Source organism: Borostomias antarcticus, assembly GCF_949987555.1.
Source record: "Borostomias antarcticus genome assembly, chromosome: 6".
NCBI lineage: Eukaryota > Metazoa > Chordata > Actinopteri > Stomiiformes > Stomiidae > Borostomias > Borostomias antarcticus.
In genome coordinates, this window is record NC_140239.1 from 20,484,754 (window position 1) to 20,556,175 (window position 71,422).

Consider the following 71,422-nt stretch of genomic DNA (forward strand, 5'->3'; position numbering starts at 1 on the left):
TAGCCTACATACAGTACCAGTGCAGCATGGCATAGAACTAGCACAGCACAAGGGAATACATTACCAGTACGGCTAAGTACCAGTACGGCTAAGTACCAGTACGGCTAAGTACCAGTACGGCTAAGTACCAGTACGGCTAAGTACCAGTACGGCTAAGTACCAGTACGGCTCAGTACCAGTACGGCTCAGTACCAGTACAGCTCAGTACCAGTACAGCTCAGTACAGTTGGCTACATACCCCTGAGAAGCCAGCAGGTGATTTCAGTACTCTGCCTCTGTATGTATACTAAAGACCTCCAGTGATCTCCCGAGACCAAAACCTGCACTGAGGAAGATGCTGATCCCACCTGACAAGTCAAATATGAGCTGATTCGACCTTAACGCCAGATAGATAAAGGCCAAGGGCGCTGTGTGTCTTCTTATCTTATTGTGCTCTTCAGTTTACAGTGTAGGCTATGATATGCCTCATATTTTAGAGTACTCTTCAGACTTAATTAACCGGAGAGATAGGATGCTGCGCATCTACAATCTAAATCTCTCCCGTTCCACTGCCAAAAGCTTTTACCGACCATCACGGTCACATTGTGGTATACATTGGCTGGTTGCCATGATAGTGTGGCAGTGCACACAGCGCCATCTAGAGGTGTGTGGTAGATGCGCAAGCCGAGGAACTCGTGCGTGCCTGTATTGCCCTCTGAGCTAGGAATAATGGGATTGATTTTTGGCTTTTGAAACAAACTACCACTTTCTCGCAAACAGAAACAATTAGATGCTATTACTAACAAAACACCATATGTACAGATATGTTTGGATGTTATATATTAGAATATTTGCACTGGATTCTGAGGTCAATTTGTTTTATTTCCACTGAAATATTGGGAAGAATCAAGCACCCGTGTGGACTCAGAACAGATGGGTGCTGCTCCACTGTGCTTTGAAGGAGACAGAGAGGAGACAGCCAGACTGCTTCAGTGGAGCTCTGCAGTCAAGGGTATTGACAGGTGTGAGGTGTGTGTGTGTGTGTGTGTGTGTGTGTGTGTGTGTGTGTGTGTGTGTGTGTGTGTGTGTGTGTGTGTGTGTGTGTGTGTATGTGTGTGAGGTGTGTGTGTGTGTGGTTTGTCTATGTGTGTGTTGCGTCTGGGGAAGAAAGGTGGGTTCCTAGCTGAGCTCAACTGTGAGATTGGATCCAAGAATTCCAATGAAGCAATGAGCAGCAGCAGCCCACTGCCAGGACCTAGACAGACAGAGAGACAGAGAGACAGGCAGGCAGGCAGACAGACAGACAGACAGACAGACAGACAGACAGACAGACAGACAGACAGACAGGCAGTCAGTCAGACAGGTAGGCAGACAGACAGGCAGGCAGACAGACCTACTGCAACCAACAGGCAGACAGACCTACAGCAGCTCACAGGCAGACACCGACCGACAGATCTACTGCCCAAAGGCAGACAGACAAATCGACTAACAGACACAGACGGACAGACAGACCAGCCAACAGAAAGACAGACCTATAGCAGTCCACAGGCAGACAGACAGACCTACTACAACTGACAGGCAGACAGACAGCCAGACAGACTGCCTCTGCTCAACTGTGCACAGGCTGCTGGAATTGGAATTGAAGGCACAGGACTGATCTGCAACAACCTCCTCAGTCAGGGCAGTCGTCTCTGAATACGCAGCCTGCCCGGGGGCTGAAGGTAGCGCGGAGCGAGCCTGTCTGATTGAATAGGTTTGTAATGCAAGCCAAATAGGTCTATTCAGCTGGGAGCCGGCTGTGGAGGCTTACGACTGCATCATAACAGCACACACCGCAGTACACCCCATCAGCCAAAGAGACGCTAGAGACACACTGGGTTACAGTAGGTTACTTTATTAGACATCAGAGACACACTGGGTTATAGGCGACTGTATTAGACCTGGGTTACAGCAGGAAACTGTATTCACATTTTGCAAAATGTCTCTTTCGAGGATGTTTGATGTAATGAACCGTGTTATAGTGGAGTTGAGTTCTCAGTTAATTTCTGAGGTCTGGGTGTGTGCATGTGTACACGTGTGCTAGTGTTCATGTTTGTGTGCGTATGTATGCGTGTGCGTGTGTGTGTTCATTGTCAGTTACTAGCTGTCATGTCGAGAGCTGTGAACACAACAGCTGTAATGACCTGATTCCACCTCCTCTCTGATTTAATCAAGAAAACATTCAATAATTCATCCTGAATTGATTTGAATACGACTGTCCTTTTTGAATATCTTTGAATAGAAATTGTGCACCTCACCGTGGGACTGTAAGCTCACAACATATGTTTGTTTCTCATACATGTGCAAATGAATATTACTTTGATGTTTTTGACAACACAAATGCAGATAAACTGTTCGAAAATCCAGTGGTATTCACACTCCAGAATTGAAAAGGGCTTCTCTAATGGAGAGTCAGTGAATAACTTGCTTGCATGCTTCTCCTGGGACCTCCCAGAGTGTTGCATCCTGAATGGGCCGTTCTTGGTGGTCTTACTGAAACTCACACACCCCCAGACACTTCTGGACAATCTCAACACACTGTAGATTCCAACCGCAGAGCACAACATGGAAGACACAAAATATGAAACACACAACACAAATTTAAGAGAACAGAATTGGAGAATTAGACCTTGTTGTCATGGCAGCCTGTCAAGCCCCCTGTCCTGTCTAGATGTCCCTGTCCTGGTCCGGTTCAGAGAGGGGCTGGGTAGACCCGCCCTCGGAGTCAGAACATTTAAAAGATATAACTGAATGTAGCATAAGCCTGGATTTAACCACGGAATAGCCCACTTTTCTTTTTTTAACAGGTTTTGTCAGGGCTGCAGTAAAGCTGTCACATTAGAGAGGCTCTGTCTGCAGTTCAGGATCCCAAACACAGTGGGTCTCATTCATGAAACGTTAGTAAATCTCTGTGTAGATTTGCACATAAAAAGCCATGCTACTAAAATCCCACACCGGATTCATCAACGCTGCGGGAAACTCAGATTTGATCGTAGGCAAGTGTGTAATCGTAAATCGACTGCACGCTCCCGCTACCCGGCAATTTGCATAAATCCCCGCCCATGAATAGACAATGATCACCATATAAGGACGCACTTTGGCACTTATCAGCCTGCAGAGTGCTGACATGGCATGTGGTTATTTACTTACAACACTGGGCAGAACACTGATAAACTGTAGAAAACTAACCAGGCCAGATCCAGCCTGGCTTATGTGCGTGGCTGGCTTGTTTCTGTTCAGGACTGGTAGGACGGAAGCCAGTCATGCCACTGAAATAGCTGTGAATTGAAATGACATGAAATAATGTCTGATAAATTAAGATAGGTCTTGTCGCCTGGACACATGAGTTCCAATTCTTCCAATGCTAATCCAGCACAATAAGAGCGGGATAGCCAGTTAGCTAATGAGCTCACAACAACTAGCAGCAGCTTCCATAACATTAATGGTTGCGGTCAGTGGCTAAAGCAGTTACACCGATGATTCCTGTAACGTTAGCCATTTTGCTGCAATTGGTTCAACTTCTGTTTCTGGACAAAGGTAAGGGATAAACCCAGATGACACAATGCTAGCGGACCTCCGGCCGAATGGTGGATTATTAGCGTCAGGGACAGCGGTTTGTTAGTAATCCGAAATGCTCCCGCTATTGCTCCACCACCATTCCAACAGTAGTTTATTTATTAATTAACTTACTCTGAACATTTTTTGGGTAACCCTTCCTTTCATAGTCCCCCAATTACTAAACATTTACCTGGTAAATACATGCAAAGTATAGCCTAATATATAATGGGTAATTACTGAGACACCTATACTGTAGGTATAGTTTCAAAACAGGAGTATTTCAAATGTTCAATTACTGCACATTAATTTAATAACTGACATAGCACCACCAGGTAACCACATTTTTACATAGCTTCTATAACATTCACTGCCAAAAAAAATCTTGAACCCCTGACCTTCCGCATGGGAGTCAGATGCTTTATCCACTACATTACCGGGGACCACTGCCTCTTGTGGTGGCAACATAGAAATGCAGGTCAACAACGGAACAGAGGGAAAGAGGGAAGGAGGGAGGGAGGGAGCGACAACCCGATAAATGCTATGGTGCGCTGGCTTACAGCCACGCACAAAAATGGGTAGGCCACTTCCAAAAACAAAATGTGGCGTTTCTCTTTCATTTGGATATTTAAGTGTAGTCTTTCAAGAGATGACACGTGCCTCTTGATGAAATTACCTTATGCATTCATATTCCAAATGATGACTCACTTTGCAAAAAACAGGATTTAGGATAAAATAAATAATAAAACAAGGATAAAAACATGGACTACAGTTTTGCAAATAACATCAAATGTTCAAAGTAGGCCTACCTTACCAGTTCCTGTCTAATTAAACACCTTAGAATCGTTCTATAATTTGCTGGCATGTCCGAATAGCCGCTGCATTGGAAGCTCCTGAGCCGGTTCTGGAGGCAGTGCAGGTTCAGGTGCATCAGGGACTGAGCCGGTTCTGGAGGCAGGGCAGGTCCAGGTGCATCGGGGACTGAGCCGGTTCTGGAGGCAGGGCAGGTCCAGGTGCATCGGGGACCTCGGGGAGTGGAAGTCCCCATTCCATGGTGATGTTGTGCAGGACACAGCAGGCCAAAATTATTTTGCACACCTTCTCGAGTGCATAGAGATTACTTAACAAGCAGAAAATACGTGTCAAGTTGATTTTAACAACCTATTCACATTTTTAATGAAGTAATATGAAGCTTAAACCTGCTAATTATCAATTAATTTCTAATCATCAGGGCGGATGTCACCCAAGCTGTAGGGAGGTGTTCTTGCTTGTGTCCCCAGAGGAGAACCGTTGTTCCCCAACATGTTCCCCAAGGTGCTAAGGAGTGCTAAAATGGGGAAACACTCCCTAACTCGTCATGACAAAAGGTTCTTTCTACGTTGAAGGTTTTTTGAGCGACAGATTCAACAGCGCGTACACAGCAGGCGTTGAGGCTTTTGAAGTGCAGTTGCAACTTGAGCGTGAGACTGAGAGGAGGGAGGCCGCCCAGCCAACATGTTAGTCGAGGCTTTTGACCGACGCAGCGGATGGACCGCTGGGAGCTCACGGCCCGCGGCAGAAACCCTTCACTTTGAAATGAACCAGACTGAGGGGCAGGGAAATGAGACTCTCAGTCCTGTGGAGATTCTCTGTTTAATTTATCTTTTTTATTTTTTCTTCTATATATCCATAGAAAATATACATCTATAGTGCTTATTGGCAATTTCTTCTTTTTTTTTCTTTTTTACAAACACTGCATACAGTATTTCAAGAATGAAAGACAATCATTCAATACAGTAGATAAAAAAAAAATACAAATATTACTTTAGTGGCAAATGATACAAAAACAAAGATTTGTCAAGTATGTTGCAGGAATACACAAGCATAGAAGAGCATATTGGGATTAACTGTTAATGCATATATAAAGTTTAAAAGGCACCACAGCTTTAAAAAAATGTCAGCATAAATAGAATCACAGTGAATTAAAAAAAAAAAAAAATACAAGCATTGGCATGATGTACAACCTGTAAAAAGGTAAACAAGGGACTTCAAACAGCGTTCTTCGTGTGAGCCAGAGGTGAGTGGTAGCAATTTTAAAAATCTATCATTGTCATGGTCTGAAGCTGAAGACGCAGTTGAACAATTTTGTCTTTTCTTTATTTCTTTTTATTGTGCTCCAGGTTGTAAGCACATTCTTCATTTGCCCTTAAGCACATTCTCTGAATTCTCTCTTCAGTAATGCTTTGTTCATCACAGTGCAGATTCTTGAAAGCACCCGCAGACAGTTCCAACATTCTCAAGGTCACCCTTTTGATCTCTACCGTACAGCACGTACTTCCGTAGCGTCTCCTGACTACTGCCTGAAGTAGTCGTGGAGGACTGTTCTTTACAGTAGCCTGCCTACACAGTCACTGGTTGGCTGCGCTGTCCAAGGCAGACTGGTGAACGCCGGTCCCTGGCTGTGTTGTGAGTGTTAAGCCGGGTTCACGTACACGGGTGAGGCGGTTTTAAGCGGATCTAGAACAAAATGTGATTGTTTTGTGAGTTAGTTTGAAGTTTTCATTCAAGTTTTCAAGATTCAACCTTTCAAATTCTATGGAAAGACTCGGCGAGACGAGCGTTCTAAAACTAGCGTCTCGTTGTCGGCTGTTGTGTGTAAACTTGGCTTCAGAGGTGAGAGCTTGGCCGTGAGCTTTACAGTGTGTTGTTGTGTTATTGGCCGTGAGCTTTACAGTGTGTTGTTGAGTTATTGGCCGTGAGCTTTACAGTGTGTTGTTGAGTTATTGGCCGTGAGCTTTACAGCGTGTTTACGAGTTATTGGCCGTGAGCACCATTTGCCGAGATGTTAGAAGTCGGCGTTTTGGCCTTGAGCGCCATGTTTTAAGATATTTGTAGCGAGCGTTTGGCCTTTAGCACAGAGTGTCTGTCGGAGCGTACGTGTCCGTGAGCGCGCTGCGGTGCGTTCTACGTGCTGAGGTTGTCGGAGTGTGACGCGTGGCCGTTGACAGGAGCGCCGGGTCCTGGAGGGAGGATGGAGGAGGAGTCCAGGTCTGCGGAGAGGAGGTGCTTCTGAGGAGCTGAGGACGACCAAAGAGCAGCACAGAGAGGAGGTCAACTCAGCAACAATGGAACCAGGACTGCTGGAACAGCTTAGAGTTGGGACATTTGAGGCAATTTTTTTTTTTTACATTTTTTAAAGGCCTTCAACATTTTCGGTCGATAGTGAGCTTCCAGTGTGCGGGTTTTAATGTTCTATTTCAGGTTCTGCTCTTACACCCTGCCTAGTGATTTAGAGGTGCAATTTAGATTTAGAGGTCTTTTCCATAGTCAGGGCCAACACTGACCAGTGATTTTAGGACTATTTGGATCAATACCTTTGGGGAATGGGAACTACGATACCCAGCTACATTAAGAGGTGGAGATTGGCACCATAGAACATGTGAAAGAACAGAGTACAGTTGGCCTACAAAACTAACACCAGGTGACTACTGCTCTGTACTCTACTCACATGAGGTGTCAGAGAGCAGGGAGCTGGTCAAGAAGGTGTCGGGGCATCTTATGGACGAGGACAGGGCAGCCAATCGAATGCTGCGGGAGGTGGCGTCCAACTTCTCATCCTGGAAGAGGAGGAGGACAAGGAGTCAGATACCCACAAACAACCTCCGCCATAGCATCTACCGACAGAAAGAGAGGCGCTCCACACATCTGAGGCATTCTGTTAAAGGAACTTTACTTTTGATGTTAAGGAAACATCGACGATCATGGGTTCTGTTCAGCACAGCAGTGGTTCTGTGGTGAAACAGATTGCCGACTGCAATCGTAGACTTTCTAAAGAACGTCGCTTTCCTTAAATAAACCCCTGGGTGGGCGTGTGCCATTAGGCTAATGAAACCGCCGCTCAGCGCTCCACATGGGAGTCGTTTGGCACACCCCACTGGGGAATCTGGCAGACAGACACCGGTTAACAACGGACTGCTGAGGGATGTTGAGCTGCTGCTGACAATCTGCCGTCAGCAGCGTCACCGCGTTTATGCTGGCCTACACCAGAGAGGATGATTACTGGAAGTAACACTGATTGCTACTGCTTGCTTGCTTCCTCCCTCTCATTCCCCCCTCCACCCCCCGTTCAACTAGGACAGCCTCTCTCTCTCTCTCCCTCTCCCTTTCTCTCTCTCTTCACTCCATCGTGTGTTCCGGGCTCAACGTTATTCATGTATTCGTGCGTGTTGGCGTATTGGCCGTCCCCGCCCCCAGAAGTGTGGAGCAGACAGCGGGCCAGCTGTGTGGGTGAGCTGGACGCCTTGTCTACATACAGAGCAGTGGAGGGGCAGACGTAGCGGCGTGCTCACAGAGGCTTGGAGACAGAAATAAAAACATGTGGGCTGGTTGCTAAATGGTCTCCTAAGCACCCGGAGAACGCTTTCTCTGTGTTCTACAGTATATCGAGTGCACAGCCACTTGGGTTTCAGAATAAGGAGGTGTTGTTGCTGGGGGAGGGGTTATACCCTGTACTCCTGCATCTCGCGTTTGGATTGGTCCAGCTGGTGCTGCAGGTTTCCAACGATCTCCTGGTACTTGGCGTAGTGCTGGTCCACTATCTGCTTCTGGACATGAGAGTCCTGCACGCGTGCACACACACGTACATACACACACACACACACACACACACACACACACACACGTACGTACAGTACACACACACACGTACGTACACACACACTCACGTACGTACGCACACACACACACACAATGGAGACATTACTGACAGAGCCCCGACGCAAAAATGGTGTGCATTACCCAATTACTCAAGGTGCAGTTATGATGGATTCACATACAAACATCTGTGATGGTTTTAAGCCATTTTAGAACTAAATTTGATTGAAAATTGACTGAAATTTGGAACTGTGAATGTTCTAAAGCTGACATTTTCAAGATTCAACGTGTAAAACTTTTGATTTGAAGATCTTTGAAAGATTGAAGACGCGATTAATAGGGATGGGCACGAGTACTCGAGTAACCGTGGCGAGTAATTGTTTCACTATGAAAAAAAAAAGCTTTGTTATTCATGCACCTGCTGCGCACTGTGTTTTTGGCTACCTGCGTGAGGCTACTCACATCAGTCGCAACATGTCTGCTGCTCGTAAAAGTACAGTCTGGAAATACTTTGAGAAAGAAGGGGAAAACAGTGTGCAGTGCAAAATCTGCAATGTGAAACTTGCTTATCATAAGCAAACCAGCTCAATGCTCAACCACATGCGGTTAAAGCACAACGAAACAATGAATGAGATGACTGGACAACAACCCTGAATCATATAATTTGCTAGCCCGACTAGCTCACGACGATGCGACGCCAAACGAACGAAACAGGTACAGGAAACTCAGTCTGCTGGCGAAGCAATACTTGAGCATACCGGCCACTTCTGTACCTGCCGAAAGAATCTTCTCAACAGCGGGACTGATTCTAAATCGCCTCCGTACTCGGCTGTCGCCTGTGGATATGCTTATTTTCTTGAACAATAATAAGTAGGCTAGGCCTAGCCTAAAATAATCTGCTACAGCCCTACTCATTCACGACTCATGTATTTAAGTTTAATTTATTATTTATTTTTTATAAACACTGATTTATCCATTTGAATGTGTTTATGGTTTGAGATGGAGGCTATGTGATGCGTCATATGCAACCTGAATGTAGGCTGTCACAACTCATCCGTGTGATTTTTTTTAAGGGAAACTGCAGGCCGAAGGCCGTAATTTAAGTTTATTTTATTATTCATTTTTACAAAAATCGAACTTTTTCTTTTTATGATTGAGGCTGTTGGTTGAGTTAGGCCTAGGCCTACGTGTTAAAGGGCAATGCTCGTTTTTGACAACCTGGACCTTATTTACGACATATTATAAGAAGTTTGACTCACCGAGATCACTTTTGTGTAGTTCGGAGGCCGGTAGAAGAAATTTAAAATCCAGCGCGAGCCAGTATATCCATGTAATGACGGTGATCGGGGCACCGAGAATGCAGTTTCTCAAAATCCATTTTCGGCCGCTAAACGGTTGTTTTCATCAATCAGATTGAATGAATCGACAGTTGAGATTCCTCAACGCGAGGCATTGTTGTGGTTTTCAAATACAGGGTCTTTAGCCTCTGTAATATGATCTTTACACGCCTTTCCCCACTTGCTCCAGCACGCATGCGCACAGGCCAGCGCGCAGACTGGCTATTCTCCGGCTCACATTCTCTGCGCTACGATCGGATTGTTGCTGACGAATGATGACGACAATATTCTCGGCACCAACAACGATCGTAGCGCAGAGAAGACCCCGTATTTGAAAACCACAACAATGACTCGCGTTGAGGAATCTCAACTGTCGATTCATTCAATCTGATTGATGAAAACAACCGTTAAGCGGCCGAAAATAGATTTTGAGAAACTGCATTCTCGGTGCCCCGATCACCGTCATTACATGGATATACTGGCTCGCGCTGGATTTTAAATTTCTTCTACCGGCCTCCGAACTACACCAAAGTGATCTCGGTGAGTCAAACGTCTTATAATATGTCGTAAATAAGGTCCAGGTTGTCAAAAACGAGCATTGCCCTTTAAAGAACACAGTAGTCAATGTCCGCTGTGACGTTTGTTCTTTAATAAATGCAATTGGATTGAATGGCTTAAATTGTTGGTTGTTTATTCATTATGCAAATTCGCTATAACGAAATACGTCGGGATAATTTCTAAACAGTCGGGCACGTTTACTTAATCGGGCACATAGCCTACTGTAGGCCTACATCGATGGCCACGGACCTCCCGGATTTATTTTTACAGTAGGCTACAGAACAGCGAGTACTCGAGTACTCGTTCATTATGAATATAGAGTACTTGAGTATTACAATAACTGAAAATGCCCATCCCTAGCGATTAACGTTGTGAACCTGGTGTCTGGTCACGGCTGTCACACTGTATGTGAAGTCTTACAGATTCAGAACTGAGGACACTGCGGAGTGGGAGTTCGAACGCCTGTCAGAGAGGCAGGTCTGGGCCTCACTGGTTCCTACCTCCAGGTCTTTGAAGTTCTCCATCAGACAGAGCTTCTCTGGGACAGACTCAAGGTGATCTAGGGCCACTCTGGTGCTCTGGAACAAGAAACGCAGCTCAGATAGATAGATAGATAGATAGATAGACAAATAGACAGATAGACACAGACTATTTGTGTGTGTGTAAAAGCATTAGCAGGATAACTGTGTCTCAGTACAGCTCGATTAACCAGCCTGTATAGTTAAGACGCTTCAATCCACAAATGTCACCGATGCAGCCCCATTCAGAGGGGGGTCTATAATTCCACTTTAAAGGCTTTCTAATTATCAAACAGACACGCGATAGGACTAGAGGCTAGGACTAGAGCTATAATTGGCCATTAGAGTCACACTACCATTCATTCAGCCTGTGTGTGTGTGTGCGTGTTTGGGGTGGGTTGTACTGTGATAAAATTAAAAAATTTCCCTTTACTAATATTGTACGACATTCTCATAGTGTTACAGCAGCATTTGTGGGCAGATACAGCAATAGTACGGTTATAGAATTACGTGCATCACTAAAACGAATTTCCAACGGATTTCCCTGCCGAGTACCGCAAAGGTGAAATGCTGCAGCATGGGACATTTCTAACTTCCCACATCTGTAACTACGATGTAATTAAATAACGTGACAATTATGTTATATTACAGTCCTAATCCTTACTTTATTGGAAAGGTACATTTCTAACGTCGCTAGTGAGTTGTCAGAACATTTGTAAATTACTTATGTTTTCAAATAAAAATTGGAACTCAAACAGTTACAGAATTGTAATATTGAGGAGCAATCCTTTAATGTCTGTTTTGTGTGTCATTTCTAATTAGATAGATAATTATATGTAGGCACATTCTTTCTCTGTATTAAGATTTACAGTCTAGGCCTAATAAAAATAATGATTAAAATATGCCTACGAATAAAGTCCTACATTTTGAAACCTAAATGTAAGTAATGAACGTAAAACAAAGAATGCAAGGCATTATTTAGGCTACTTTCTTAAGTGACACAGGTTAGAATTTAAGAACTAGGCAAATTACATGTTATACACTCGTACCGTAGGTGGTGGTATGCACATTAAAGTTGTTTGCAATCCGCCACTCAACCCAGAGAAGAAGAACAAGAAGAACAAGAAGAAGACAGCGAGGGTAAGCTCCTTCCGGTTTATTTGAACCAGAACCGTTGAGAAAGACCAACCCGCCTCTGTATTTGTCCCATTAACACTACTCTACCGGGGTGACGATTCTCACCGACCAGATGACCTCTTTGTATCTTCAATCTGTTCAATGATGATTTGTCAGTTAGGAGAGATTTAAATACTGGGCTTACATTGGCTAAATGAATGTTTGGGGTTGTATCTACAGTAAGTTACAGTATACAAACAGAATGCAAATGTTTGTAAACTTTGCTTTTAGGGGACTTTCGATGTGACTTGTTGTGCCGCTTGGAAAACGTCCCATCAGTGGGATAAAGGTTAAAACCCTAGTTTTAACGCGTCTGGGAAACTGCTTTTTTCTTCACTCCCTCCGTATGATTTTCCCCTCATGGTCATGGCGCGGCGTGGACGGAGGGGCTAATGCGAAAGCGAGCGCCTGCTGACCGGCGGACGGGGCCCGCCCCTGCGCCGTGTCGATGACCGCCGACAGTCCGCCGCTGCAGCTGGCAGAAGTGATTTGAATTGATGGGCTTGCCAGGCTGTTGCTCCGCCCCTCCTCTCCCGCCCGCTAATTGAAGGCAAGGCGACAAGCTGTGCTACGTAATCATGATGGATGGAGAGAGGACGCCACATAGCTCAGCGACCCTGTGAATACTTAGGGTCAATAACCGCCTTTCTTTTCTTTACCACACTTGTGTGTGTGTGTGTGTGTGTGCGTGTGTGTGGGAAGGGGGGGGGGGGGGGGGGGATTAGGGATAACTGCCGAGAGAATGATCACATCTCCCCCCGCTATGGTCAGTGCCGTCGCTATGGTGAGCCCCAGGTGTGACCAGCTCCATGGTGATGAGACGATGCTCAGGACCTCGGCGAAAGCAATCGGTCGTAATTCACGTCTGTCAAGACTGAGTTTCTATGAACCCGGAGAACCCGTCTGCCGATTTACAAGGGAGGACACTTCTCTACCAGAGTAATGTATCAACATATGAGCAATCTAATAAATATGACTACTCAAATAGCTTGTGACCTTTGCGAGCCACAAAGACACCACACTGACGTGATGTTATATAAGCCACCCACTACGATTTATATATCAACAGTCAAGCTCACCATCTCCAGGTCCAATATACGATCCTGTGGAAAGATAAATAGGACTCAATTACAATATCGCACTGCCTGAGAGAGAGAGAGAGAGAGAGAGAGAGAGAGAGAGAGAGAGAGAGAGAGAGAGAAATACATGTAGGTAGAGAGACGGTAAGTGAGAGAGAGTGTGAGTGAGTGAGTCTAAATGTGTGTATTAACCAGTAAGTAGAGAGTGTTTAGTCAGCAGACTGTGTGTAGTAAGTAGAGTGTGTCTAATAAGTAGTGTGCATGTAGTAAGTAGAGTGTGTGTGTAGTAGCATGTGTATAGTTCTGTATGTAGATTGTGTATAGTAAGTAGAGTGTGTGTGTAGTAAGTAGAGAGTGTGTGATAAGTAGAGTGTGTAGTAAGTAGAGTGTGTGTAGTAAGTAGTGTGTGTAATAAGTAGAGTGTAGTAAGTAGTGTGTGTAATAAGTAGAGTGTAGTAAGTAGTGTGTGTAATAAGTAGAGTGTAGTAAGTAGTGTGTGTAATAAGTAGAGTGTAGTAAGTAGTGTGTGTAATAAGTAGAGTGTAGTAAATAGTGTGTGTAATAAGTAGAGTGTGTAGTAAGTAGTGTGTAGTAAGTAGAGTGTGTAATAAGTAGAGTGTGTAATTAGTAGAGAGTGTGTAGTAAGTAGAGTGTGTGTAATAAGTAAAGAGTGTGTAAGTAAGGAATGTGTAGTAAGTAGAGAGTGTGTAATTAGTAGAGAGTGTGTAATAAGTCAAGTGTGTGTAATAAGTAAAGAGTGTGTAATAAGTAAAGAGTGTTTAAGTAAAGAGTGTGTAATAAGTAAAGAGTGTGTAATAAGTAGTGTGTATAGTAAGTAGAGTGTGTGTAGTAAGTAGAGAGTGTGTAATAAGTAAAGAGTGTATAATAAGTAAAGAGTGTGTAAGTAAGGAGTGTGTAGTAAGTAGAGTGTGTGTAATAAGTAGAGTGTGTGTAAGTAAGGAGTGTGTAGTAAGTAGTGTGTATAGTAAGTAAAGAGTGTGTAGTAAGTAGAGTGTAACCAAATCAGAAGTGGGTCGCGCACATCCCAAAATAATTAATAAGGCAGGTGGTGGACTAAAAAAGCATAATAAGAAAGTAAGAGTCCGCACACTGTAGCTCCCATTAAGATTATTTATGGACCAAAAATATGAGTGACGTTTCGAGCGACAACGCTCTTTCTCAGACAACTGGATAAACATAGCCACACCAAACATTTATACGGTATCTAAGGGTCACATGACCCTAATGAGCTAGACAATTAACCCCTTTTCTTTAGACAGGTGAAACCCATTGTGCTAAGTAACAGGGTCACCTGACTCCTGATACAGTTCACTCTGTGCATTAAAAAAATATAATCTATGGTGCATATCTTCTACATGCATATTATACATCATGTTCAAAAATTCCACTGTATCTTAGAAAACACAAGTAAATTTTTTAGAACACGAAGGCGGAGGACGTTGAGGAAAAGGAAATGTTGGCGAGGGAAAAAGCCTACCTCAACGAGAACCCTACCCATTCAATCTATCCAGTAAGTCCTTATCCGACACATGCCTCTCCGCCCTCTCCAAAGGGTTATTGTTTGTACCAACGACTCGGTGTAATGAATTCACTACAAACATTGACATGAAGAAATACTTTAGAAAATTGAGACTAAAGGAATTTTTCAATAATCAAACTCCAGAGTCCAGTGTAACACGTGAGACGACCACTAACCCTGTATCTACACTGTCCACTAATTCTCAGGAGGCCCCATTCCAATCTAGGCCTACCATGGAACCACGGGCAACCAACAGCCTTGAACCACCCGTCAGACGCGTATCCACCCCTTTCCGAGGTAAATCATATTTTATACCTCCTAAATATAGGAATTCATCCCTAGACACATACTGCCGCTTGGTGGAAAGTGATATGTCGAGCCTCCTAGAAAGAAGGAGGGAATATAAAGTCAAGAACAATCTATCCCAGCTACAAAGGGATGAACTTAAAGCCATCAAAGATGACGAAACCTTGGTGATACAGAGTGCTGACAAGGGGGGTGCCATTGTTATCCTTAACCGTGATACGTATGATAAAGAAATCCGGAGTCAACTTAGTAACTCCAAATTTTACAGAAAATTGGACTGCAGTCCTATGTTTACAGTAAAAAGACGCACACACGACCTACTTAACCTACTGTTGGAAAAGGGCAACATAAACAAATCAGAATATGATTTTATGAAGGTGGACTGCCCCATTACACCAGTTTTCTACACCTTACCTAAAATCCACAAATCATTTCAGGAGACCCCCCCAGGACGACCTATAGTGGCCGCTATTGGATCCATCACAGAAAAGATCTCTGCATTTGTGGATCACTCTCTCCAACCCCTGGTGACAGCTCTGCCGTCTTACACACGGGACTCTATGGATTTTATTGAAGGTATCCAATCCTTGTCATTCAACGTGACACAACAATTTTTAGTCACAATGGACATTGAATCATTGTATACTAATGTCCCTTTTGAAGGAGGGCTTCATGCCTTGAAATACTATCTGGACAAAAGAACAGAGACTAGTCCCAGCACCCAATGCATTCTAGATCTGATTGAGTGTGTGTTGACCTCTAACTATTTTTTATATGGTGCTGACTTTTATCTTCAGGTGTCTGGGGTGGCTATGGGATCAAAAATGTCTACTAGCTTCGCCTCCCTCTACGTTGGACATTTTGAGGCAGAAGTGGTCTTTAACCAGCAGACCAATCCCTACATTAAATACATATCACACTGGAGACGGTATTTGGACGATATTTTCTTTGTTTGGACGGGGACAGAGACACAACTGAAAGAATTCCATGAACTCATGAACAACAGTAATGAACATCTTAAATTTTCTATCACTGTGGACACTGGAAAAATGAACTTTTTGGACATTCTGATTAAGAGAGAGGGACATGTTGTAAAAACTGATCTATACCGTAAAAGCACAGACAGAAACTCTCTACTACATGGGGAATCGTACCACCCAACATTTTTGAAGAAGAATCTTCCTATTTCTCAGTTTAATCCTATCCGACGGATTTGTAGTTCCAATGATGACTTTCACAAACAATCGGCAGGTCTCAAAGATCGTTTTAGGGACAGGGGCTACAAGGACGACTGGATCATGGGGGCAGCTACACATTTTAATAATATGTCCCGGACTGAATGTCTGCAGAGAAAGGAACCAAAACAGTCAGACCCCAGAATCACTTGCTGTGTTCAATACTCTCCTATAGGGAGCGAGATTGAGAAGATAATAAAAAACATTGGTACATCCTGGACACAGACCCCTCTTTAAAGGGATGTGGGTTTGACAAGCCTCCCACTCTAGTCTACAAAAGACCACCTAATCTACGTAACATGCTTGTGAGAGCTGATATGCCTCCCCCTGCCCCGACACACTTTTTAAGTCAGATCCCTAATGGGAATTATAGATGCGGCAACTGTATCCAGTGCAACTTCACACACATTCAACCACCCGCACTCAGGAAAGGTGTACAACATTAAAGGCCTCATTTCCTGTAACACACAAAACTTAATCTATATGCTGAGATGCCCATGTGGCCTTGTCTACATAGAAAAGACAACAAGAGCACTTAAAACCAGAATCACAGAACATAGAAGTGCCATTCGCAACCAAGATCCATCTAGTCCTGTAGCTGCTCATTTTACAAAGGCTAGACACAATGTGTGCACTCTTAGATACATCGGTATAGAAGCGGTTAAATGCCCTCGTAGAGGAGGAGATATAGAGACACTACTATTAAGACGAGAACTATTTTGGATTTATACACTGAACACCCTTGCTCCAAGAGGTATGAATGAATACTTCAGCATTAGACCTTATCTGTAATTCTGTAGGGTGGTACTGTGACTGTGTTTGTGTGCTCTGTGCTTTCGCTCTATATTTATACGGATACTTGACTATGAAATTGTCTAAAGCTGAAACTGTAGGGTCCTTTCTGTATATGTTGGACATGGATATTGTAATATTGTAATTTTGCTTATGGATGCTTTTTTGATACTTCAAATGCACTTAGCCACTGGTAACTGATTTAGGATGACTTGTGTTTTCTAAGATACAGTGGAATTTTTGAACATGATGTATAATATACATGTAGAAGATATGCACCATAGATTATATTTTTTTAATGCACAGAGTGAACTGTATCAGGAGTCAGGTGACCCTGTTACTTAGCACAATGGGTTTCACCTGTCTAAAGAAAAGGGGTTAATTGTCTAGCCCATTAGGGTCATGTGACCCTTAGATACCATATAAATGTTTGGTGTGGCTATGTTTATCCAGTTGTCTGAGGAAGAGCGTTGTCGCTCGAAACGTCACTCATTTTTTTGTCCATAAATAATCTTAATGGGAGCTACAGTGTGCGGACTCTTACACTTTCTTTAGTAAGTAGAGTGTGTAACAAGTAGAGCGTGTGTAATAAGTAGAGTGTGTGTAAGTAAGGAGTGTGTAGTAAGTAGTGTGTGTAGTAAGTAGAGAGTGTGTAATAAGTAAAGAGTGTGTAGTAAGTAGAGTGTGTGTAGTAAGTAGTGTGTAGTAAGTAGAGAGGGTGTAATAAGTAAAGTGTGTGTAGTAAGTAGTGTGTAATAAGTAGAGTGTGTGTAGTAAGTAGTGTGTGTAATAAGTAGAGTGTGTGTAGTAAGTAGTGTGTGTAATAAGTAGAGTGTAGTAAGTAGTGTGTGTAATAAGTAGAGTGTAGTAAGTAGTGTGTGTAATAAGTAGTGTAGTAAGTAGTGTGTGTAATAAGTAGAGAGTGTGTAGTAAGTAGTGTGTAGTAAGTAGAGTGTGTAATAAGAGTGTGTAATTAGTAGAGTGTAGAGTGTGTAATAAGTAAAGAGTGTGTAATAAGTAGAGTGTGTGTAGTAAGTAGAGTGTGTAATAAGTAGAGAGTGTTTTTAACTGAGAGATTCCCATATGAGCAGCAGTAGAGAGAGAAGCTGTCCAGAACAGACAGTAGCCCTCTAAACAGCCCCTCCTCCCTCTCTCCTCTCATCTCCTTCCTGACGGATGTTTCTCTCTCTAACGAGGCATAAGTGATGCTATACATCTTATCTGCCACTCAAACACTCCTGTGGGATCCTCCCCTCCTCCCTCTCCCCTCTGTGATGGTGGTGGTTGTGGTGTGTGTATATTTATGTGTGTTTGTGGTGTGTGTGTGTGTGTACATGTACACACACACACACACACACATCACACACACGCAAACCACACATGTGCGCACACACACACACACACACCAAAACCACGCGCACACACACACACACACACACCACAAACACCCGTGTCGTGGTTCTGCTGTGTTCCGGCTCACCTGCAGTCTCCTCATCTCATCCTCCTTCCTGCGGCTCTTTTCCAGCATCTCTGAGGGGAGACGACAGCAATCAGAAACGCACTGTAGTGCTTGTGTGTGTGTGTGTGTGTGTGTGTGTGTGTGGTTGTATGAGTGTCAGTGTGCCTATGTGAGCGTGCGAGTCTTGAGAACGACCCTTGAACCCCACAGACATGCATAACCATGTGGGCCCACTAAGACGGTATTCACGGAGCCAGAGTATCACGCCATCTGACTCACCCTGCACACAGGGATGGAGGGTGGAGAGAGGGAGGGATGGACATTTATTCAACCTTTATTTAAACTCGTAAATTAGATGGAGGGAGAGGTGGAGAGAGGATGGATTGAGGGGTGGAGAGATGGAGGACGGAGAGAGGAGGGGTGGAGGGATGGAGAGATGGAGGGACAGCAGGGAGGTCACTCTCTCTCACTCCATCACTTGCTCTCTCTAAAGAGGAAGTTATGCAGCGACTTTCTCTGCATTGTCTGGGTGAGCCCTGCTGAACCTCGACAAGCTTGTCTCTCCAAGAATATCTCATTATATAAGTCTTTATATGGAACGTCAAAGCTGGAGGAGAGAGAGAGAGAGAGAGAGAGAGAGAGAGTGAGGGAGAGAGAGGGAGGGAGGGAGAGAGGGAGGGAGGGAGGGAGGGAGAGAGGGAGGGAGGGAGGGAGGGAGGGAGAGGGGGTGGGCAAGGGAGAGAGAGAGGCTGTCCTAGTTGAACAAGCATGGGTGGGCAGGAGGTAGAGATAAGAAGAATGTCTACACACACACGCACGTACACACACACACACACAAAGGAGCCACACAGCCACATGAAATCCAATTAGCTAGCATCCAACTGCACTGTTAGGCTACGTGTCCACCGGCTAGCTGTCTACACAGCGGCGAGCTCACAGCTGCTTGGAGTGCACTGGGAAAGCTAGCTCACTGGCTAGGCCGCTAGCACTGAGTGTCGTGTTTATGCACGCTGCAGATTAACTAGCTAATTTAAGATAGCTGGCTAATATTAACTAGTGCTAAACGTTCGCTGTCTCTGCAGTCTTGCCAAAAAACGACTCGTCCTCATCGCCTTTTACAGCCTGCGCTCTAACCCAAAAAGTTAAACTTTTTTCAAACGGGGGAAACAAAAAACAACCCTAGAGCTCGTGGGGCTATGGCGCTAAAAGGCGATTGGAACAGCCCTCGTCTTTAGAGCTCATTACCCATTGCAAACAACGAGTAAACAGTGCCAGCTCCAAAAAATTCAGCTCGCAGATGGACGCGCACCCTTAGGCTTAAAAATAACAAGCCGCTCTGTGATCAAACTTAAACCAACTGGCGGTCCGAGCGGCTCCCGAGTCCTCTGTCCCTCTCTCTGTATGCCATCGCAGTCTCGGAGGTGGGGGGCGAGAGGGAGGAAGCGGTACCTGTCTTCTCCGTGTGGACGGCGTGCAGGAGTCTGTCCTGCTGGTCCAGGCGCTGCAGCAGGCTCCGCTGCTCCGAGTCCCGGCTCTGCCGCAGGGTCCTCAGCTGCTCTCGGCACTGCAGGACCTGCCTCCGTAGCCTGGCCTCCCTCTGCCCGCGCTCACACACCTCCTCACACAGCAAGCGCAGCTTCGACTGGGACACACACACACGCACGCACACACACACACACACACGGACACACACACACGGACACACACACACACACACACACACACACGGACACACACACGGACACACACACACACGTTAAAATGGACGCACACACCCACGCAAGACACACAAGACACATGCATACACACACACACACACACACGACACATGCACGCACACGTGCACAGTACACACAGAAGTTAAGATGAACACACCCCCGCACACACACGCACACACAGTTTAGACGGACGCACACGCACACCTTTTGACACGCGTGCGCACACACACACACACACACACACACACACACACACCCGCTACCTTTGTCTCAGCCAGCCAGCAATGAGGATCCTTCTGGAGTCCAGGGTTGTCGGATAAAGGCTGTGAACAAGCAAAGCTGTATTATATCCAGGGAAACGCTGTTATCGTGTAGTCATGGTGGAACAATGACAGCACGCCAGCCAGGGTGGGAGAACACCAACACAGCCTTTGTGGACAACACAGAAAAACAACTGCAACACAAACTGCTCCCATCTGCCTTGACTGGTGTGCCGGAGTTACAAAATGGCCAATTTACAGCGACATCACACACACGCACACAAACACACACACACACACACACTCCGTCGGAGTTAAAGGCAGAGCAGATCTCGCTGTCACATTAAAAAGAGTGACCCCCCCCACCCCCATACTACTCTCTCTGCTGCTAGCACCAACACTCTCTGTCCCCCACATCACACTGCTGACGCAAGGGTGTGTGTGTGTGTGTGTGTGTGTGTGTGTGTGTGTGTGTGCGCATGTGTGTACTGTGTAGCCTCTACAAACAGTTGTTATTTCCTACACTACTCACGGGAGAGGGAGAAAAGGGAGGGTGGAGGAAGAGGAGGAGGAGGAGGAAGAGAAGGAGGAAGAGAAGGAGGAGGAAGGGGAGGGGGAGGAGAAGGCAGAGGAGGAGGAGGAGGAAGAGAAGGAAGAGGAGGAGGAAGAGAAGGAGGAGGAAGGGGAGGGGGAGGAGGAGGCAGAGGAGGAAGAGAAGGAGGAGGAAGGGGAGGGGGAGGAGGAGGAAGAGGAGGATGTAGATGGGAACTGAAAGTCAGTAGAATGCTGCTGATCCTTGGGAGCCAACCTTTAACTCCCAGTGATTCCCCTCATTAGACCCAGCCGCTGACCCAGTCAGACCTCTTCTGAACATGACAAATTACCCATGAGCACCCCAGTGTTAGCCTGGTGGTCTGCGGCGCAGGCCGGCTCACGCCAGGGTGTGGGCTGGTCTATATCAGAGCAGGCAGGGCAAACTGACTGCCTCAGGCTCAATGTTGGACGACTGGGTATCGGTGTGGAGGAGTGTGTATGTGTGTGTACCGGTGTGGAGGAGTGTGTATGTGTGTGTACCGGTGTGGAGGAGTGTGTATGTGTGTGTACCTGTGACGTTTCCATGCGTGCCTGCCTATCTGTGCATGCGTGTGTGGCTGTGTGCAGGCATGTGTGTGTGTGTGTGTGTGTGTGTGTGTGTGTGTGTGTGTGTGTGTATGTGTGTGTGTGTGGGTACATGCAGAACCGTGTGTGTGTGTGTGTGTGTGTGTGTGTGTGTGTTTACCTGGAGCTTGTCCTGAGCGTCCTTGGACAAGGCTCTGCAGGCGGAGTCTATCTGGTCTCCCACTGCACTGAGGACAGCGTCCCGCTCCGTCTCCTGATGACACAGCCTGTCCTCCAGACCCCGCCTCAGATCCGACCACGACGACGCCTGCCGCACCTGGGGGGCGGAGTCAGAACCACAACATAAACAGACAGATCATTCAGACAGGCAGAACATTCAGACAGGCAGGCAGGCAGGCAGGCAGAAAGAAAGACATACAGAGAGACAGGCAGGTAGACATAAAGACAGGCAGGCAGGCAGAAAGACCGTACAGACAGACAGAAAGACTGACTGACAGACAGACCGACAGACACGGCTCAATACTGCCAGGCCAGTGGAAGTGTCATGCAAGTCCTCATTATGTGGTCGTTACCTGGTCATGCAGTGCTACTGTCATCTCAATATGGAGCCTAGTCCCTCAATCCATACACACAGTAGATCCACAGGGCCTCAGCTACTACCAGCAGATAGACAGAGCCAGGCCCTGTCAGTGAGATGGCTGGCTGTTAACTGCTTCAGGCTCTAACCTGCTGGCCACTACGGAGCTGACCTCTGACCCCTGAGAATGAGTGGTAAGATAAAACAACACACTTGCACGTGTGTGTGTGTGTGTGTGTGTGTGTGTGCGTGTGTGTGTATGCGTGTGTGTGTGTGTGCGTGTGTGTATGTAGATGGGGAGGATAAGTTTCTAGAAGCAACATCTGCCAACATGAAAACGACGGGCTAACTTTTAAGACGCTCACTTTGTCATCCAGTTCCTGTTTGAGCAGCTGGTACTTCCTGCGAAGGACGGCGTTGGCCTCCTCCCTGCCGCTCAGCTCCTCCGTCAGCTTGTCACACTCCGCCTTCATCCTGTCCAGCTTCACACGCAGCGCCCTCCCCAGGTCCTTATCTGCAACTGCACCCGCCTTCCCACGGGAGACAAAGAGATGAGATATGACTGAACAGATGATGAGTATTAATTTTAGCTATTTCAGAGGGGAAGGGGGCAGAGGTTTGAGGGAGGGGGGGGGGACAGAGAGAGGGAGAGAGAGAGAGAGAGAGAGAGAGAGAGATAGAGAGAGAGAGAGAGAGAGAGAGAGAGAGAGAGAGAGAGAGAGAGAGAGAGAGAAAGGCACTCAGAGACCTCTTCAGAGCTCATCATGCTTAAGAAGCGGCACAGTTTAAACAGACGGGTCTGGCAGCTACTTAAGCGTAAAAAAACACAATTTGGTCCAGCTAATACCATTAGAATGAGTGATGCCAGATGATAGTGATATTAGGGTGAGCTAATGTCTAGTAGTGGCTAGACCGAGCCCTATCTGGCAGCGTTGTCCGCCATGGAAGAGAATGGAACCACAGGGACTCCGAGAGAGAGGGAGAGAGAGAGAGAGAGAGAGAGAGAGAGGAAGGGAGAGAGAGAGACAGAGAGGGAGAAAGAGAGTCTCCTATCTTGACAGCTGCCCTGATGAGACAGTCAACGAGTGGAGCTATCAGAGTTTAAATATTCCCCCCGCCTAGAGGGTTACCATGAGCCAGAATTGACTAAAGCACATTAAGAGCTTGTCCTGATGTAACCCTGGCAGGATGAGCACATTTTATTCACTGAATGTAATCTCACACACAATGACACATTCTCCCCCATTAAATCTTGCACACGCCAGATGGTGCTGGACATTCCCACCACCAGGAAGATAGGCCACCCTATCTTAAAGGGGTAGTTCAGAATTTTGGACATAGAGACTCATTTATGACTTACCCATAATGCTGTTGATTGATGGAGAACATTTTCAGCTGATCCCATGCTGTCTCTCGTTCCGGCGTAGCGGGATGCTAATGCTAGCTCAATGCAGTAGAAATGGCTAGCATTCAAAGAAAACTCAATTAAACACTCCACAGTGCACCCAAATCAAATCAAATATGAGGACAGTCTGTCGGGGGCTCAATTGAGTTTTTATAACATAATTTATGAAGTCCAACTATTGTTGAACCCATTCGTTTGTTCAGACCTATATGGCTCTCTCTGTAAATACTAAATAGGGAGGCGGAGCGATACATAACTAGCCGGCACTATTGTCTTCACAACAACAAGGAACAGAAGAGTGGACTATTCTCTTACTACACAACAAGGTGCAATGTCCACATTCGAAAGGGATATGTCTGACTTGACGAGGAGTTTAGTTTATCTGACGATCCTTACTTGTTTGGCGTGTTTAGAAGTGAGTTTTCTTTGAATGCTGGGCATTTCAGTTCGATTGCGCTAGCATTAGCATGTCGCTAACGCCCGAACGAGAGACAGCATGGAATCAACTGAAAATGTTCTCCATTACTCAACAACATCATGGGTCATAAATGAGGCTCAATGCCCAAAATTCTGAACTACCCCTTTAAAGTGCTTTGGGGCTCGCTGATTTCTGTTCACTGCAAGCTACCAATAAAAAGCCCAGAAACGCCTGGTGACAGCCTTAACATAGCCTTGTGAAACCATCCTGATTTTGCGAGCTCTCAATTCTTCAGCCAATCAGTGTAAAAAACCTTTGCCAAATCCAGCTGGAAAAACGGCAAAAACAACTTTTCCTCTGAGAAACCCCGCTAGTGCATACTCTTGTTCTTGTTTAGTTGTTGTTATTGAGTCTATTTCTGCAATAAACTGCACTTATGGCTGTGTTAATTCTACTAACGTTAACTGTACTGCTCGTTTCTTCGGGACACTGTTTTGCCAACGGCCTGTATTTTCGCATTAACTACGGGAACCAATCAGGGGCTACGTTCTACTGGGGGGTCAGAACAGCAGTCAGAACATATTCCCTGATTGGCCCGGGCAAAATGTCATCAGAGGGAAATCATTGCTAGAAGTCCAGACTGATGTGCGGAGGGAAACTGAAAGTGAATTGTGTGCCAAACACACTGTCCCACGAGCAGGATCCTCCTCCTACCTTGGTCTCTCGGAGCTGAGCCTCTAGCTGGTCTCTCTCCTGCCTGGCCTCTCGGAGGTAAGCCTCCAGCTGGTCTCTCTCCTGCCTGCAGAGCCTCAGGGCCTCCTGTAGCTCCGTGTCCCGCTTGGCCTTCAGGCCGACCAGCTCTCTCTGGTGCTCCTGCCGCTCCAGCTCCAGCTGCTGCCCCAGAGAGGCCCTCTCCTCCCGGGCCGCCCTGGCATCCACCTGCAGCTCGGCGCTGGTCCTCTGGAGCTCCCTCCTGGAGGCCTCCTCCTCCGCCAGCCTGGAGACGAGCTGGGCCCTGCCCGCCTGGAGCTCCTCCAGCTCCTCCTGGTCCCTCTGGCTCCGGCGGGCCTGGAGCTCCGCCCTCTCCTCCAGCCGCTGGTTCTCCTGGCGGAGGCGGGCCTGGAGCTCCGCCTGCCGCCGCGCCTCCTCCTCCAGGCCGACCGACGCCTCCCTCGCCTCCCGCGCCTCCTGCTCCAGGGCCAGGTGGCGCCCCCGCGTCTCCGACAGCTCCACGTCCTTCCGGTGGAGCTCCTCCTCACGCTGGGTCAGGCGGGCCAGGACCTCGGCCAGCTCCCTGCGGGCCCCCTCTGCCTGCTGGGTCAGGGCCTTCAGCTGGGCCTGCGCTCCCTCTCTCTCCTTGCTCGCCTGGCGGGAGGGAGGGGGGGAGGGGGGGGGGAGGGGGATGTGAGGAAGAGAGGAGGGAGGGACAGAGAAAGGGGAGAGAGGGAAGCAGGAGCAGAGAGAGAGATAGAGAGAGAGAGAGAGAGAGAGAGAGAGAGAGAGAGAGAGAGAGAGAGAAGAGGAGACCGTCTAGCTGTAGATAAGGGCCTGTCCATGTCCAGGCCTGTTGTGGGCTGACTGGGCTTTCCTACGCCGCACTGATACCCGTGTGGAACAGCCTGCCATCGGGGAGGGAGGGAGGGAGGGAGGGAGGGAGGGAGGGAGGGAGGGAGGGAGGGAGGGAGGGAGGGAGGGAGGAGCCGGAACACCCTTGGCTTTGTTGGCGCTCGGCTTCTAATCATTTAATCAGGGCTTTTTATTCTGCCTCGCCATTCATTAGCGGCGGTAGCGGGTGGCGGCTGTCAATTCCCCTCACGTAGGCCAGGCCAGGCGGGAGGCAAGCCAGCCAGTCAGCAGAGCCAGAGGAGGAGGAGGAGAGGAGGAGGAGGAGGAGGAGGAGGCGGAGGACTACGGCTGAGAGGTGACTTTCAGCACGATAACGTCACTCAGCTGTGAAGCCTCAGCGCAATACCACCAACCAGCAGCTGCTAGCGGCTCGGCGACGGCGTGCGTCTCTCTGCGGGCGACGCTGAGGCGCCGCGCGGGTCCCTAAGACGCACCGGCTCATCAAAAAGGGGGGCCGGCTACGAAACCCGAGTAGCTCTTAAAGTCGCACCGAAAGAGAAGTTGGAGAATATCTTGCTTTCGTACTTTGACGTATTTTTCCGCCTGAGACGGGCTGCAAGGGCGGGACATACGTTTAGATGAATTTCATTGGAACGTTATCGAGCGGGCGGGATATTCAACACTTGAGGCTGCAGAGTAGTTGACGTTTTGATTGACAGGGTGGATGTAGTGAGATTATTGGCCTAAAATCTAAGGTACCTGGTGTCGTAATTGCACGTGACCTACCGTTTTCCAGGAAGTAAGAAATTATATACTTTGATATAAGATTACAACAAAAGTCGAATTTTGTAATTTTTTGGGCATACAGTACATCGTTGAATAGGTGAACACTATGACCAATTATGTGAACCAAAATGGGACAGAATGCTTTTTTCATTTCTGTGCGACTTTAACGTCGCCCGTCTACAAATCATCTTCAGGAACTAAAACAAAGACATCTAAACTTGGATTGAACAACGCCTCTGACCTTTTTTTAATCCTCGTTTCTAGCCTAAAATCCGGAGCTTTCCTATCCGGCCCCACCCACCTGTGCGGCGTGGTCAGCGCGGGCGTGAGCCTGGGCCTTCGTCTCCTCCAGCTCTCCCTGCAGCCGGCGACACTTGGCCCGCCACTGGCGCACGGCCTGCTGGGCCCTGTCCTTCAGCTCTTCCCTCTTCCTGTCGCTCTCCGCGAGCCGGGCCTCCGCCTCCTCTGCCCTGAGCCCGGCCCGGGCCGCCTCGGACGCCGTGGCCTCCGACCGGGCCTGGATCTCCTTCAGCCGCTCCAGCATGGCGAGCTGCTGGCGCTCCCGGCGCTGCAGGTCCGAGGACAGCGCCTGGGACACGACGGGGGTGGGGAGGGGGGGGGGGGAGCAGGGACGAGGAAGGAAAGCGGGAGAGAGAGAGAGAGAGTGAGAGAGAGAGAGAGAGAGAGAGAGAGAGAGAGAACAAGAGACGCTTCAGATTACTTTCGGAACAGAGCGACACAGGTTTGGAGGCGGATTCTTTTCTTGTCAGACCTCCCACTTCATTTGTTATTAACTTGTCATGTGACACTTACAGTAGCTCATATTCATATTCGACTAGAGCGAGAGGCGCCTCGAGCGACAGATCAGACGCAGACACAACACCACGCCTACTCGGCCATGCAGGATATTAAAACTGTTCTTCAGTGAAACCAACACCCCAGATGTGCCCGACAGCGTCAAACAATCAGCGCTTTCTTTATACAGGTCTCGCTTGACACAGATCTCAGCGTCGAGAAGCAGCTCTCGGCCTCTCTGACTCATTAGAGTCGGTGCCGCAAACGCAAGGTGGGCGGCACACACACCCGACCTGACCTCAACCCTACAGGTCTAGCGGGCGCATGCTTAAAAGCGGACGCAAACGCGGACGCGAGACACTCAACGGGCACGCGACTGACGCTCGTTCGCAGTCCTCTGCCCCCCTTTCACAAACACACACACAGGTGCGGACACAGACAAAACACACGCGCGCGGACCTCCATCTGAGTGCAGAGCAGGACTTGTTCCCTCTCCTTGCGTTCCAGCGTCCTCCTCAGCTCCTCCGCCTCGCTGACCGCCGAGGTCCTGCTCAGCTGAGCGCGCAACTCCTGGACCTCCCTCTCCAACTCCGAACCATCTACGCACAACATGGGAGGAAACACACACACACATGCATACACACACACGAATGTCAGAGAACACACAAACCGCTGCCAACGTAAGGAAATCTCTCTCCACACAGCACAGAGGCTGCGTCTCCTGACCGGTGGAGTGGGCACCTGAGCCCCCTGTCCTCTCCTCCCTGCCCGGGCGTCCTCTGGGCAGGCTCGTGAGCTGGGAGACCTCCCTCTGGAGGTCCAGACGCTCCGTCTCTGTCCTCAGGAGCTGCACGCGCATGTCCTCCACCTGGGGACACAACACATGTCCTCCACCTGGGTACACAACACATGTCCTCCACCTGGGTACACAACACATGTCCTCCACCTGGGTACACAACACATGTCCTCCACCTGGGTACACAACACATGTCCTCCACCTGGGTACACAGCAGTCAGGGAGGATTACACCACGCACAGACACGCGCACACATGCACACACACCTGTTGTAGTAGGACATCCCTGGCACCGTCTGATTGACCCAGCTGTCTCCTGGCTCTGTCCAGCTCCAGCTCCATCTGAGGGTCAGATCACACCTGGTCACACACCTGGTCACACCATATAACACACCTGGTCACACCTGATCTCACACCATATCACACACCTGGTCACACATCTGATCACACCAGGTAACTCCTAGTCACACCAGATCACACCATATCACACACCTGGTTACACACCAGGTAACTCCTAGTCACACTAGATCACACCTGGTTCACACACGTGGTCACACACCTGGTAACACCTGTGGTCTAGGAGTCATATCACACCAGGTCAATGCTTGGGACTAAATCACCCACCTGGGTCTTCTCACTCTCCGACCTCAGCAGACGGCTCTTGGTGGCCTCGTCACTCTCCTGGGACTGGGTCTCACGTCTCCTCAGGGCCTGAAGGACGCGTACACACACACACACACACACACACACACACACACACACACACACACACACCCACGCACACACACACACACACACACACACACACACACAACACACACAACACACAACACAATGTATGTTACGACTGAGCCAAATTTCTAAGTGGATGTGTGAGTAGTCTTGCATAGCCAAACCCATCTACACAGTTTATGCTCTGCCAGCGCTGGTGAAAGGTCTGCCTGGACTCATTACCCTTCGCGAGAAAAAACCCACTGTATTTCTTTAAACCAATCAATGTGATGCCAAGGAACAATACTAAAAGATACAACATGTGCAATGCACCAAACCAATTGTCTTCGGCGGAGCGATTCCTAGGCTGTTGTTTCACGTAGTCTGGATAGAATGACCACATGAATCGGTACCACTGATTGGCCAGTAATAAACGAATGACAAGGCTTATTCCCAAAACCTACATCCGGTGAGTCATACTAATGTGTGAGTGACGCTGAAGGATGTTGAATGATGCTTCGTGTCCTCTCCCAGGGGACTGAAAGGTAAACGGCAAATGGACAGCACTTATATAGCGCCTTTCTACCTTAACGGATGAAACGCTTCATACAATGGCCTCTCATTCACCCACTCACACACACACATTCGCACACCAGTGGTGGCAAGCTGCCGTGCGAGGAGCTAGCCTGCTCACTGGGAGCAATTTGGGGTCTTGCCCGAGGACACTTCCGACATGCGGACAGGAGGAGCCGGGGACGGAACCGGCAGGCCTGGGATTGCTGGAACGACCTGTGCTCTACCTCCTGAGCCACAGCCACCCCTCTGAACAACAGCTCAGCGCACTCAATCTGAACAGGCTAAGCCATGGACCACTGCCTGAGAGGGAGGAAGAGGGGAAGGGGGAGGGGAGAGTGGGAGGTGTGTGGGGCGGGGGGCTGTCCCTGTCCTCTCCCTGGGGTCTTCGATAGTGAAAGTTTATTTACTCTTTAATTTTGGAACAAACGCATCATTTCCCAGGGCCCCCGGGGGCCCCAGGCTGAGAGGTGAGACGTGCAGGTGAAGCAGCTCTCTGGGAGTCAGGAGCAGGGGCTCTCTGTGGATCCCACGCAGCTGAACACTGCCCCCTTGTGGTGCGGTACGACTAGGCCCAGCGTGGTGCAGTAGCGTAGGTGGGGTGATGGTTGATCCATGGTCAGTTAACGTCATCCCCCCCCCCGCCCTGGTGGAAGATGGTGAGAGCCGTGGAAACTGTTTCCATGACAGCAGGGTAGAGGAGTCATCAGGATGGGGTGAAAGAGTCTAAGGGAGGCGGGTAGGCTGAGAGGAGAGGAAAGGGAGGGAGGAGAGAGGGGGCGGAGCCGGGGAGGGAAGCGGAGAGGCAGGCGTCACCTCCTGCAGCTCGTCAGACACGCCCCCCCGCTGCTCTGGCCGTCTCTCCACGCTCCGCCGCTCGCCGCGCATCTCCCTCTCGACTTCCTGCAGACGCTTCTCCACACGGGATGACACCTGTGGGGGGGGGGGGGGGGGGGTGGAGGGAGAGAGAGAGAGAGAGAGAGAGAGGGAGAGGATAGAGAGAGGGAGGGGGGGAGAGAGAGAGAGAGAGAGAGAGAGAGGGAGAGAGGATAGAGAGAGGGAGACAGAGAGAGAGAGAGAGAGAGAGAGAGGGAGTGTGGGAGAGAGAGAGAGAGAGAGAGAGAGAGAGAGAGAGAGAGAGGGAGAGAGAAAGAGAGAGAGAGAGAGGAGGTATGGGTAGACAGCTCAACTGTCTGTGGCGTCTGTGACGAAGAAGCGCTTGAACGGCAGATGCTGAGTGATGTACTTATCATATAGCATGTCAGACAGATGTACTCTCAGTAATGAGCCGGTGCGCATAAACATGTCAGCACAGATCTGAAGTATGATAAATGTGCTCACCGAGTCTTGTTTCTGAGAAGCTGTGAGGTGTCCTGAGAGACCCTCCATGGCTCGTCTGGTGTCGACATCGGACCTGTCAAACAAGACGGGGGTCAGTCCTGTTTAAGATCAAATGAGGGAGAGAGGAGGTGAAGACGCCGCGGCATCATGGCTGTCCTGGTCCCTCGCCAGACCCCCGAGACAGGCTGGGTTCACACGCTACAACCCCGACGACACGCTAATCTGAAGATTTTGACATTGAACAACAACGACTCTTCCGACCGGCAGTCTCAAAATAATCAGGTTTGATTCTAAAAAGCGCCGTCTCGGCCGCGGTGTGGGAATGTGGTTTTTCAAGCAGCCGTGTCGACGCCCAGGGCGGGGCTCTGGCCCGGTCTCTACCTGTTCCTCCTCAGGATCTCTCTGTCCAGGTCGTCTCCCAGGCGTAGCTGGTCACTCCGCAGGTCTCTGAAGGACTGGTGCAGGGTGTGGACCTGGGGAAGAGCCGGGCCAACAGACACAGTCGTAGGAAGGACACTAAAGATAAGGAAAGTCGTAGGTATTCTGGCCAGGCCAGAAAATAGACATAGCGATAACTAAACAGGGCCCATGTCAGGAGCGCCAGGCCCAGTCCCGACCCTAAATAGATACAAGCCATGAAAAATTACTAGATCAATTAATTAACAGACCGAATGTTACAGTAGTTACAGTTTGGTGCCACATGCGTTATGGATAGAGAGCGCCACCTAGTAGCTGAATTCTCTAACTACACCACTAGTGAGTGAGTGATGTAGATTCCAGGGTATGAGAGGGGACAATTCATACACTCACCAGACCTGAATCAAAATACTATTTGAATTGATTTTAAATGACTTAATCGGTGCCAGATTGTTGTCGTCTGTCACAATGGAACCAGTGAACTTCCCAAATATGAAAAACCCACCCACCTGACCCTCCAGACAGACTGAAACCCCGGCCACTTGACCCTCAAGAGACTGAAACCCCTCCCACCTGACCCTCCAGACAGACTGAAACCCCGCCCACCTGACCCTAAAGAGACTGAAACTCCTCCCACCTTACCCTCCAGACAGACGGAAGCCCCGCCCACCTGACCCTCCAGACAGACTGAAGACCACACTAAAGTGAATGAGAGTAGTTTGTGTAGGTTAGACCCGGGTCTGATACTCACATCCTCCCCGGCCAGGCCAGGGTCTCTGAAGCGCACCGTGGCCGACCGGGACCGCCTCCTCCCTCCGGCCGACCTCGAGCCGCCATAGTCCCTCAGGGGCGAGGTGGGGGTGAAGAAGCGCTGGCCGTCTGAAGACAAACAAAGACACATTTCTCATGCGAGTCTGTTTGTTCTGCCAGTACGCTGTTGCACTAGCTCCTGCGCTGCACAGCACTGATCTTAACGGCTTCATGCCCGACGGTCTTGCGGAGGACGTGGTCGGAGGTCTGACCTGAGGCGGAGCCCCCGTCCAGGTCGCTGCTGTGCAGGGTGGAGCCCGAGGCACTGTGAGCTCCGCTGGATCTCCTCAACCTCTGGCTCTGGAGCTGCTGGATAGATTCCTCCAGGTTCTCCCTCAGCTGGGAGGGAGAGGGAGAGAGGGAGAAAGAGAGGGAGGGAGAAAGAGAAGGGACAAAGGCAGAGAGTGAGATGGATATAATAGAAGCAGAGACCAGAGACAGACAAACAGAAGAGTGTGAGTGTATGCGTGTTCGGGATCGTGGGTTCAGAGTGATACTCGGGCTGCCTACTCAGGAAACCTGCTTCCCGACAAACAAAAGGACCCCAGCCCTTCCTGTGAGCTTACCAGGGGACGGTCGGCCGTCGGACACAGTTCAGCGTATCAGTTCACTTGAATCTTTGACAGAGTTTCTGAATTAGTTCACTTGAATGTTTGACAAGAGTTCTATGAAGAGGTTAATTTGAATCTTTGACAGAGTTCTGTGGAGAGGTTAATTTGAATCTTTGACAGAGTTCTGTGGAGAGGTTAATTTGAATCTTTGACAGAGTTCTGTGGAGAGGTTAATTTGAATTGTCGACAGAGTTCTGTGGAGAGGTAATTTGAATCTTTGACAGAGTTCAGCTGAGAGTTTGACAGAGTTTTACTCACCATGGCCATAGCTTCTGACTGGTCATCTGTGTGCTCTCTGTGCTGACCCAGCATCCGGTCGACTTTGTTCAAGTTTCTACTCGTGTCCTGAGAGAGAGAGAAGCTATTAGGAGGTTTGGGACGGCTTGACAGCTTTATCTTAGGTGATGGAGAGGAGTGTTGAAGGAGTACCTGTAAAGTACTCGCCAAGGTGTTGATTTTCTCTGAGATCACAGCGTTCGGGGCGTTGTCCCGTCTGGGTCTGGGGTGCGTGTCCCTCCCTCGGGATCTAGGCCCCCTCGTCCTCTCGTAGGTATCCGACTCGCTGGATGACTCCATTGTTTTGGACCGAGGTAGTCCCTGTCAGGGAGAAAAAAATAAGAAATTACATATATCTGATCATAGCTATCAGCTATTAGTGAGAGCACACCTGCACGACAGTTATAATGTATTACTGAAGGTCGCTAGGGGCAGATAGCTTGTGTGATAACGTCAGTCGAGCAAGCAAACTGTCACTATGACACTAGTCAAATATAGCAAGCTAAGCTATAAGGAGAGTGATTTGACGAGCATCAGTTCAACTAGTTAGTTTACGTCCATTATATTCTAAGATAAGATATACTTTATTGTCCCTAAGGGAAATTGTCTTGGGCACATATGTGGACATAGTATCTGCTGTTAAAATACGGATAACATAACATATATGTGTGCTGTGCGGTCACCCATACACAATACTTTGCTACAGTACATACGTAGACGGCTATCAACCCACAAATTGCACATACACTGCCCCAACGTTACAACACCTATGTAGTAATCAAAATAGTGTGCATAATGTGCAGTTAAGAGTAAAGCAGTTTCGGCTATTGGCTAAGTAGTATCAATCAAACAGCAACCGTTTATTTACATTTAGCTGACAGCAAATAACATGGGTCTAGGCTTGCTAACCAGCTTGTGCCAGCCACATGGAACCCAGCACAGGAGGAGTTGCACACACCAACTTTTTTTGTCTATGCTAGCCAGATCTAGCAACAAGTTGGTGGTTGGTAAAGCAGTGCTAGCTAGCTAGTAGCTAGCTTGAAAACTGGTTAATTCAATGAAAAGGTCCACCGAGACATTTCTGACCTAAAGTAAACTAGTTCATAAATATTCTCAATCTATCTGCTTCACTTACCAAAGTGGATTTGCTACATGGAACCGTTAACAGGTCACTTTAGCAAGTGACAAAGATGTGAACTAGCGTCTCTCTCTATGGCAACTTGAACTGGCCGCCGCCTTTGAACAGGAAGACAACAAATCGACACTTGACATGGTACAGGGAATTGTAGTTTTTAGAATCATAGCTGTACTTGAATATTTCGCGTTTGAGAACTACAATGTCCAAAGCTTCAGGGAGGGGATACATTAGCGCCACTACTGCCGCTCTTCTCAACAGCTCATTTGATTAGATAAAGATGTGGTTATTGACCAAATCTAACGAAATATTTTTTATTTATTGATAATTAGGCAACAGATAATTATCAATAGCCTAAATTTGTCGATAGGGCCTATATAATAGAACAGAACAGAAACCAATAACGCAAGTATCATTATGAAGTAAAAAAAAAAGAAAAAAAAAAAGATTCAGTTCCCATGTCCAACACAAGGGTGCCCCCTAAATCAACGGTTGATAGCTCCCAAGCAGGACTACCTCTATATTGCAGTGTCCCAGTATCCCTCTCCTCTCACCCATGTCTCTCACCACTCGGAGTCTCGGCCAATAAGAAAACTATGTGTGTAATTTCAGTGCAGAGTTCCTATGCTTTATTCAAAACAAAGTCACAGGCTTCAACTTCAATTTGCTGCTTGGGACAGGTGAGGGAAGCTGACAGACTCTCGGGCAGCGGTAGGCTATCACTGGGCTGCTCACAGGGAAATTGAAGGAATTTACTTGACCGGAGAGGTAAAAGGCGAGCAATACAGCATGCAAGTGATAACATGTGCGCTGTTTACGCTGGTTACCTTACCTATCGACACCTTGGCGGAACCCGAAGCCTGCCCCTCTGTTTGCGAATGCTCAGAGTGGGAGACCTACATAATCTCATGCTTTCACATTGATGTCATTCCAAGATTCCCTGCAAGCACAGAGACACTGTAAGTAGACAATATTCAGAAGATGGTCTATAATTGTATTTCATTTATTTATTTGTGTGTGTGTGTGTGTGTGTGTGTGTGTGTGTGTGTGTGTGTGTGTGTGTGTGTGTGTGTGTGTGTGTGTGAGAGAGAGAGAGAGAGAGAGAGAGAGTTTGAAAACAATATTAAAATATTACTTTTTATTCCATTTATCTTTGTGGCATCTTGTGTAACCGTACTCAAAACTCTACAATAATAAGCACGTATTGTAGGCTACAATATTTCTCTATAATGAGAGGGGACTGTAACCAGACAGATGTCTCGGAGACGCTGAGAGCATTGAGAAAGTGTGTGTGTTGTGGTCACATTTCCATTGTGTGTTACTGTATGTCCATCATTCATAATCTCCACAGGATCATTACGACTTCAACTATCCCATTACCGTATTAAAGTGTATAAAAGTTACAGCAAGAAGAAACATTGAACAATGTGGGAAAAAAATGAACAATAATCCTTTTGAATTCCTTTGAATTCCTTTAGAAAATATAAATATTATCTTGGTTCAGCATTCGATTAGCTTTGTTTGTTTTAGAGTTTTCTGAAAATACCCTTAGATTACAGTGCAAGAAATAGTATTATTCATTATCAGAATGTCCTGGTTTTGACATTACCAGCTCTACTCTGCCCCTGAGTCCTCAGCATTATACCTTTAAAACGCTCCTTTCTAGCCCAGCCAGAGCAAACACTGCCTTACGCTGTGACACTGAAACAGTATCCAGGCTTCTGGAAGTGGCCGGTGAGTGGCACCGCTAGAACCAGCGAGAAAGAGAGAATCACAGAAAGAAAGAGAGAGAGAGAGAGAGGGAGTAAGAGAAAGAGAGAGAGGAAATCCAGAACACAGATCCCCAGCTCAGTGAGCTTTGCTCGGTCAGCCAGAGAGTTGAGGACCTTGGAGCTGGCTGGTCCTGGTCCTGGTCCTGGTGCTGGTCCTGGTCTTGGTCTTGGTCTTGGTCCTGGTCCTGGTCCTGGTCTTGGTCTTGGTCTTGGTCTTGGTCCTGGTCCTGGTCCTGGTCCTGGTCCTGGTCCTGGTCCTGGTCTTGGTCTTGGTCCTGATTCTGGTCCTGGTCCTGGTCCTGGTCCTGGTCCTGGTCCTGGTCCTGGGTCCTGGTTTTGGTTCTGATCTTGGTCCTGGTCCTGGGTTGGGCCCTTGACCTCACTGGGTTGACCTGTAGAGGAGATGGACGCGTGTCATGTCAACATGAGAGGACTGGAAGTAAATACTGAAAACAAAGGAATAAAGAGAATAGATGTTGAATGGAATCGCCCCCAGCACTGCACAGCAGCAGTGTACTGTACATAACACCGGGAAGGCCTCTCTTTGTCTCCCATTACATGTGGACATGAGGAATCTGTCAGGAATCTGGTGGGTACACATGATCTAAGATGATGTGCGTGAGCGTTGCCTTGGCCTCGAGTGGCTGTTGTTGAAATGAATGTCATGTTCTGTTGCTGAATTGGGATGAAATGATAACCGGTATAATGATAAACCTGCAATAAAACTCAATAACATTTATCGCAATAAAATTATCATTAAAACCATGTTTCATTACCACTCTTTGAAAAACACTGTAAATACTGTCCAGCATCAACCAAAGTTAGCAACAGTCTCAATCTCACCAAAGTTAGCAACAGATGCATGATTTTAATGCAAACAAAAAGTGTATAGTGCTGCTAATTTTATTTGTGGTTGTCAATATAAAACTCGGTGAATGATTTCAGTGTCTGTATCAGTAGTTTTTGAACATTTTCAGCTTTAACAATACCGATAACCGGGATCATTTTGGTCACCATAATCGTGATTTTCATACCGTCACATCTCTAATGCTGAATTTCTGGGGACAGGGGCATCTGTCGCACCCCCGCGAGGCATCGGGGAGGGCAGGGAGGGGTCTGAGAGGGGGGGAGGAAAACCCTGCAATAATCCACATTTTCCTCCAGCTTGTTTTTCAATCCCATAACCTCCTTCTGTCTTATACACTCAACCACGACTCCTCTCCCACGACCTCCTCTCGCCTCATCCACCCTCTCCCCTCCTCTCCTCTCCCCTCCTCTTTCCCCCATCACCCCTCTCCTCTCTCCTCCCCTCCTCTCTCCCCTCCTCACCCCTCTCTTCCCCTCCTCTCCTCTCGTCTACTCTTTCCTCCCTCCCCTCCTTCCCTCCTCGCCCCTCTCCTTTCTCCTCCCCTCCTCTCTCCCCTCCCCTCCTCACCCCTCTCCCCTCCTCTCCTCTCTCCCCTCCCCTCCCCTCCTCACCCCTCTCCCCTCCCCTCCTCTCCTCTCCCCCCCTGCCCCCTCCTCTCCTCTCTCTCTCCTCCCCTCTCTCCCCTCCCCTCCTCACCCCTCCCCCCCCTCCTCTCCTCTCTCTCCTCCCCTCCTCCCAGGGTACCCATCACATAGTGTTATCCCCCCATCACTGGCCCTATTCAGACCCCCAGACATCCCAGTGATGCCACCGCATTCTTACGCCTTGCCGAGTTTCCCAGCGTCTAGGGGGGGGGAAACGAAAGACTAGAACAGAGACCCAGATGAAAATATCTCCAAAACAAACCCCGGTCTGAAATAGACCCTGGGCTATGGTAGTGGGCTGGTCCGGGTTCACCGTGTGACAGATAGGGATGTTCTGCTAGATGAGGTGTGAGGAAGGAGGAGGAAGAACTAAGGAAGGGAGGGGGGGGTATTACAGTTAACACGCCGTGACCCTAGTGACAGGGTCAGGCCATCAGAGCTGAATCCAGATGACCTAGTCCAAACCTGGCTGTCACTGTGTCACTGCGCTGGTTGCCTGGTTGTCTTTGTGAGAGGCTGACTGATTGTACATCCCGTTTGTTTATTTTTTATTAACAACAATTACAACAGTTTAGTTTAGTTTATTGCATTTATTTGCCAGGGACCACATACAAAATCATGAATCACACAAGACGAAGAGAACAACAAGACAATAGCAAGCCAATCCTCCACACCAGACACAATGTGTGTGTGCACGCTCACATGCATGCGTGTGTGAGGTTGTGCAGTGCGTGTAACCTTACTGAACCCGAGTGGAGTGCCCTCCATGTTTGTTTCTGTGGGTGGGTTTTTGCAGGTTGCTCAGGTCCATGTGTTGGAGAGGGCAGAGCTGGAAAGCAAAGCACAGACACTCTTAAAATCCTGTGTAGCGTGACTACTGGCTCCGTCCAACACCAGAGGCTAGGCTTGGCTGATGCCTTCAGATACAATATTTACTTTTTACAGCACATTTCTCAAACACTCAACGAGTGTGCCATTTGAGAATAATTAGGGGGATGGTGGTGGTGGTGGTGGTGGTGGTGGTGGTGGTGGTGGTGGTGGGGACTTCAAGAGGAGGAAAACCCACAATGGCTTCAGTCTCTCAAAAAATCTGGAATTCTTGGATGCAGCCTTCAGAATGAGATAGTTCATTGGAATAGGGTAGATCTATCCACTGTCTCCCAACCCAGACCATAGTGATACATAGGGATAGAATTAGCCGATATAACTTAACAAAAGTGTTCACTTTATTAACTGGAATTCATGGAAATGATGACCAATGCCCAACTTAATAATTTGTGCCATATCCGTACCGTCCACAGACATGGAAACGGTTGGAGTTAGCCTACTTCATACTGTACGTCTCTGAGGTCATCTGTTTAGGGCTTGAGAAAACACATTAGAGCCGCGAGTCAGTGTGATTTTGAAACTGCAAAGAAGTGGTGTGTTTTTCTCCTGCTCCTGCTGTGCTCTAGTTACCCCGACACTGCAGTTCAGTGGGTGTGACAGTTAGAGGACACGACGGCTCTGCAGTTCTCCTCTTCACAACGCAGCACCTGATTAGGATTGATCTACGGGAGCCTACTCATTTGACTGACTCTTCTGACTGATTTTCAGGATTTGAGAATACTTTGGATTGAGTTACGCTGGTATGACCTACATAATGAGTGATGTTATTACTGTTATCATTCCCAGTGTGACAGCCTCTCTCTGCTACCTGCAGTGTCAGTAGACAGAAAGACACCCCAGGGTTAATGCAGGGCTAGGTTCTCAGTCCTTCACTGACACCATTATAAATTACGTTGGTTTTCCGCACTTCAAAATCTCGCTCCGACTTGCTTGTTTTCACAGCTTCCTCCCTTAATGACAAATTGCGGGAGTGATTTTCCCCGGCCTGTGTGATGGCCTGCCCTCCAGGGCTCCAGTGTAATACATGCTGATTGTTTGGGTTTTTGAGGTTGCGGTGAAAACGGGCCGAACCAACCAGCGCGGGGGTTTATGGTGACTGGGTCTGCTCTGCGTCGATGTGTTTGTTTGAGTTTGTCACAGTACGCAGCCTGCACGAGCTCCCACTCTTACTGAGGTACTGAGGAGGAACCCCCACGCTCGCACACTCCATCCCTCAGTCTTAGCCTAGCGTTCCACCAAATAGAACTGACAGCGTGGATCCTCCAGTTCTCCCTCTCCCTGATACAGTAGATTCATCCAAAATGTGTAAATATTTGTCTTGGTTTTGGAATAGCTGTCTCGTGAGCAGAAGGAGAGTAGGCTACGGGAGGGTAGCGACATAATCCACGCTTCAGACAGTCCAGCATGTCAAACATGCACTCCCACAAAAAAAGGGTTCTAAAAGCGTTCTTATGTTGTGTCTGTAGGGAAACCCTCTGAAAAGTCCTTGAGGAACCTTTTTTGGTTATATGGTTCTAGCTGAGATCTTTGCTTGATTAAATAGTTCTACCTGGAACCAAAATGTTTCTCAAAATGGGTTTTCAGAGGGAGAGAGTTCACCTGGAGAACGGAAGCACCTAAAATGGTTCTACTAATGACAACATTGACTAAACGTTTTGAATGATCTGCTATAGATATGAAGCCTACAGACGAACCATGTGCCATTTACATTTACAGTTGTGTTACTGTTTTATAATCTCAATATCTTCTGATTTTTACATCAGAAGAGGGTTAAATCCACAGCACTACATGACATTGTGTACATGTAAGTGATGTATATCATTCACACAAAATATTATTACTATGATCTGTACATCTGTTACTGATCAAGCGCTCCCCAAAAAAATCAAAACACACATATGGTTATTCGTCAATAGGCCTAATTTGTGGTGTACAGAATCTGCGATATGTTAAGCAAGATATCCTCAATGATGCCCCATAATCATAACTAATCACTAATATATTTTGATACAATAGGAAGGATATACAGTATACAATAGATCTTATTCTCAGAAGAGACCCATCTGCAGTGCTGAAGTCTCTCTGCCCAGGTTCTAAGCCCAGGTTCTAAGCAGCCCCAGCCGTTGTTTGGGTTGGCTGAGGCTCAGGTCAGACCTAAGGCTTTGTTTTCCCCTAACGTTTCTATGACGGGGTTTACATCGTGCTTCAAAGCGGCCTTTCATCCACGCCTAGAGAAAACCCAATAACAAGAAACACACAAGTTATCAATGTTGGGCCATTGCCTATGGAGTAAGCTGAGAATTCTGTTTGATTCAGCAAGAGATATCTGCAATAGCTCTCTCGGAAATCCAAGCAATCTGCAGCGTGTGGAGTGACACATTCCCTCCAACTACCCTTTTTTTTTGGTTCTCAAATCTATCAACACATTTCTGCTTTTCACCCCCAAGAGCTGTATTTACATGGCTCACCAGCCCAGGGGGTTGAGGGGGGGGGTCCGGCCTGGAGCCTGCAGAGGGAAACAGAATCAAACAATAATGATGTAGAAATCAACACTTTGGATAGAGACAACAAGCAATATGATTGGAACGTCTGGTCGAAAGTGCTATGAAAACCAACTAGAAATTGTACTGCCTGACCACATTTTCTTATTTTCAAACAGATGGCTTCTGGAGACTCATCTGACATCAGTGCCAGCAGACGCCTTCTCCAACATGGTCAACATCTCGCAGATGTGAGTGATTCCTCATGTCCTTAGCCTTTGGCCTCACTGGCTTATTAAAGATCCCAAGTCTAACTCCACTCCCGTCCACCTGTGGCCTTTGAAAATGGTCTGGTCCAAGAAACGTGGAAAAACATCCCCATTCTCCTCTCCTTCTCTCCTCCACCCAGGCAGATGATATGCCCTCTGTTAAGTGTCACGGCTGTCTGCTAATCATGCTTGGAAGCTCTAATGTGTTCCTAGAATAGGAATGTCGGCCCTCACACCACCTCAGAAAGGTTATTCCAGAGCAGAGCCTTCTCTCACACCAGGCCCGGAGGTGAAGATGCTGTGGTAAAAAAATAAAATAATATATATACACACTCAGGCCTCGATATGGACCTCAGAGGGCCTGAGTCCAAGTCACGCCTGAGGAGAGACAGCTGGTAACGGAGGGATCCTGACCTACAGTAGCCTCATGAAACCATCCTGATCTAGCGAGCTCACATTCAGTTTCTATACGCAGATCAGTCTGGCCTGACTCTATCTACAACGATTTCAGTGTGCGAGAGTAGGCTACTTGCCTTGACAGACTACAGTAACTCCTTCAGCCAATCAGCGTAACAAAACTTGCCAAATCCAGTTGGAAGAACCTCGGAAATGACTTTTCCTCCGCGAAACTCCGCTAGTGCATACTCATGTTCTTGTTTAATTGTTGTTATTGAGTCTATTTCTGCAATAACTGCACTTATGGCTGTGTTTATTCTACTGACGTTAACGTTACTGCTCGTTGCTTCGGGAGACTGTTTTGCGAACGGCCTGTATTTCATTTTCACACATCAACTATGGTAACCAATCAGGGGCTGCTGGGGGCAGAACAGCCGTCAAAACACAGTCCCTGATTGGCCCGGTCACAATCTAATTGGAGAATAAGTCCAGCCTGATATGAGAGAAACTAAGAGAGACTGAATGTGAGCTTGCTAGATCAGGTGGTCTCACGAGGCTATAGTTCATACCAGTCTCACTCAGAGAGCCTGTCTATCACCCAGAGAGCCAGTATTCTGCATCATTACCTCCTGGTTCCCTGGTTAATTTAACAGATTGAGGGAAGAGAGAGCCCTTTACACCCAGGTCAGCCCAAACTAATACTAGACATGCATTTAGGATGCAACCTCCCTAATTTGGGAGCAGTGAAATACTATTTATTAGTTATTAAATAGTAAATTGGGTTGTTTTTATCTAGAGTACTGGTTATGTTACAATGAAGACATCCATTCTTTCTTTTTCTCTCTCCAATCTAAGTTTGCCAATCCAATCTAAGTCATCGTTTATTTTAGAAGCAATTAAGTACACAGTAGTTCCAGAGCAATAACAAATCAAAGAACCACCGCCGATGGATCTTGGTGCCGCATACCTGTGAAATTACACACAGCTTTCGAAGCTTAGGGACATGGTTGGTGGTTAGGATCAGGCTTTGGGATCATTTGTTGGTTCACTTGTAACAAGCAGGTCCTATGTCAAAAATTTCACTTGCACACTAACTTCATTGTCTATCAATAAATGTATGTCACGTTGGGCGAAATTGGCCTAGAAAGGGCAAAATCGGTCAAAAACTCTTCAATCTCTTTCAGACACGTGTCGGTGGATGTGACTCTGGAGAAGCTTGAGAGACATTCGTTCTACAACCTGAAGAAAATCACCCACATGTAAGTATAGACACCTCGTACAGCTGCATCCCGTTGTCCTGTTCTCAAGCTCAAAACTCAAGGTGAGCATATCTAAACCTTGTGAAAAACATTTAGAACTGACATACTTACATGGTTTTATGTTCACTCTCAATCAGCGATGTTACAAAACATCTGCTGAGAGAGGTTTCGTACAGCTGGGTGTATATTCACTTTACAGGCTCCGCCACTAGAGAATGTTGAGAATGGCACTTTTTCAAGTGGCTTTTTATGTAACCATTCAACCTAACACACACAGGAAAAAAACGGACATACCCGGTAAAGTCGCTGTATCCTGTCTATCACCAACCGGCGTGCTTCTAAACACACGGCCGTGTTAGAGGAGAGCCCCGACCGCAAGCTAGTATCTGGTTTTCCATGTTCATGCTTTAGCTCTAGTTTAAGTGTCTCATAAGGAATGAGCCGAAACCAAGAGAGTGTGTATTCTCAATTATGGGATTGAGGTGGATTATGGAGTGAGTATACATTCTCCTGTCAATCCCTCTATGATTTTAATTTACACCGAAAATCAATACATTTTTCCATAATGTTTTACCTAATCAGTGTTCAGAGATCTCCTTTGTATGCTTTCTGCATGATGGTAGACTCTTATGGTACTCAATCCCTGTGCTGCATGGGTGACGCCCACCTGCAGCCTTCCAGCTCTGGGATAGGCTCAGAGGGCAGAATGCGTATCCAGGAAGTGCCGAAGCCCCAGTAATTCAGATGGGTTCTCCAGGGCCCGTTCTCTGCTGATTGGCCCGGTGGCGTGCCATACCACTAATAATGGCATTCCTCTCAGGTTTCCTTCAGGGGTCAGACAGAAATTAATATTCTGCTTCCTGTCAACTGCCTGCGGCTGGCTGGCTGCTCGGCAGCTGCTGGGGTAGAGATCGGGGCTCGGGGCTGAGGCATTGGGGGCCACGGGCTGTTGGGGGGTTTTGGCTGTGCGCACGTGCCAGGGGCAGCCGGGGCTGATGGGAGCAGGGGTGGAGATGGAGGACGGTTCACTGCACAGACACACTCTCTGGGCTCCCAGTGGTCTTCACACAGCAGAAGGATAGCAGAAGGGGGCTGGTCTCTGGATCTCTCCCAGACCAGGGTCCACCAGGGTAAACACTCTAATGACACGCTTATTGAACTCTACTTCCGGAGTTGTCTGAGTATTGCAATTTGTACAGTATCCGTGTGTGTGTGTGTGTGTGTGTGTGTGTGTGTGAGTGGGCATGCATGCATGTATATGTGTATTTACACCTGAAGCACCCTTCTGAACTGTGTGTACGCATGAATCCAAGCCTTGTACCAACTGTTCCTGTTACTTGTGTTGTATGTTACAGCGTGTGCTGTGTTACAACCTATGCCGTATGCTCAGTAACTCTTGTTGCAACATGTGCTATATGCTCAGTGACTCTGTTACGACATGCTGTATCGCAGTGACTGTGTTACAACATGTGTTATTACAACATGTACTGTATCTCAGCGACTCAGAGATGTTGTTTAATGTTTCAGATTCATAAGCACCTACTGTCCTGGAAGATGCAAACACACATTGGACATAGTCGTGAAAGTACTAAAGAATGTTTGTGTTTTGCTTTTCAGTGAGATTCGGAATGCAAAAAATCTGTCCTACATTGACCCCGAAGCGTTCAAGAACCTCCCGAACCTGAAGTACCTGTGAGTATTTAAATAATGATCCTGGAGGGAAAACACAGAAACACACCCTGAAATATTTGTGAGTATTTACAATAATGATTTACGGAGGAAAAGCTCAAAACATGACCTGAAATACCTGTGAGTATTTACAATAATGATCCAAGGAGGGAAAAAACCTTAATACCCTTCAGAACCTGTTAGAATCAAAGCCATCTTGGCCTCTGGAACACCATACTGAGTCTTAACCACTGACAACATCACTTTAGCCCAAAATACAGAGATGGGACTTGTCTTCAAATATTTGGCTTTAACAATAATTGGGGCTATTATTTCCATTCATCTTAAAGGCTCCTTCTGTGCGTGCCAACGCTGGGAGGCACCGAGTCCACTTCCATCTGGAGGTTCTGCTGTGGTTCTGATTGACGAGGAAGGGGAGACGCTGGCTAGTCGGTACCGGTATCTAACTGTGCTGTATCTCTCCTGGTTCCTCTCAGTGGGATTTTCAACACGGGCCTGACAGTCTTCCCTGACCTGACCAACATCCACTCGCAAGACAAGAACTTCATACTGTAAGACAACACACTCTGCTAGCTAGAAGAACTTCATACTGTAAGACAACACACTCTGCTAGCTAGAAGAACTTCATACTGTAAGACAACACACTCTGCTAGCTAGAAGAACTTCATACTGTAAGACAACACACTCTGCTAGCTAGAAGAACTTCATACTGTAAGACAACACACTCTGCTAGCTAGAAGAACTTCATACTGTAAGACAACACACTCTGCTAGCTAGAAGAACTTCATACTGTAAGACAACACACTCTGCTAGCTAGAAGTGTTTACACTACTAACACCTCGCTAATACTTGTCAACTTTATTTGATCTACTCATGTATGTAGAGGTGGTATGTGGGGGCAGGGTTGTGTACAGGTGTTTGTGTGTGTGTGTGTGTGTGCGTGTGTGTGTGTTTGTGTGTGTGTGTGGTGGTTATACTGTACTGTAGCTATAAGCTTCATGCTGATGCATTGTCCCCTCAGGTCTACTTGCTCTGGGCTGGAGTGAGGTGTGTGTGTGTGTGTGTGTGTGTGTACAGCAATATATCACTTTTTTTTCTGTGATACTGTATTGATTTTCCACAGTACAGTATTGATACAGTAAAAAAGGAAAATACACAGAACAAGACAGGGAATAGATATCTAGAAAATCAAGGATAGAATTCAGTCATAGATAGAATTCAGTCATATACTGTATATGTTATTCATGTTTTAAATGGATTTAAAATGACTTTACATTCCCTCCGCTCTCAGGATCACCTCCAGGGTGTGATTGGGATTTTCAGTTGTATTTTTAAATTTCAGTAAATTATGTAGAGTATTGCAATGTATCGCAATATGTACTGTATTGTATCGTGACCCATGTGTCGTGATATGTATCGTATCGTAAGGTCCTTGCCAATACCCAGCGCTTGTGTGTGTGTGTGTGTGTGTGTGTGTGTGTGTGTGTGTGTGTGCGTGCACTTGTGTGCGTGCACTTGTGTGCGTGTGTGTCTGGGCTGGAGTGAGTTGTCTCCCGGTCTGAGTTTTCCTACGCTGTCCCAAGATTTCTGCCACTGCATTCGTCCTGACGCTCCCTCTGAACAGCCCGACTGCATCATTTCCTGTCTCTCCTATCTCCTCACAGTGAAATTGCTGACCACCCCTACATCACACAGATCCCCGCCAACTCGTTCCGCGGTATCACCAGCGATGTGCTGACTGTGTGAGTGCCCCTCCGTTCATCCAGCGGTGGTTTCCCTGCTGCTGTCGCTGTGCTGCTGTTACAGACGCACGCCAAGTCCGAGTCGCGCTGGCAGACAGGCCCTCAGGACCCAACTAGGGAATAGGCTACAGACAAGTGGTTCGGTTTTGAGGGAAAGCGCTAAGTGTGTTTTTAGTTTTATAACAGCAAAATATGTTTGCTGCGGTTATTTTAACAGAATTGCATATATGCAGTACAGGCAAATTATTCTCAGCGAAAAGGCCGACTATTTTGCATTGACAGCGCACGGTTTAGATAAGACCAGTGACCAAATCAACTCAAAAGTGAATTGGTTGCAGTGAAACACTGATCCATGTTACGTGCAATGTAGCCATTGTTTTCATGTTCTACAGGAATCTGTACAATAATGGCTTTATGGAGATACAACATCATGCCTTCAACGGGACCAAACTGGATGCTGTGTAAGTCAGAGATCCAAATTATCCAAATGATGAAAATAAATATTCACAAGTGCACTCTGTCTGTACCGATCCCTGTCTGATTAAAGGAGTAGTAAAGGGAAAATGCATGTTTAGCCCTGTTTTAAGGTTACTTATGATAATGGTTCAGATCAAAACGTTGACAAAACTAGCACTTTTGAGAAAGTCTGATAATTGCTTTACCACCGTTTTGGTCATACAATGGATGTGGGTGGGCATCTTGAAAAATCTTTCAAAAACATGTTAAACTCTTGATTTAACCTTAAAACAGGGCTAAACATGCATTTTCCCTTTACTACTCCTTTAAGAGATCATTTGTCATTTTAACCAAATGAATTCAGTTGGCAAGATATAATTCAGCCAAATTAAGTTGTGTTTTGGTTCAGTTGGTGACCTCTCCTGACACAACCGTGGCTGACCAACAAAGAGCCTTTTCACTAACAAACTCTGAAGCACAGACATTAGATTATCTTTCACAGAGGCTTAGAAGGCTCAGTTATTTCGAACCTGTATTTTCAGAAATTAAGTAACTTCATATTTTGACAGGATTAAACCATTTGGACTTTTCTATTTCCTTACTCAAACTGACACTACACAAGCAGAAAGATCACGGCCCCGTCTCTCGTGTGTGTGCGGAAAGATCAGCTCTGGGCTTGATTAGGAAGCCCTGATTCACATGGGAGAGTAGGTTGGCTGACAGTGAATCAACATCAAGGCACTTCCACTTCCCTACCAGGAACAAAGAACAACCCAACTTGTGTCTGACTGAGACAGTTCCATAGGTTCACTTTCTCTCAGACCAACCTGGATAAATAATGGTTGAACAGTAATAGAGCAGAATAAACATTGCTTAGCTTTGTCATAATTATGTTGTCCCCGTAGCTCCCTAGTCTTTTGTCACACTACTGTAACTTTCTTGTCAGGATATGAAATATTAATGAATCTGTCCCCCCCTGTCCTTAGTCCTCATGGATCATGGACCCTAATTAAGCCATGGACCAGCCAGTCACTTTAGTGAGTCTAACCACACGGGTGTTTGCGTTGGCGTGGAGCGTTCTCAGAGCGAGAGCCGATCCCTGCGCAGGGCGACCAAGACAAACAGAGGTTTAATATCATCATTAGATTTAGGGATCTTGGAGTATATGTATATTAAAGGTGCAGCGTGTTTTAGAAGTAGCCTCTCCGATCGCAGGGCGTCTAATTTAAAACAACACTCAAATAAGACCTTATCCGTAACGTAACTCTTAAAAGCAGTGTAAATAAGCATGGAGACCCGGGGCCGTGAGGCTAACGCAAACACTGCACCGTGTCTCACATCTGTCCGTTTGATCAGAGACTGGACGCTGTCCTATGGATTTTGCTTCATACCTTTATGTTTGTGTTTCCTCTGGACAGGGACCTCCACAGAAACAAACACCTCACGAGGATGGACGAGAGGACCTTTGCAGGCACTGTCAGTGGCCCCATGATCCTGTGAGTCCCCGCCGGTACCTGGTTGAATGTCTTCTGATCTCTCTTAATGAGAATAACCTGTATAAATCAAATGTATTAATGAGAATAACTTGTATTAATTAAGATCAAATAATACTAATGTGATAGTCACTTTGACAAATCATTTGTGTGACTTGTAATATCATTTTATACATTTTTGTGACTTGTAATATCCTTTTTCAAATATCCAGTTTTGGTATAGAAGATGATCTATGATGTCACACCATAGCAAATGAATCTGTGACATATTTCTCAGTACTCCTCTCAGCTCTTCATGAATGCAGGCATTGAGTGAGAGGCAAGTCTGGAAAACGTGATAGCAGACGAGCTACATCCCTCTTCAAAGGGCAAAAATAATTTAACGACAGCTGTTCCTTTGACTGGGAAATTAGACCCGGATCGTGTGTGAGTATGAGAGAGCAAAACGTCCGGCTCGTTCTGGTGTTTCTCTCCATGAAAATCCCTCCTTCTTTCCTTGGGCCTGAACGACACAGAAACCCTTCAGCTTACCATCGCCATTTACTTTCCCGCCATGCTCGTCTTGCTACAACCGAAGCCGTGGTCTTGTCTTTCGAGAACAACTCAGCGGTCCTCAAGACCTTCTCCACGGCTGCTCCTCTCAGGGACATGTCCTGGCCTGGTGAGGTCACCATCATGAGGTCATGGACTAAATATCCCGGAATGACAAAATCAGATGGTCGCTCTCTGCTCCCTTGGCCCCCGATGTGTTTTTCTACTTGCAATGCGTCGCTGGGGAGGACAAACAAGACCACACAGGACAGGAAAGCACTCGGCGCTTGGAGAGTGTGAACTCTCGTAATGTGTCGCTTGGCCCGTGTCGCGGTGCATCCTATTAAATCATTTATTTGCCTAGATCGTTTCGAGATACGAAGGAGATGAGGAAACCGTAAATGTGCTTGACCTCGGCTTGGCCCCTGTAAGGGGGGGTGGAGCAGGGCTACAGAGTACGGTATGTACCGAAAACACTATCACAACACGGGCGTGCGGAGAGCTGGCCCCCTCGCTAGGGAGATTGTCCCAGTCAGTCTCCAGCGTTGGCATGGCAGCTATGCACAATGAGAAACAGCATGGTAATTAGTTAAAGGCCATGATGGAGACTTTCCCCAATTGGGGGGAAAACAGATGGAGGACTGGTGTTTTTCACTCCGTTCAAGAAGCTCCTCAGTCGGTCGAGACGCATCGCCAGAAATGTTTTGTGGGTTATGTGGACGCCGAAAACAAGTAACCGTGGTATGCCGTTTGAAACAGTCACAGAGGTAGTTGCCAAACTAATCAGCCCAAGATCGGCGTGCTTCCAGGGACTCCCCCCCTGTTGAATGAGATTAAACTACATCCCCCACAAACACTGTTTTCATATGAGAGGGGACAGTGCTACTCCAGGATAGGGTACCTCGGTGACATCCCCTAGTCTAGGACACCCCCTGTGAACTGAGCACTCTGGATGACCTCCCTATGTGACTGAACCAGCTGTCAGCACTTTATATACAGCAAACCCCTTTGAGAGTGACCCTTGTGTGACCCCCTCCCTGCCCCACCCTGTCCCTTGTCAGCGACGTGTCCGTCACAGGCGTCACCTCCCTCCCCAGCGCCGGGCTGGAGTCTCTACGGGAACTGATGGCCCGTGAAGCCTGGGCCCTGAAGAAGCTCCCGCCAATCAAAACCTTCAAACACCTGACCACGGCCAATCTGACCTACCCAAGCCACTGCTGCGCCTTCAAGAACCTGAAGAAGAAGAAAGGGTGAGTTACCGCAGGCAAATAGGGGAGAGAACCTCATGATGCTTCAAGCCTGAGTTGGGGTTTTGGGGGCTTTGAAAGTTTGTCTTCGGACGTTTGAGAAAAGCTGGCCTGCTGTTGTAACGGAGGTAGACATGCAAACTCGTTCCTTGATGTTTGTTTGCGAAAAGCAAAATACAGCTATAGACTGAACTGGTCTTGTGTTTGGCGTGTGTATAGTGTATGATTGACGATGGTTTGCCAGTGAATGAGGCAGCTGTTGTACTTCCCCTGTGTGGATCTTGGCGTAGATTAAGTCAACGCTCTGACGCGTTTACCTATTACTCCGTACAACGCTGCCTTAATTAGTGTCAGTCACAGCTGTTATTGTAGGAAGAGACCTGAGCTAGACTAATGACTCTCTCTAAACATGAATCATTTTTTTCTTAAACTGGATATATAAATAATTTGATAGTACAGTAAAGGGTGCCATAATAAAGAAAGACTATACGTTTATTTGCTTGACTTTTGAATTGCACAGGAATGTTTTTGACGTGCTCTTTGAAAACCCCCCAATTAATAACAATTCAAACCCATATGTGTTTGTGTGTGCTCGCTAGCTACCTGGAGTACATCATCTGCAACCTGACGGCCTTCTACGACCAGCACCAGAAGAGGTCTGTGGGCCCGCTTGTGGTCCCTATCCTCCAGAGTGACGTGGAGGTGGAGCCGGTCGACCAGGAGCCCAGCGACGACAGCTTCTCCAGGGACCCCCAGGACCCCAGGCGGGACTTCTACAGCAGCCTGCACTACCACCCCTACTTCGGCGGTCAGCCGGACGAAGACGTGGGCTTCGGGGAGACCCTGAAGAACCCACAGGAGGACACCGGCCAGGACTTCGACAGCCGCTACGACTACGTGGTGTGCGAGGAGGGCGAGGAGGTCACCTGCGTGCCGGCGCCTGACGACTTCAACCCGTGCGAGGACATCATGGGCTCCGGCTTCCTGCGCGTTTCCGTGTGGTTGGTCAGCCTGCTGGCGGTACTGGGGAACATTCTGGTGCTGCTGGTGCTGTTGACCAGCCACTACAAGCTCTCCGTCTCACGCTTCCTCATGTGCCACCTGGCCTTCGCCGACTTCTGCATGGGCGTCTACCTGCTGCTCATCGCCTCCGTCGACCTCCACACCCGGACGGAGTACTACAACTATGCCATCGACTGGCAGACGGGGCCCGGCTGCGGCCTGGCCGGCTTCTTCACCGTGTTCGCCAGCGAGCTGTCCGTCTACACGCTGACCGTCATCACGCTGGAGAGGTGGCACGCCATCACCTTTGCCATGCGGCTGGACAGGAAGCTGAGGCTGTCGCACGCGGCGGCGGCGATGCTGGGCGGCTGGCTGTTCTGCTTCCTGCTGGCGGTGCTCCCCCTGGTGGGGGTCAGCAGCTACCAGAAGGTCAGCATCTGCCTGCCCATGGACACCCAGTCGCCGGTGGCTCAGGTCTACATCGTGTCCGTGCTCGTTCTCAACATCCTGGCCTTCCTGGTCATCTGCGCGTGCTACATCAAGATCTACTGCGCGGTCCACAATCCCCACTACCGCTCCGGCTCCAAAGACACCAACATCGCCAAGCGCATGGCCGTCCTGATCTTCACCGACTTCCTGTGCATGGCGCCCATCTCCTTCTACGCCATGTCCGCCGTGCTGGACCGGCCATTGATCACTGTGTCCAACTCCAAGATCCTGCTGGTTCTCTTCTATCCCCTCAACTCCTGCGCCAACCCGTTCCTCTATGCCATCTTCACCAAAGCTTTCCAGGGGGATGTCTTCATCCTGCTCAGCAAGGTGGGCCTGTGCCAGCGGCGGGCGCAGCTCTTCCGGGGCCAGACGGTGTCGTCGAAGGGCAGCTGCAGCGTGGCGGCGTGCCAGGGCAGGAAGGAGAGAGACGGAGACAAGAAGAGAGGTGTGGAGGGGGTTCCCATCCACCTGCAGGAGTACTCTGGACACACCGTCGCCTTCCTCCAGCCCCTCAGCCAGCAACCCGGCTCCCGGACACGCCAGCCCAAACTCAAGGACTGGGTCTGTGGCGGTAGATAGGTCGGGGGGAGACGCCACAGGGGAATCGGAACTGGAAGCGTAGGTGTGGACTGATCTGTAGATATACTTTGCAGCGAGCCAGTATTTTTCTCTGCACTATTGCTTGGGGGTTTTGACTGTTTCCACATGTTTCGACATGCCAAAGGAAGACTGAGATCTAATAGTAGATTGGGGACTTCTAAGGGAAATCTAATTTGATCTGCATTTTGTCATTTTATCCTTAAGTTTTAGTATACAGATAAGACATTTTGGCTAAAAATACGCGATTAAAAAAGGTTAGCTATAAAGTACAATATAAATGCACAACTGAACGATCATATGTGAGTTAAAGTCTAATACATTTCCCTTCATATACTGGTGTAATAGGAGCTCCCTAAAACACTTACTCCTCCACTAGAAAGAACAGACTGAGGCTGCTCCCCTGGTTGTTTAAAGAGCGTATCCTATATCTGTTAGATCTGCTTGTTCCCAGGGCAGAACAGAGGGAAAATAGACTAAGCTTCGGAGGGAAATATTAGGCCTACATTCCTTAAGCTTCTGAAATATCTTGTGTACATTTGTAAATGTAAGAAGTGATTGTTGTGCAATGAAATCAGATGACAAATGTCATTGCTGTACTGTGTGTGTGGACATACCTTGCCTTCAGTAACATTCAAAATGAAAACCTTGAACGAGTGTCTGAGAAGTGAGAGAATGTGATCATCCTCAGATGGCATCATTCTATAGCAGTCATAATGGGGAAGCCAGACAATAGTGTTTTCATAGGTCTGGACTCTGAATGGCATCTATATGGGACTTGATCTTGTCCCAAATGTATATATCACATTACTGAAACTCATTAAACATTTGTCTACTTATTTTTCTTTGCATTGCAACGTTTTTCCAATGTTTTAAATATTTGCTACTTTACTGGTTCAAATAAACATTCTTTAAAGAATTTCCAGAAATACACCATGACCATGATCTAATTACGTAAGTAAATATGACCATATTTTGATTAAATAGTAATTTTCTAACAATAAGAGAAGTACAGTACTGTACAAAAATAACACATTTTCACTTCAAAAAGCTCCCTTGGATTGTCTTTTCTTGGGTGGTGGTGATATTTATCTAACCTGTAGTGGACAACTGACTTAGTTCTGACCTTAGAGGTGTAAAACCAAGCTTTAGAAAGTAAAAATACTACCAATAACTGCTCCACCCATGCACTAAACCAGCTGATTTCACTAATTAGTTTACCTATCTGACTGAAGAGTTGTGCTAATTAGAAACAGCTGGTTAGTATTTTGACTTTCTGATGCTGGATTTTACACCTCTGGGCCTCAAGGAGAGCTTTAACCGATGTGCCGACACATGTAAGAGGAGTCTTAGCTGGTGAGACGTTATTAGGCCGTATGAGCCAATGGCAGCTTAACATCTGGTTAGCATTTCATGTGGACTGTGCGACATTTTCAGGGAAATACAGACATACTAGGGAACTTTCCTGGAAAAAGGGATCATGTCTTAGTCTTTTTCTTTTCACGTGCAAGAAGCCAAGGCGATGTGCAACTCTTCCGTTATGCTAAATAAAGGCTGTGACTGAAACTGACTGGAAAATCCAATATTCTTGGGAATGGAAGTGTCAGACCCTCTGTCAGAGTGAGAGAGACAATGAAAGACTTGACATATGATTGTCTCCCAAAATGCAAAATAGGCCTGCACACCAGGTAGGGTGTCTCCTGGAAAAAAGACACAGGAAAAACGCATAGAGGCTTGAGAGACGCCAGTAGGCTTCCCTGATAGAATACTGGTGGAATAGTTTCAACCTCCCAGGAGTTGTTCCCATGGCATGAATTTGACCACAGAAAAAGACAGTCACGGTCCACAGACAGGGTCAAACAAACTGATCTGTAGTTTGAAATCATTCCTACATTCTTCTCCCTGCTATTTCCCGGCCCACGATCATTCCTGTTTGCTATTTCAAATAAACCCATCTCTCCACACCGCCCTTCGAATAAGCAGTGCCGGGCACTCCCATGGACACGTTCACTGGCAGATAGAGTTTCTGAAGTCAAATACAGAAAGAGACATATACAGAGACAGAGTGGGTATGAGGACTGGTCTGTGTGTGATCACGCCGCTTGGAGCCTTTAGGAACCCTCCAGGAGAGTTTATTTTCGTCGTTCCTGCTCATACGTAGTTCTGCGGGTCAGTGGGTCCAGACAGAGCTCTTGAGGGGACCAGAGCTGCTCTCAGACCACTTGTGTGTCCGTCTCCCTCCCTCTCACAAAGTACATGAAGAGATGCGGAGGCCCACGCGCCCAGAGGAGGAAACGTCGGGTGCCTCATAAGAACACGTCCTACGTCAGCGCGATTCTTCTGCTCCCTCCAGTGAGCCCAGTAGAGCAGGCCAGGGCTCTTCACATGGAGCTTTTAGCTCCCATTACTCACACTCAGACTGATGGATTAGCAGTGTCTGTGTGTGTGCGGTCAGTCTGTGCGTGGAATGGATCTGTGTGTGTGTGTGCGCGTAGCATATAGGATGACTGAGCTATAACATAAACAGTACCGTCGGGCAGTGGACCCAACACCACACCTTTATCTCATGATTACCCCGGTGAAAACACACCGCCGGGCTGCATCAGGCAGGAAGGGATCAGGACGAGGCAGGAGAGCGCCAGGCTCCCACAGAGCCTTCTAGTAATCCCACTCTCTCTCTCCAAAGTGGAGAAGCCGGTAGAATGAAGCCGATTCTGTTAGATTCTCACCATGTAAAATGAGTAGGCTGGACGCCCATCTAAATGTTCAGATTTGTTTTAGAAGCATCTCTAAGCCATCAATTAACACCAGCAACAACAACAAATCTAATTTTGATATCACTTTAATTAAAAGTTTAGCAAAGGCAAAAAACTCAATGGATCTGTTCAATAAAATACTACCATCTCTATTTGTATTCAAAGCACAGCCTTTCCAAGTTATGGTCATATACAAAGATCTTTGATTTTAAAAAAGGAACATAATTACATGAATGATACAAAGAATACATTTCCCTCACAAACATTTCTTTGAACAGCAGTTGAAATACATGGTACGTTCTGTTCTACAGACATCCTCTCAAAATGCAAATATTTATGTGAATACCTGGAAAGCAAAAATCCAAGAGGTGCACAAGAATTGACATCTGGGAAGTGAAACTCAATGAAATATGCACTATGGTGTAAGTTGTTTCGGACTGAATGGGTTGAATGGGTACCAGGTCAGCGGAGAAGGGCGGCTGAATGCTGCTTGTCAAAGTTCAAGAAAGAAAAAAAAAAAGTTATCTGAAATGTTCAGTTGCTGTATAGTTAGTTGATGTCCTTCCAAACCACCATTCTCTTTAGTCTTCAGTGTGGGTCATAGCATTTTTTAAGGTGACTGCACAAACAAACCTGGCCTACAATGTAAACTATAAGACCAAAACAGCATCAAAAGCAACGAAATAGCAGAAAACATATTTTATTTCAAAATGTATGCAACATCGGGTACAGTTAAAAACAAAGTGAAAAGAACACACGCGCCCAGGTGAAACTCACCTGGACAGGATGCTTTCAATATATCATGATTAAAACCCAAGCGCAGAGCGAGACAGACAGCGAACATATCACAGCTGAGACTGGAGCCACAGCGAGCGCATGATGGAGGCAAGCCCAGCCGAAAGACGCAAAAAAAACACAACACAATAAGAGCACAGTCTGGTGTTGCTTCGTTCCAGCCCCTCCCCACCCCCCCCCCCCCCAAAAAAAAGAGAATTACATTGCCTGAGCTTTCAGGAATAAATACCAAAAAAAAGATATCTAAAAAATAATAATATAGTAATTATAAAACTTCTATTTTGCTGTAACATCTGAGATGTGGGATGTCGTTACACACTGAACTGGTCGACAACATCTGCTGGATTAGTGAGCAGTGTGGGACGTCTGAAGGACTAGTGAGCAGTGGGGGACGTCTGAAGGACTAGTGAGCAGTGGGGGACGTCTGAAGGACTAGTGAGCAGTGGGGGACGTCTGAAGGACTAGTGAGCAGTGGGGGACGTCTGAAGGACTAGTGAGCAGTGGGGGACGTCTGCAGGACTAGTGAGCAGTGGGGGACGTCTGCAGGACTAGTGAGCAGTGGGGAACATCTGCAGGACTAGTGAGCAGTGGGGGACGTCTGAAGGACTAGTGAGCAGTGGGGGACGTCTGCAGGACTAGTGAGCAGTGGGGGACGTCCTTACGCACTGTGACACACGTACAAGTACAAGACATACAGGCAAAACAAACACACCAGCAGGGTTGAGCATGCTGCACAGTGGCCGCGTGGACAAACTAGACTGACAGACGGACGGACTTCACGCAACACTGACACACTGACAGTGCAAATCTTCAGATGGCTATTAAGTACTGAATTAGGAGACCAAGAGATACACAAAAAACCCAGGCTAGCTTTCAGCTAGGTAGATATGAAGACATTTGTACAATTGTATCCATAAATTGGTTAATTCGATTTCCTTTTATCACTACGCAACAGTACAGTCACAGACGAGTCCAGGCTCCAGAAAAGCAGGCGGGAAAAAGCTTAGATTCAGCACTTAATAATCCGAACAAATCTTAGATTCAGCACAAAAAAGAAAACCAGGCCTTCACACCATTATTGGTTACACTACAGATCAGTATTGTCACTTATTTGCCTTTAGTGTTCACTGTTCAGTCTTCTTCATTAAAAAAACATTTAAAACATAAAATAAGAGGGCTGTTGTGACTGTGGAACACGGTGCCCAGTATGAACTGGCTATATGGAAACCTCGAACCTTTCAGAGACTTCCAGAATCGGAACAGGTGGCAGGAATATCAGTGAAATGGAATCGAGAACAACCAGGATAAACGCCAACGCCAGCCACCGCACGGAGGACGCCACCTGAACACCCGCGGCACGAGTGTTGAGTCGTTCACCGTTAGGAACAGTGACCAGTCACTTCCGTCTGACCGTGTTCGGAGGCCGACTTCGCCACTCTTGAGACCGTGGATACGCTCTGTCGTTGGTGGACCCCAACTACCGCAAGGGTGAGCGAGAGTCTGTTTGGGTAGAAGTGAAGCCAGCACACTGCCTTCTTATAGGGTGCTGACAGGCCAGGTAGGGTGCTGACAGCGGTCAGATAGGACAGGGTGCTGGCAGCGGTCAGACGGGTGGCGTTTCACAGATTTGAGGTTGTTTCTTTGTTGCAGATGGAGTTCTTTTCGCCCCCCCGCCCCGGGTCTCCTGTAATCACTCCAGTCCCCAGGAAACTGATCTCGCTTTCTAACAGGACAGAAAGTTCCAGAGTTCCTGGTGTTTCTTTGTGTGTGTGTGTGTGTATGTGTGTGTGTGTGTGCATGAGTGAGAGAGTCTGTGTGAGAGTGTGTGTGTGTTGTTAGCTCTACCACTCCGCGTCCCCGATGGCTTTGGAAAAGACGTAATCTCTGCCGTTCAGGTTCATGATCCCGTCCTTCAGGTGGAATTTCCATTTGTTCTTACTTCTGTGGATCTGAGGGGAGCCAATGGACAGCGTGGGAGTTAGGAGCACTCTCTCTCTCTCTCTCTCTCCCTCCCCGTCTCTCTCTCTCTCACCCTCACCGTCTCGTTCTCTCTCCCTCACCGTCTGTCTCTCTCCCTCGCCGTCTGTCTCTCTCTCCCTCGCCGTCTCTCTCTCCCTCACCGTCTCCCTCACCGTCTCCCTCTCCGTCTCTCTCTCTCTCTCTCCCTCACCGTCTCTCTCTCACCGTCTCTCTCCCTCCCCGTCTCTCTCTCTCCCTCCCCGTCTCTCTCTCTCCCTCCCCGTCTCTCTCTGTCTCTCTCTCCCTCCCTCACTGTCTCTCTCTCCCTCTCCGTCTCTCTCCGTCTCTCTCTCCGTCTCTCTCCCTCCCCGTCTCTCTCCCTCCCTCTGTCTCTCCCTCCCTCCCTCTCCGTCTCTCTCCCTCCCTCTCCGTCTCTCTCCGTCTCTCTCCCTCCCTCTCCGTCTCTCTCCCTCCCTCTCCGTCTCTCTCTCTCCCTCACCGCCTCTCTCTCCCTCAACGTCTCTCTCGCTCCCTCCATCTGTCTGTCTCTCTCCCATCTTTCCCTCTTGCTCTCCCTCCCCGTTTGTCTCTCACTCCTTCGCTCTCCCTCCTCCTCCCCCTATGTCTCTCTCCATCTCTCCCTCTCTCTCTCACAGGATGTCTAGGGTTTCCCCTGTGAGCTCTCTCTCTCACACACACAGGATGTCTGGTTCCCGCTGCGCTGAAGCCAGACGCTCTCGCACCGGACAGCGGCCCTGCAGCGGCTCACCTTGTCGTACCGGCACGCCGCCACGTTCTAACCTTGTTGTACCGGCACACCGCCACGTTCTCACCTTGTCGTACCGGCACGCCGCCACATTCTCACCTTGTCGTACCGGCACACCGTCACGTTCTCACCTTGTCGTACTGGCACACCACCACGTTCTCCGTGTCGAACAGCTCCTGGTCCTCCTCGTCGCTCACGTCGTCGCCGCTGTTGAGTGGTTCCTGAAACCCAGGAGAGCAGAGCGGAGAAACTCTTAGCGGCCTCACCAATGACCTCTCGTCACGTTCCGTACCACCGACGCGTCAATTACAGGCGCTGCCCACGCCCTCCGCAGGGCGGACTCGGGAGGTGTGACGCAATAACACTCAGGTGTCGGGGGGGGGGGGGGGGGGGTGGGGGGGCGCCTACGCACCTCTTCCACCTGTCCGTCCTCGCCCCCGTCTTTGTCCTTATCCTCGTCGTCATCCTCGTCGTACTCCTCCTCTTCGTCCTCGTCTTCGTCCGACGACGTGTCGCCGGCGCCGTCCACCTGCAGCATCATGGCGGCCTGCTGCTGCTGCTGTTGTTGTTGTTGTTGTGGGACCTGCAGCGGAACTACGCCCTGGGCCTGCTGCTGCACCTGCACCTGCTGGACCTGCTGCTGGACCTGGGCGGCCGCCTGGCCAGGCTGGGCCGCCATGGCCGCCTGCATCACCTGCACACGCGGGTCAGAGACGCCAGCTTGTGACCATTTCATACATAGATGTGTATTTTTTAACTATGCTTGACGTGAAATATTACAATATTAAATATTCCGAGTTGCGAAAAGCCACGGAGGCAGAAAATTCACAGGGACAGAATCTTGACCTTAGAACCTAACGAGGATCTCGAGAATACTCTGTTGGATCTACTGTACTCCGCACGCGTTCCCGTCATATCGCCATCCGGTGTGAGCTTTGCCGTACGGGCCTGGGCTGAGTTTCCCCCAGAGGCATCGTAGCGCTACGTTCATCGTAGCGCCACGATGAACGCCGTGGCTTACGATGAACGTAGCGCTACGATGCCTCTGGGAAACTCAGCCCAGTTCTATTCGTTGAGGTGTCACACAGAAGCGGATGGATTAGGCGGGAGAGCGGAGGGGGGTTGTCTGACTCTCGGTCCAACTGTACGAGGGCTGACCTGTGCGTTCTGCTGCACCTTGTTGCCTCCGGTGAGGACGATCTGCTGGGGCTGGATGATGACGCCCGTCTGCTGCGACAGCCCTCCCTGGAGAGGGGTCAGGACCTGCGGACACACAGCGGCACGCCGTCTAGGTCACGGCGCTCGGCTCGCACGTTTTCCACTGCTCCTAGGTAGGGCCTCTACCTCCACCAGGGGGCCTACTGCTCCACCAGGGGGTCTCTACCTCCATCAGGGGCCTATTATTCCAACAGGGGGCTTCTACTTTCACCAGGGGGCCTTCTACTCCAACAGGGGGGCTCTACCTCCACCGGGGGGCATACTACTCCAACAGGGGGCCTCTACCACCAGGGGGCCTACTACTTGAAGAATATAGGTAAAAGTCCACAGAGTCTTAAAGTCAATGTAATGCTTGTTTGTGTGTTTTTAATATATATAGAGAATATATGAGCTCACAACTAGATTAGAAACCACGGAGCAGTGGAGAGAGGAAATGGAGAAGGGTAGGGCAGAGACAACCTCCGCTATATAACCGAGCTATCAAGAGGTCGGGCTGACTTGGAAGCCGCCATACAGGCTGTAATGAGTGAAAGAGTCAAGATTGCGAAAGAACAACACGCCCAAGGGAAGGTCTTATCCCAGCTGGCTATTGACACGCAACATGCTCAAGAGCCGGCCACGCTCTCACTTTCAATAGATCTTAAAGGGCTACGGGACATGATGATATCCCAAACTGAGTTTCTTTCACAGCCTTCTCACACACTTAGCTCTCTGGTCCGACAGCCTGCGCTCACAGACCCTGATCAAAGGGGAGCCGCTCGGCCCCCACCTTCAGAAATTCCTCCGCCTCCAGCTCGGAAGGAGAAACCATCTTCCCAGGAGGTGACGTTTGGTACTACACCAGCCTCCAGTGAAACGCGACACCCTTCCCCCTCCCAAGGGCAGCCTTGGGAGGACGAGACATCCGATACCGAGACAGATGGTACGGTGCCCGATCTACCCCGCACCCGCCTCACTCAGTACCCCCCACAAATGGTGCTAAGAAGTCAAAATCCCCCAGGGGAGAGGTCTAACCGCTTGCGCCCTGTGCGCTGGACCACGGGGAGGGGCCGGGAACCTGTCATTCGTTTCATACCGGCCAAACCCGAGCATCTTGAACGATGGTCCCAGATGATCCGGCACCCACGGGAAGTAGGCATGACAGCCTGGGACGAAATAAATAGATTGAGGGTGCTTTTTACCACACACACTTCACTCCCAGTCTCCAGAAAGTCTCAACATCTTTATTTCCTTAAAGGACTTGGCACAACATTCTGTCCCATAATGTCTCCCAGTCCACCTAAGCAGATCCCAGATTCGGATGCTGCGGGGGAGCCCAGCGCCCCTTAAAATGACAAGAGAAAGGTGACACAGAACGCCCAATGTCACTTTAAGGGAAATAAGTAACGATATGTCACAGGCTATCTGGGAAAGGCTTAACTTAATCAAGTTACAGGATGAGGTGGTGGCTAAATATGATATTCAAGCAGAGGGGGAGGGGGGATGGCCCTTAGCCGACATCACAAGGGCCTGGGGGAAGACACTTGTCTCCCCAGAGACTCACATGAACGCCTCCAATGGTGTTCCCTGATTCTTAGCAGATCAGAATATGAGTCTCAGATGGAGAAAATCCAGTCAGAAAGAATGAGACAGGATTTGAAAGCCCGCATCACATGCTTAAAGGAAGCAAAACATCTCTCTGAGCTGTCTGTCACCTTGAGCTCTTTCTGTCGGCAGCCCACACACACCCATCAGTCTCTGGCTCTGCTTCGGGGGGGGGGGGCTACTCGGCCCCCACCTCCAGAATCTCTCTTGACTCCCGCTCCAATGGGAACATCATTCCCTAGGGTCAAAGGCCCCCTCCGGTTACAACACAAGTTCCAAACATCAATCTGGGTGGGGCTCGTAGGAGAGCCTCTCTTAGGACTTGACGTCCTGACTCAAATTAACTCATCTCTTGAATTCCAAGGGGGAAAAATCAGACTCACAAAACTGAGACGAGTGACTAAACCGGACCTAACCCGGCATCCCATATGGGCAAAAGACAAAAATGATTGTGGACTTCTGAAAATGGACCCGGTCACCTACACAGGCAGGCCGCCACCATGCACTCGTCAATATCCACTCTCTCCCCAAGCAATCGAGGGGATCAAACGACTCCTCAAAATCTTTGAAGAACGGGGAGTCCTGAGGAAAGCCCGCAGCGCCTCCAACAGCCCGGCATGGCCGGTCTTGAAACCTTCGGGAGAATGGCGCCTCTGCGTGGACTACAGAGTGGCAAACGAGTACGTGGACAAATTGGCGCCCCTAGTGGCGGACCCGTCCACCATCTTCAGTGCCCTAGACCCAGAGCACAAATGGTTCACCGTCATAGACATGACACAAGGCTTCTACAGTGTGCCTCTGGCAGAGGAGGTGCAGCCGTGGACAGCCTTCACCATCGATGGAGAACTGATTGAGGCGATCCGCCTCCCACAAGAACTGACGGTGCTGAAGGTCAAGGGCCACACGCGTGGTGATACCGCTGACAGCCGAGGGAACGCTTTGGCAGACCAAGCAGGCCAGAATGCGGCCCGAAATCAAGAACCCAGTCCAAAACATCTGTCACCAGTCCAAACGTCTCCACCTTATCAGATTGATACCATCACTCCACTGCCCCTATCATTCCCAGAGCAGTGGTCAGATAGAACGCATGAATCGCGTCATCAAGGAGAGGCTCACCAAGCATCACCAGGAGGGTGTGCCTTGGCCAGACGCTTTGAACATCGTTCTTTGCTCCATTCGAGCAACACACAACAGAGAAACGGGCCTCAGTCCGTTCAAGGTCGTCTGTGGGAGACCAATGTCACTCCCCAGAGCCATCGACCTCAGAAAAGCAGACATTCATCTCACAAGTGACTCATTGATCGGTTACTGTGAGAGGTTGAGCGTGGCACTAGCCAGAGCTCATCTCCAAGTGCGTATGGCATGGAGTGATGTCCCAGAAGGAGGGCACACTCTGATCCCAGGCCAGTACGTCATGATCAAAAAGATCAAAGAGAGATATTAGACGCACAGTGGGATGGGCCGCACCAGGTATTGCTCATCACCAACACTACAGTCAAGGTAGCAGCCAAACCAAATTGGATTCATGCTAGCCAATGCAAGGTGGTTGAACCACCGCCCTCTGAGGATTAGAACCACCACAGGTCATGACACTCAGGTTGAGACACTCTCAGGGAACTCAGGATGTAGACTATCATCAAATAACATCAGTGGCCTAACACTCCAAAAGTCAGGGACAACGATGGCAGTGTTGTTCGAACAGAGCCCTTGAGCTAAAGAATCATGCGTCTTAGGCATGAGGGCAAACTCGGGGTGAAGAACGCATTTTGGGGCATTCTCTGAAATATCCCAATATGTGCCACTGTTCAATGACTGTAGTTCTGCTGAAAGGGACAGAAATGAGTGTTAGGGCCTTAGTAATTGCGTAGATCCTGAGCCGACAAGCCAAAGTCTGACAGTGTTTCATGATAATTAATCCTTTATTTTCATCTTCCATCAGGGCATTATAACCAATATACCTTGTAGAACGTCTGATACTGTGATAGTTCCTTTTTGTTTCCTGTACCACAGATGGAGTTGGAGAAGGCCTTCCGGTTTACTCAGGCCCGCTGATAACACCATGCGGGGAGGGAAGTCTAAGGCCTTGACTTCGCGCCACAGCCGCAGCCAGCAGAGAAGCAGGGAGAGAGAGAGACTAGGGAAACATCCCAGTGTTCCATGTGATTGTATCTTTGTACAATAAATCTATCATCTGTCGCCGCTTCCAATCCCGTGTTGGGTGATTTTATCAATACTATCACAACAAAGGCTATCAACATCGTGGTTCATAATTAGATGGTGCTGCAACTTTATTAAGGCTTATACAAAATTACACAACGTAGAGCAACAAAGAAGAAAAACGCCAAAAGCCAACAACTACTCCAACAGGGGGCTTTTACTTTCACCAGGGGCCTACTGCTCCAACAGGGGGGCTCTACCTCCACCAGGGGGCCTATGCTTCACCAGGGGGCCTATGCTCCACCAGGGGGCCTCTACCTCCACCAGGTACCAACTGCTATCAGAAATCAACTATTCTACTTAACTAGAGAGTCTGAAATGACTACCCAGTCCACCCGTTCGTGCGTGAAGAACCCAGTGTGTAGGTGGGGAGGCAGAGAGGGACAGACGGATGGTGGACCTACCTGGGTGATGGGGCGTACCTGCTGTATGACCGGGGCCTGGACCCCCGGCTGCATCTGGGGCAGCACCTGAGACTGCAGCATCACCTGCTGCTGGGGTTGGATGATGTACTGAGCCCCGTTGGGCGCTCGCAACACCTGGAGGATCTGACCTGGTGGGGGAAAGGGAAGGAGGGGGAAGAGGAGTCGGTCAGGCTCGGGGGAGACTCTCAGCGCAGCAAGCGAGGTCCGCCTTCGCAACGGCGGCACGCTCAAAAGCAATCCCCTCGCCGGTCCGGCATAAATCCCCCCCCCCCGCGCGCGCGCCGAGCCAATCGGGGAGGGCGAGCCGCTGTTACCTTGGTGGGTGATGAGCTGCTGGTAGGGGGTGACTCCCGCCGGGAGGGCCAGGGTTGCTGCAGTCGCCGCTGCACTCTGGTGGACAGATAGGGAAATACATGCGCCGTCAGCAGCGGCCCGACGCCAGGGACGAGGACACGGAGGGAGAGGGAGGGGGGACAGCGCGTCCACGGGTCAGACCACGCGGGTCGTCCGGCGCCAACAGATGGCCAGAGGCGGGAGGGACGCATAACAGAGAGGAGGAAAGAGAGAGAGAGAGAGAGAGAAAGAGAGAGAGAGGGGCGGAGGGGTAGAAAGTGCGAGGCACCTCCCAAGGGTTATCTGGTCTGTAATCCGGTCTGCATCCCTAAGCCCTCGCTGAAATATCTCCTGAGCGGCCCCTCCCCTCCCAGCTGTTTCCCGGCTGCGCTCTGGAGTCACGCTCCGGGGACGGGCGCTGGGCAGGGAAACGAGCGGACGACTCCCCAAATTTTGGAGGCAAGCTTACCGTCATCGTATAGGTGAAATCGAATAAGATCTAATAATGGCTTAGGCTGAAAACCATCCCTGTGTGTGTGTGTGTGTGTGGATAGGGGTCTTACAGAAGTGAAGGTTCAACTACTATGGTAAATGAACTGCGTTTGGCATTTTATCCAAAGTGCTTTACAATAGCCTCTCATGCACCCATTCACACACACATCCACACACCAATGGCGGCAGCTACCATGCTATCCTGCTCATTGAGATTCAGTGTCTTGCCCAAGGACACTTCGACACGTGGACAGGAGGCGGGATTCGAACCTCCGACCCTACGATCATTGGACGGCCCGCTCTACCACTGAGCCACAGCCGGGCTGAGTTCACTCACCATCCCTGTCGCACTCATATGCTGCATAATCTTGGGATCCTGAACAATGACTTGCTGCTGGGGAGCTGGAGAGAGAGAGAAGAGGGACGATTACCAACCGGACCGTCCTTCTCTAACTCATAATAACGGTTAGCCTGATCTTATCATAGCGTGTTTAGCGTGGGAGTAGCTACCGGTAGTGCTTACTCTTTTAACATGGTTCAGGTTCACAACAGCCAAGACGGTTAGAAGGAAATTTGGTTTCATGACTGCCAAATTGGAATGATGAAAAATAAATTTGTTTTTAAGTTTTCCAGATCCAGGACGTCAAATGGAGACTCGGGTCGAGATGGCCGCTGTAAAACAACCATCTCTGCTGTTGTTATGCGAGTCCGGCTTTGCAGCCTACTAAGTTGGGCTATGCCGAGCGCGCGACGGGTGGGTCAGTTAGTAAACACTGTCCGCTCTGAGACTCGTATTTCGGACGGGCCCTGTCACCGACGCCTGGGGGGGCGTGGCGCTCACCTGACTGCTGCTGGGTGAGCAGGACCTGCTGGGTCTGGGCGGGCGGCGCCACCTGCTGGGCATGCTGGGCGGCGTGCTGCTGCTGGGCAGCCTGCAGGGCCTGCTGCTCCTCCGTGTGGAAGCCCTCCACCGCCTTGGACTGCATCAGCTTGTTCTCCCACAGCTAGGACGGGCGGGCGGGGGGGGGGAGAGAGACCAGTTAAATGGATGAGAAGCAGCTCTGAAGCCACAGTTGAGGGGAAAGAGAAGGGGAGACTGTTGAAAACGGGTACAGTAACAGTCATCTTTGATCTTCCAGCTAAAATTGGAGAGAAGTGGATGGTCAGGCCTTTTCTAAAATTGATAAGAGGCGATTGATAAATATAAATGTTATCCCATACCTACAAGAGGACAGGACGACTGATTTAAAATGGAGGGTAGGTAGTTAATCCGTTCCCCAAAGCTCAATGTCCCTAAGGCAATTAGGACACCACATCTCCCACGAGTGCACCAGGATTTAGGCCTGGGAGCAGGCGGAGAGGAGGAACGTGTCCCGTACCGTTTTTAGCTCCATCAGAACTTGCTCGTCCACCCCTTCATCCAGGAAGAGCTCCCGGACTTCGTTGATCACATCTTCAATCACCGACCTGTACAATTTAGGCTAGAACGAGAATACAACACTGTTAGTCCCAGTATATCTAGATAACGTTACAGTGTTGCTATGTATGCTGGTGTTCTTCGTCCTGATATTGACGACCTTATGTAAATAATGGTCAGTTTACTGACCATCTTCCGAAGTTGATGTTAGAACTCAGACTGCATATCTCAGACTGAAATATGAATAGCTGGCCTCGTAATAGCTGAGTGATTTTACATTAAATCTGGAAAATGAAAATGCAATTCCACAATAGCATTTTAATTTTCCACTTTTGGCTACATTATTTGAGACAATATGAAAATTTAAATGCAATAATGTGATCTGCGTTTTAAATATGTATGTATATTGGTATACACACACATCCACTTTATGGTTAACACAATTCAAATGTTAGGCTAACTTAAATTTTCTAATTCAAAAGTGAGAAACAGAGCCCTCATTTGCAATTCAATGTCCACACTCTAAAGCCGTTTTCCTAATTTAATGAAAACTAGTGCACGGTGCTCATAGTGCACGGTGCTCATAGGAACGGTGTGGTATACTGTTTATCGGTAAGATGCAACTTTAAGATTTTAAGATTATGCACAATACCTGAGGAGTCGTCGTCTATCGATTGATTAATTAATCTATGTATCTATTTAAAATTTTCATTTTCTGTGGCAGCCCCTAGGGTTGGAGATGGTGGGGGGTAGTTTGGTGCACTCAGGGCTCTCTTTTTGAGCCCCGGTCCTTGTTGGGAGATGCGCGCTAACCCCATTCTTAAACCATCGTCGTATTTGACTGTACTAAAACGGTCCCAAGAACAACAATAGCGACACCGGCCACTGCCCTGCACTGTCCGCTACACTGCTCTGCTCTCCGTCCCCCTGCTAGCCCTAGCCATGTCTGCTTCAGCTCTCCGTCCCCCTGCTAGCCATGTCTGCTTCACTATTTAAAGCGCAGCCTGGTGTTTATATGTAGAGCCAGTGACGTAGCGCTGAGTAGCACCTTCCCATCCCGGGCAGTCTATATAGAGAGCCAACATGGCGGTATAAAACCAGGCGCCGAGGGGAGGACGGTCACAACCCAACAGAGGAGACATGGAAGCCATTTTACGGAGCGGCGGTCCGAGCCTCGTGTCGATGTCTGTTTTATGGTAGATTGTGATAGCTTAGCTACACACTGTAAATGGCAAGTGTGGCTTTATTTTGTTTTGATATTTTAAGTAGGGCCAAGAAAGAAGATTGAAATGGGTAGCTAGCTAAAAGTGGAGTTTTTTAGGCTGCTATCCATCCGAGTGCATATCGTGGAATGGTGGACTTCAGGCATTGCTATCTACTAGCCAGCTAGACATTGACGATCCTACTGGAATTCAAAACAACGTTTCGCATCGAACCACATTTTAATCTTGACATTGGTATTTTGGCAAACAATAATTACTGCATTAGAACGTCATTTAAACTGTCGAACGAGGCTGATGCTTGAAACAACCTTCAGCTCCCAATGCAACACTACAATCCAGTCACGAGCCAGCAGTAATAATCAAGGCATTGCAAAAAGCTAGCATGTAACGGTAACTTATATATGCACCATAGCTTTAGTGTGACATTCAGACGAGCAACATCAACCTCGTCAACTTCTTAGCTAGCCAACTAAATGCCCATTAATATCAAACCAGAATTTCTGACCATTGAAGCTTGCAAAATTTCTGAGCCAGGTTCTCTAACCAGCTTCTAAATTACAACATTCGCGAGTCAGGCAACCGGTGCCTGGACACCGAAATGTTCGAATCTGGTTTCGAAAAGAGGCTAAAATGGCCTATTGAGGCACGTATGGCAATCTTTTTTTTATTGATGATGTTGCAAACAATATTTAATGTCCTCTTTTATTTGAGTGCACTGAAAATGCAATCCCTTCTGCACCTAATAGTTATTTTGCCACCATAGTTCCTTTTCACGGACTCCTTTGAGATAGATCCTTACCACTGGGTTCGAGTTAGCCGAGCTCGCCATTATACGCGTAGTGTAAAACCACACGAAAAACAAGCGAGGAATAGATCAAAACGAAAAAAAACGTTCTAAAACAACTGGGAACGACACTTAAAAGTAGCCGGCATTACTTTTGTAAATAAAACACAGGTTTTAACGGTCTTATTTACAATCCCGGGCTGTGCTTTCCCAGCCGTCCTTCCCTCGTCGTCGTCCTCCTTTATATAGTGAGCGATGGAGCTGCGAGTGCGCGAGACATAGGGCAGGGTCAACCCGGGCATCTCGCGACGTATCGCGTGAACTTACGATTGTCGACCAGATTCTGAAGTGCTGGGACATGTAGGCCTTTTTTTGTAATGGCATGCAAATATAATGAGCCTGATATGACCTAATTGTAACGAACTCATACATGTCCACATAATCTTTTTTAAACAAACAACTATTGACGTTTCATATCTGTAATATAGTCCTTGGAGTGTTCTATTGTGTATTGTTTTAGGGGGATTCATGTTAGCCTATGTGTTACTGTCCGTCCTGATTTTTTAAGACATCAGGGACCGTGTTGGCAATAAGTGTTTCACTTTTGTATGTTATCCTTTGGATTTTATTGTCTGCAAAATCCCTAAATAAAACCAACCAATGTCTACATAAGTTCAAATTGCGTTGAATCTTGATCACAATAAAACATTTTATGATAACTGTTGCCCTCTGTATGTAAACAGAAAATGTCCAATCATCAACACTGTTTCTTTTGCAAACGGATCCAGATAAATGACATAATGTTTTGGCAGTACGAATCTGTGGGACGTTTTCAGTCAGCAGTGTCTGCAACTTGTTCAATGATGCAACTGACTTATTGCCTTTGTATGACTTCAGTGTTTTATGCAATATGTAGGCTATTGTTCTTGTGTTTGGTGCACTGCTGTAGTTCTGTTTTATCAATTCTACTGAAATGATACTGTATTTGTTTTTATAACTATTATGCTGAATTGTTTATACTTGTCATCTTGTGGTGTTATTACTATTGTAGCTATAATTTTTTTATTACTATTATACTGTATTATATTTCTTTACTGGCACTATGATGTGTTAATGTGTCGCTGCTACGAGGTTGAGGAGCCAGTATCCAAGAATCTGACTCCTCTGTGCATGTGTCTGGGTGAGGACCTCTCTTGGATCCTCAATACCTCATCACTGGTCAAGAAGGCTCACCAGCATCTCTTCTTTCTGAGGAGACTGAGGAAAGCCCACCTATCTCCTCAGATCCTGGTGAAATTCTACCGGTGTGTCACAGAGAGCATTCTCACCAACGCCATCACTGTCTGGTTTGCACAGCCTCATACCAGAAAGCAGTGCAGAGGGTGGTAAACACCGCCCAACGCAACACTGGCACATCACTCCCTGCTGTTGAGTCCGTCCACCACAAACGATGTCTGAGGAAGGAACGCAGCATCGTCAAGGACTCCTCTCACCCCAAACACGGACGGCCCTTCTCCCTTCTGGGAGGCGCTACTCTGTTCCAAGACCAGCAGACTTAGGAACAGCTTCTTCTCCTCAGCAGTCATCTCTCTGAACTCATTACAATGACAGTCCCCTCCTCAATGACCCCCACTCACCCTTTCCATATTAACTCTGAACCACAAGACTCTGCAATACCCCGCTGATATACATGCATATAGCTCATGTATAATACTGCTGTACATATCCAATACATACTGTATATTTCTATTTACCATTCTTATTTACCGTCTGTACATATCTGCATATACATACGCCTGTACAAACCTGCATTTGCCTGTATATACTATATCTGTACATACCTTTCACCTATCATATACATATATTTATATAATAATACTTCAACACTGTACCTGATTGCACTGTACTGTTTTTGTTATTATACTGTATTGTTATTGCACTGTACTGTTAAGTTTTCACTCTGGTTAGATGCCAGACTTATTTTCGTGCTGTATAGTGACAATAAATTTGAATCTAATCTAATGTACAAATGATTATCATGTAACAATAAAGGCATCTGAATCTGTGAATGGCTCCGCATCTTGAACCTCCTTGATGTAGTAACTCAGTCTTGCCACAAGAGTGCGATCACATAACATAGAACATAGCTCGGGTTCCTTGTGATGACCCACATCACAATCAATAGCAAGGTGACAGCAGAGGATAATAGTATATGCATGCAATAATGTGCTATCAATGCAATGCTTGGTGTATTTTGGGGCACATCAGAAAATGAATGTGTCTCCACCGCCTAGACCAGCCGAATACATTGCTGATGCTTGAGGGGATAATTCCCCCAAAACATGAGGACATAAATGAGAGCTGACAGAGAGCCTTACCTCCACTTCGGTCTCCATGGAAACTTGCCCCAGTGGACATTCTGTGGATAAGAATGCTAGACCATGGAGTACAGAGCTTGTTCTTCATCAGTCAAGTTAAAAGCATAGCCAACCTCTTGTCTTCCCTTCCTAGTGGCATACTATTTTGCTGTCTGTGCCATATTCTATGCATTTGATGGATATAAAGGAGAAATTATGCTGTATGTTTACTGTAGGTTTATCATAGTCAAAACATTTTCTAAATCACTTTTGATTTTAGACTTTTGAAAAACTTAGTTCTAGGAAAGTAAACGAGTGTCTGAGAACCAGACATGTACTGTAGCATCAGACATCAGACACCAGACAGACGGGGCTATCAAAGGCACCGCCACCTTTCAATCCCAGCAGCCGGCAACTCACTGGAACGATGCCCCTTAAAGATGTACAGAATGCACACTTTCTTCCCTTTTCTTTGCTGCAGTTGCATAGCAACAGAGAGAGAGAGAGAAGGAGAGAGAGAGAAAGCAAGCTCCAGTTGTGCAGGAAGAGAGAGAGAGGGGGAGAGGGGGGGAGAGAGAGAGAGAAAGAGGGGGGGGAGAGAGATGGGTGCATGGGGAGGCAGTGACTCGTGATTAAGCCAGTCTTGATTTTAATTATGAATGGACTTCCACTGCCACATGGCTCTAAAATGGCAGCAGCCCACAGATTGATAGGCATTAAGGAACTCTGTCTCTATCGCTCTCAACGATTGTGCTTTCCCAAGGACGAGCGAGGCTCCTTCCTTCAATCAGAGCTATTGGACTGTAATGGTCTGGGGAAGTAAATTAATAATTAGACTGCTGAAAGGCCCTCGTTATTATAAGACCCTTGTTGATGTGAAAATTGGAGGTCAATAATGGGGTCAGTCTACATTGCAGGCACTGGTCCCACCCTCACCTAATGGGTCCTCTAGCAGGAGATAAGCTCACTTAAGAACTCTTATATGAAGTATTTGTTTGGCATTGCTTATGCTTACAGTGCTTGTTCTGCTTATACTGTACTTGTTGTAAAAGGGAGTGTTGAGTACTAGTACTGTGACATATTGATATAGACTGAGATTGATAGCTTGGTCCTATGTCTTTCAAGCACAAGAGTCATGTTTTACTACACTTTTACAACTTGTATTTTTTATTATTGCAACTGGAAGACAATACATCACATAAACATTATTGTAGGTTTCAGAAAAATGGAAAAGAAAAAACAACATTTATAATTTTTTGTCACAGTATTGGACAACGTTGATATTTACATGTATGGATGAGTTTAGTTTTGAAATCGTTCTTTGGCAATATGATTGCACAACAAGGAAAGAATCGAACATCCATTGAAAACCAACACCTGGGTGCCCTCTGTATGACATCTCACAGATCAATAATAGTTTGCATGTTGACATCTCTACCCTGTGGCTTCCAAGCACTCATCTCAAATAGCCAACGTAAAACGGCAGTATTGTAAAGTATTGGCAGTAAACAGAAACACCAAAAATGAAAATGTTGATAACAAAAACGACAGAACTTGTATTGAGCAAGGTTTGGCAGGTTTAGTTAATAAATCACTTCTCTTTCTCATTCCAAGGCTCTTTTTCAGGCAGTGCAGCGCTGCTTCTACCCCTTCAACAATGTCATCTCATAACCCCTGTGAGGTTCTATTTTCCAAGTAGGGGTCATGAGCTCACCTCTCCTGCATGTCACCATGAGTCACTGGAAGAGATGGT

General features: G+C 47.8%; 4 protein-coding genes across 4 annotated transcripts in view; 1 reads left to right on the forward strand and 3 right to left on the reverse strand.

Moving 5' to 3' along the window:
• Positions 1–5,427: 5,427 nt before the first annotated feature.
• On the reverse strand, positions 5,428–33,596 carry cep128 (centrosomal protein 128). The gene is made up of 24 exons (XM_084440054.1): positions 33,519–33,596; positions 32,537–32,704; positions 32,366–32,452; positions 31,709–31,835; positions 31,438–31,565; positions 30,651–30,742; positions 30,270–30,342; positions 29,745–29,861; positions 28,269–28,355; positions 27,912–27,986; positions 27,591–27,717; positions 27,309–27,448; positions 26,356–26,643; positions 24,417–25,067; positions 22,245–22,409; positions 21,463–21,618; positions 20,187–20,246; positions 19,655–19,847; positions 18,227–18,276; positions 12,874–12,897; positions 10,601–10,678; positions 8,058–8,171; positions 7,061–7,169; positions 5,428–6,629 (listed from the first exon to the last, which is right to left on the reverse strand). Exons 2-24 carry the CDS (start codon positions 32,681–32,683, stop codon positions 6,517–6,519), a joined length of 3,201 nt encoding a protein of 1,066 aa, XP_084296180.1. The 5' UTR covers positions 32,684–32,704; positions 33,519–33,596; the 3' UTR covers positions 5,428–6,516.
• Positions 33,597–34,307: 711 nt separating this feature from the next.
• On the forward strand, positions 34,308–51,325 carry tshr (thyroid stimulating hormone receptor; the record flags this gene model as incomplete). The annotated part of the gene is made up of 10 exons (XM_084440055.1): positions 34,308–34,477; positions 40,350–40,421; positions 42,020–42,094; positions 43,712–43,786; positions 44,260–44,334; positions 45,448–45,525; positions 45,918–45,986; positions 47,400–47,477; positions 49,067–49,255; positions 49,852–51,325. 10 exons carry the CDS (start codon positions 34,308–34,310, stop codon positions 51,323–51,325), a joined length of 2,355 nt encoding a protein of 784 aa, XP_084296181.1.
• Positions 51,326–55,106: 3,781 nt separating this feature from the next.
• On the reverse strand, positions 55,107–67,537 carry gtf2a1 (general transcription factor IIA, 1). The gene is made up of 10 exons (XM_084439967.1): positions 67,328–67,537; positions 65,268–65,369; positions 64,730–64,892; positions 64,226–64,290; positions 63,378–63,453; positions 63,043–63,191; positions 58,778–58,882; positions 58,032–58,313; positions 57,751–57,840; positions 55,107–56,843 (listed from the first exon to the last, which is right to left on the reverse strand). Exons 1-10 carry the CDS (start codon positions 67,355–67,357, stop codon positions 56,736–56,738), a joined length of 1,170 nt encoding a protein of 389 aa, XP_084296093.1. The 5' UTR covers positions 67,358–67,537; the 3' UTR covers positions 55,107–56,735.
• Positions 67,538–70,829: 3,292 nt separating this feature from the next.
• LOC311310547 (forkhead box protein N3-like) overlaps positions 70,830–71,422 on the reverse strand; it is a gene marked incomplete at its 5' end in the record, with an annotated part of 11,453 nt that continues 10,860 nt past the window's right edge. The window contains one exon of the mRNA XM_084440056.1: positions 70,830–71,422. This exon is cut by the window's right edge and continues 2,894 nt beyond it.

Bases quoted from the DNA above. Each gene is read 5' to 3' on its own strand.
- cep128 (XM_084440054.1), bottom strand. From the start codon at position 32,683: ATGGAGTCATCCAGCGAGTCGGATACCTACGAGAGGACGAGGGGGCCT. The intron at 30,343-30,650 runs GTAGAGACCGGG...CTTGTTTGACAG, and splicing joins GAGATCCTGAGGAGGAACAG to GTCCGATGTCGACACCAGAC. The intron at 28,356-29,744 runs GTGACGCCTGCC...CGCGTCCTTCAG, and splicing joins TGTCTGACGAGCTGCAGGAG to GCCCTGAGGAGACGTGAGAC.
- gtf2a1 (XM_084439967.1), bottom strand. From the start codon at position 67,357: ATGGCGAGCTCGGCTAACTCGAACCCAGTG. The intron at 63,454-64,225 runs GTGAGTGAACTC...TCTGTCCACCAG, and splicing joins ATATGAGTGCGACAGGGATG to AGTGCAGCGGCGACTGCAGC. The intron at 58,314-58,777 runs GTCAGCCCTCGT...CCGCGTGTGCAG, and splicing joins AGGTGCAGCAGAACGCACAG to GTGATGCAGGCGGCCATGGC.